Below are 72,089 nucleotides of genomic sequence, written 5' to 3'. Positions count from 1 at the left end.
CAAGAATCCTTCCTACCTTAGAGTTCCATATATTTTTTCACAATCTAAAAAGATCTATACTAGAGTCATTATTCCCTTTTCTGTATAGATCAAGAAAAAAAATTCCCAAATAAAAGTTGTATGGGTTGAAAAAAGATATAAATCTCACTCTTATTATAATAATGTGACAGTATAGTTTAAAAAATCTTTTAAAAAAGCATTTGAACTAGATATCATTACAATATTCACATGATCTATAGTAAAATAGAAACAATGTTTCAGTGTTTGTGTTTGAGATGTTAGTATTGAATACAGAGATGTCTTCTATTACTAAAAAAAATGTGCATTTACTGCTGCCAAGTATCAACATAGTAAAACTTATGAACAACAAAGGTTGAAAACAATGTGGATTATTTCTCTGTGTTATCTTCTTTTTTAAAAGTTGATATATTCTCTATTCAGCAGATTTTTTCTTTTTCTCCTTGATTTTGACATTTTCCACTAACCATGACCCAGAGATTATCCCTTGCCTGTACTTCTGTGTTTACATAAGCATTTCTATTATATCCCACTACCTTGGTATAGCTCTGCATTCTGTTTTAAATTATTGCCTCTTATCAATCAGAAGCATAATCTGATCAAGTGGCCCAGAGACTGCAATGGACTTCAAAATACTATCCTATAAGGAGAGAAAAACTGGACATTGGTGGACACTGATAAATGTACCATGAACTGAAGCCTTTCTATTTATTTTAAATCCCATAAAAATAATTTTAGATTTACATAGAAACTATAAAAATAGTAGAGTTCTTGAGTAACCTTCTCTCAGTTTTAAACAAAGATATCAGTTTATATAGAAGAGTACACTAAACTGAGAAAATTACATTGGTACAATATTAGTAAACTGAAATTTATTTCAGATTGTAAAGTTTTAATAAATATTTATTTGACAGGAGAATGGTGACAGTCCTATTGTTTATTTATTTATTTGTTTAGGTACCAGGGATTAAATCCAAGAGCAGTCTATCACTGAGATACATCCCGAGTGTCACCCACGTCCCATGTGGGCTAGGGAATGGGTTCCCACTCCAGAGGGATGGGTTGGCTGAGAAATAAAAGCTAAGAAAAGTACTAGTATAAAATAACCACATAACACAGAAATGTAGTTTCAGAATGGGGGCAGTGATGAGCAAAGCTGACCAGAGGAGTCCAGCTGCTAACAAAGAAGGGAGCCCACACTTGCTTGCTTTTTTTTATATCAGAATATATCAAAGGCTTTCTATAGAAAATTCTTCACCAAAACAGTATAAAGGTGGGGGCAGTTCCTAACAAGTCAGTCACACCCATCCTCAGTGCTGCTTGGGATCTTTTGGCAGAGCACAGGGGGAGTTCACTTGCAAAGGGTGATCTTGATATTGGGGATTGCCACTATACATTCCCAATTACAAGATCTACTCCCTCACTGGCTTCAATACTGAAAAGGTCCTCATACATTTCACTGATGGCTTCCCACATCCAAGCCCATTATTTATTTTTATTTTGAGACAGGGTCTTGCTAAGTTGCTTAGGGCCTTGCATGTTGCTGAGGCTGGCCTTGAACTTGCGATCCTCCTCCTGAGTCACTGGGATTGCAGACATATACAACCATACCTGGATTTATAATGTATTTTATAATGGATTTATACCTTTATTTTGTTTATTTTATTTTTATGTGGTGCTGAGGATCAAACCCAGGGCCTCGCATGTGCTAGACGAGCGCTCTACCACTGACCAAAATCCCAGCCCTATAATGTTTTTAAATAGGTATTAATTCATGTAACTACTATCACAATCAGGATAGAGAACTCTTCCATTACCACAAAATCCCTCATTCTCCCTATTTAAAATCACACATTTCCTCAAACCTTAACTTCTGAATCCCCCAATCTATTCTTAATCATTATAATTTTGTCATTTGCAAAATTTTATGTGAATGGAAGTTTATAGCACACAATATTTGATTTTAGTTTGGCTTTTTCACTCAGTATAATGACTTTGAGGGCCATTCAGATTGTTATAGACATCATTACGTAGAAAACCATTCAGACATATATAAAAGCACAAATGTGTGAAAGGTTAAGGTGCTATAACTCCAAAGGATATACTAATAAACACCTGAAACACCTTTATTGGTGAGTGCTGAAATTATAATTACTATTTTATAGATTATAGAGAATGGGCTAAAAATATAATAGTGAACATCAGTGTGAATCATACATATATGTTCATGAAACATTTGACATGTGAATGTACAAATAAATACAAAATCAGTGATGCATATACTTGTTAGATATTTCTTACTATTTTAAATATTTTACCATATTTTAGGGTTAAAATGTCCTTCCTCTGTACTATGTTACATATAAAATCAACAGATCAGAGGTTCACAAAATCATACCATTCTGCCAAGTCCCTGTAGAAATTCAATCATTTTTAGACAAAGACACATAGAGACACAATGTCTGGCTTATACAGGGAAGGAATACATAAGTGACAATCCACAACCTGTTCTAGGGTGTATACCTTTTCTTTTAGGTTCCCTGCCTCACATCTAGACTAATAACCTGATTCATTCTCTATACAGAAGGTATGAAGTTGGCCAAGATCAGACTTTTAGGGAGGTGATTTTACCATACAGCCTTTAACCAAGAAACAATGAAGACCTACATGAAAGAGGATTGAGATAACCACAAACTTCATAACATAAAGATGACTATATTCTTACTCCCGCTTTCAGCCCTATTTTCAGATTTGACTGGCAGTTATTTTCAGATTTGACTGATATGGTACCCAATATTTGGCAGAGGAGAAATCTCAGGACAATGTTGTGAGAGAAGTCATTTTTTTCTGGATATCTCCCAAACTTTGACTGCTTTTGACAGCACTTCCCAAGGCTCTAGACACTCCATCTACTACCAATACCATCTACTACCAATAGCACTGCATATATTTCATGTACAAGAACTATCGAATGTGTTAATAGGAAAAAGAATGAAAATACAAACACTTCATAAGCCCCACTTGTCACTGAGAACTCAGGCAGAGAAATTTTAAACAAGAAAGTAGCTTTTCCTCCATAATCTGACTTTTCAAGATTTCAGTAAATTCTGAATCTGAAATCTCACTTCTGTACTTAAATATGAACAATTATGAAAATTAAGCCTGGATACAATATGATAAAGAGAGAGTGCCTTGTAATACCATTGTATAAGATAATACATTGATATTTTATCAATTAACTTTTTAAATTTGGTGGCATTTCTTCTACATAGAGAGAAGATATGGGTTGGTTATGAACTTTTGGAGGTGTCTTATCACCTTATTTTATCATGTTTCCTGTATTTCTGTACTGAGACTTGTGCATCTGCTGGGTGGGAAATCTCTTTTGCTGTTGTGTGAGGGTCTGTTTTAGTGAGTGGCTTTCTCTTTATTGTGTGCCCAAAGTCAAGTGTATATCAGCATTAAAGCACTCACTCAATGTGTTCACAGCACTAGGATCAATTCCTAAAATCACTCTGAGATAATGATCACCAGCAAATGTGACCACTTGAAAGCAAACCATATACTAAAAAACACAAAAACTTGTTTAAAAAATTCTCTATAACTTCACTATCCCAGAAGTGGGAAAGAGGATTAACACCCTATAATAGGCTGAAAAATAGGTATCAAAGTGAAATTGATATTAAACTATATAGGGCATTAAAATGAAATAGATAAACAAAAATAAGTGAGGGGAAGAGAGAAAAAGCAAGGTAGGAGGGAAAGAGACAATGAAGAAAAAGAATGAATAAATTGCAATATTAAAAAAGGGAAGAGGAATAGAAGAGAGATAGCAGAAGAAAAAGAAAAAAAATTAACTTAAATTTTAGACTTGAAAATTAGGCACCATTCATGAAATTATAAATTTTTTAAAAATATTTTCATTATTGCATTATAGTTATAGATACTATTGGGACTCATTTTGATGTAATCATACAATCATACATGCATGGAATATAATTTGTTCTACTTCAGTTCCCAGTACTTCCTCTTTCCCTCCCCACCCCCCAACCCCATTCCTCTTCCTCTACTCTACAGGTCTTCTTTCTACTTATTTGTTGATTTTTAAATTGGTGCTTTTAGATATACATGAAGGTTAAAATTAACTGTGGTATGTTCATGCATGTACATTGCATAATTTTGTCAAGTTTATTCCATAGATCCTCCCTTTTCCCATCTCTCCTTCCTCCCCTTCTACCCTCTTCCTCAACTCCACTGATCTTGATTCTATTTTCACAGGATCCTCCACCCTTTTTTCCTATTATTTTGCTATAGCTTCCACATATAAAAGAAAATATTTGATCCTTGACTTTCTGAGTCTGGTTTATTTCACTTAGCATGATAGTCTCCAGTTCTATTCATTTATCAGCAAATACCATAATTTCATTTTTCTTCACCGCTGAGTAAAATTCCATTATGTATATTACCAAATTTTCTTTATCCATTCATCTATTGTTGGGCACCTAAGATTTCATAATTGGCTACTGTAAACAGTACTGCTATAAACATTGATGTGCCTGTATCAGTATAGTATGCGGATTTAGGATAAATACCAAGGAGTGGGAGAGCTGGGTCGTATGGTGGTCTTTCAATGAATCTCCATACTGATTTCCAGAGTGTTTGTACTAATTTTCAGTTTTGCCAACTATTTATGAGTGTACCATTTTTCTCCCACATCCTCAGCTGCATGTGTTATTATTTGTATTCCTGGGGATTGCCATTCTGACTGGAGTGAGATGAAATCTCAATGTAGTTTCTATGTTATTTCCCTGATTGTCAGGGATATTGAATATTCTTTTTTCATATATTTGTTGGCCATTTGTATTTCTTCTTTTTAAAAATTTTTTAGTTGAACATGAACACAATACCTTTGTTTTACTAATTGATTTATTTTATGTGATGCTGAGGATTGAACCCAGTGCCTCATGTGTGCAAGAGCCACAACCCCAGTCCCTATGTTTCTTATTTTGTAAAGTTCTTTAGCCAGACACAGTAGTGCATGCTTATAATCCCATGACCCAGAAAGCTGAGGAAGGAGGTTCATAAATCAATATTCAGCCTCAGCAACTTAAGAAAGACCCTCAGCAACTTAGAGGGACTCTGTCTCAAAATAAAAATAAACAAAAGGGCTGGGGATGTAGCTCAGTGGTCAAGTACCTCTGTGTTCAACTCCTAGTACAAAAAGTAAAAATAGAAATTATACAATTTTTAAAGGAAAAGGTATGTCTGTAGCTATTAAAATATACCATTCATTTCAAAAAATAATAGTGGAAAATGCATTTTCTATTCCCAGAATTAGGTTGACAGTCTCACTAATACTACATTGCTTTGTAAACACAGTGGATCTCAATCTTTGACTAGTATATACTGAATTCAGATCATCTAAAGTCCTTGAACACTTACTATAGTCATGATGTTGTTTTCATTATGTGCAAAAAAGAACTAGGTGAATTAACTATGTGATGTTAACTCTTATCAATAAATTTTACCATTTTCAACACAAAATTAAGGTGGTTTCTGTTTTGTGCCTTTTGCTCAAACATAAAATTCCATCATGTAGGTATACATGCTGAAAAATATCAACAAAGAGTATAAGGACCACTTCCCCAGTGATCTAATGGAGAACCTCTAACGTAAGGAACTGGTCATTGACCTTGACTTGAAGTATTTTGATCTGATTAAGCATTTCTTTGCCCTTGTCAGAAAGCTGGAACTCAACAATGATAGGAGTTAGAGTGATGGCAGTACTGGGAGAGGTTGCCAAATATCAACCTCTTGGATGACTCTCCCCTGAATGTGACCTTCATAAAGGGCAGTTACACCACTAAGGAGGAAATCTAAGAATTCCTGAATATAATGAGGTATATTATGTGATGGATCATTTCAACTTGGAGAAGTCATCACTAGAGATTCAGTATAGAAAAAGTATCTGGAATACCAGAAATAGTAATACTACCTGCTATGAATTCCTACAGGATTTGATGGCTCACATTGAAACCAGGAAGAATCAAAGTCCTGAAATTTGATTAAGGTCAATGATAAGAGTTCTGGTTCCTTATATCTCTGTATGAAGAGTCTTAGATGAAGAAAAGAGCCTGAGCCAGAGTTCCACTCAGGGTTAGTGGTGTTTTTGTGGTTAGGGCTTGTTCCAGGGCCTTATGCAGTAACCTTTTGTACTCCTTTGGGAGTCTGAGCCATTTTCCTCACTTTGTGAGTGAATAAGACAGTGAACTATACAGGTAGTGGAGGGCTGGTATTAGGTAGGTGGTGATAAAAATGCATAAAACCATGTATACTTGTTTTACTAAGAAATTTGAAGACTTCCCTCCTTTCTTCAATGCCTTCCTCCATTCTCTCTTTCTACCTACCTCCTTACTTCTCTGCTTTTCAGTTAATTTTTAAATGTTATACTTTTTAAATACAGGGTTTAAAATAGCTTCAGAATACAAGTTTGTGACATATTCATTGCTGTGTATCAGGATTAAGAGTAGGAGCTATGGGCTGTATACATGAAATTCCTTTTAAACATAATCATGAAATTGATTACATGGTTGGGGGGAAAAGTAGGAGGTATGTTATTTTGAATAAATTGGTAAATATTCCAATTGCTGGATTATATGATAAAAAGATTTAATTTTGTAAGATACTGCCAAACTGGGCTCTAAAGAGGCTATATCATTTTATATCCCTACCAGCAGTGAAGAAGGGATCCTGTTATTTCATGTACTCTTCCTCATTTGATATTGTCTTTTTTGAATTTTAGCCATTTTAATAGATTTATAGTACATTCTGTCATGGCATTAACTTGTAATTCCACAATATACATGATGTTAAGCATCTTCTTGTGTGTTTATTTTTAGGAATCAATATAATTTCTTCATTAATAAGAATTCACCAGTAAGCCCATTTGGAAGTATTGTTTTCTGTTTTGGAAGATTATTAATTATTGTTTTAACATCTTTCATAGGGGTAGATGTATTCAGATGCTGTACTCTCCATGGTAAGCAACTGTGCATGCAATGATGTATGAAGTGAAAAGTATTCATATTTTAGACTGCAAATACTCAGTTTGATGTTCTGTAAAATTTTCTATTCATTCTTGGATTTACCTAATTTATTAAATAATTGAAGAGAGATTAGACCTTAATAAATTATATATCATGGATACTTTAAACAACATAAATTTGTTTAGCACAGTTTTGGAGTCTAAGAAGCCTGAGATCAAGGCACCAGTATATGTGGCATATATTGAACATATCTAGTATCTAGTGAGGGTGCTATCTGGTTTGTAGATGGCTCCCTTTCCATGTTATCCTCATATGTCAGCAGAAAGAGAGGAAAAAAGCTCTTTGTTTTACAAAAATTAATTCCATTCATGAAAACTCTGCCCTCATGCTTAAATACTTTCCCAAAGCCTCACTTGTTAATATCATCACATTGTATGTTAGGATTTCAACATGTGAATTTGGGGGGACACAAACATTCAGTCTATAGAAATGGTCACTGGTTCATTTATTTTCCAAGCAGTAATTGAATACTGGATTTAAAAACAACCCAACATGACACTTTTGGAGATGTCAGGATTTCTATGATAGACCAACTGGAAGCTGATAGGGGATCATGGTAGCACAGAAGGATACTTTTAAGGATGAAGTGATAAGGTATGAACAATTAAGTGAGACAAGTATATGGAAATTCAGAAGCTTCAGTTCTTCAATGGTTCTGACGTTTAAGTTTAGCCCCTGCAGTTGTTGAGGTAAAGTTGTGGGAGTGGTAAACTGCTGCCAGAGCCTCAAATTATGTGTCTCAGAGTTGAGAGACATAAAGCCTAGAATGCAACATGGCTCTTGCCAGTTATTAAATCCCATATAAACTAGAGCAAAACTTTCTACTGGGGGAGACAAGGCAGGGGTTGCCAGTACTTGACTCAGTGAATTAGATCACTGTTTGATAATAATTGTTTTATATACTCAACTGCAAGCACACACTGTTTTCCATTAAAAAGGGAGGACAAGAAAGAGGATGAGATCAAAATCCAAAAGCATAGAGGCACCCGGCAAAATATCCTTTTCTAGTCTTTGAAATCTAATCAAGGAATTGACTACCTGTGGGGAGTGGTAATGAGAATGAAGGTGTCGGATTACCTTGTGGTGCATTTACACTGGGATTTCCCTGTATAAGAGTATAGGATTAACATTTCCCAGTGCTAAAGTATAGGTAACATTCCCCAGTTGCTGTGGCATGCCGGCCCTTGGTCTCTCTGGGAAAATGTCCAGAGATGTCAGTTTTAACCCTCAATCACAGACACTGTCTCTAACAATAGAAGATTTTGAACATAGCAAGATAACCATAAAGTCTCACCTGTGCTGTGATCTTCAAGTCTACCTGCTTTACAGAAACTTTCTCACAAATAACCTTTTGATGATAAAGCCTATATAATAAATGGGTGGAGCCAGCTCTGGGTCACTGTTCCTCCCTATGTGGGATCAGTACCCATCTGATCCCACCTTTCTCTCTAAGTGTTTCTGTGCCTTTTCTTAATCCTCCATAACCCTTGTCAGTTTCTGAATTAATGGCCATGCAGCTCACGGCAACTACCTTTGGTCATTGGTATTATAGAACTATTATTGTCTAGTTACTCAGTTATAACTCCAATTATACTTGTGTTTATATAGAATGTCCATAGCTATCATCCTATGCCTACCTCATCAAGGTACACTGAGTGTGTGGGACAGATGGCTTGCTTTAGTTTCACAGATCCACACATAAAGGCATAGGTTGTCCAATTGATATACTTAACACCTATATCTCAAGAGCCTCATCATCAAATGAACTTGATTTAGATGATGAAATTTGAATTTTGAGCTGAAGTTGTGGTGGGATCAGAGTTTTGTGGATATTTGGAATGGGTAAATGTATCTTGTATAAGATAGGGGCATGAAACAATGGGCCCTGATGAATTTAATATTACATAAAAGATTTTAAAGATCTCCAAATATCTCTATATTTTGGTGATCATGATTTGTGACTCCTACCTTAAATGACATCAGGGCCACTGACTTGATTCTAAGGAGTATAAGGAATAGATATGACACAATTGGTAGGATGACACGGTGGTAATTACATTATATTATATGCCAAAGATAAGACAATATTCTCCTGATAATTCACTATGTAAGACACTTTTTTTTTGCTATCCCACTTGTCTTGAAGAAGAAAGCTGCCATGTTCTGAATGGCCTATGGAGAGGGAAATGTGGCATGAAATTGCAGGCTGTGTTTAAGAACTGAGGTTGGTCTCTAAGCAACAGCCATAAAAATTAATAAAAACTCTTAGTCCTGTAGACAAAAATAAATGAGTTTTGCCAATAAATTCAGTGAGCTTAGAAGTAGATTATTTTCTTGGTCACTTCTAGTTTCTAGTCCAACATGTAAAAAGCTTGAATGTTGTTACCCTCATGCTTCTAAAAGAAAAGAGTTTAATAAACTGAAAATCAACACTTTTTTCATAGCTCAATCAGAGAAATGAGGAAACAGAGAAAACTGTTGATTCCAAAAATGAAAAAAAAACCCTGTCTAGTAGATACAATCACAGCTCACTAAAGCAGAAGCCCAGAAGCAGATGCCACTGCTGAATGAAGTATCAGCATAAGAAAAGTTAAACTGTGTTTTTGACAAATTGCTGAATCTTCAATGCAGAATAGCTTGAGAGTTTACAAACTTCAATGGTGCCCAGTATAATAGCCCACCCCCCAACTCTTGTGAGTTTTACCTCCTGGGTCCCTAATAGGTTCTCATATTCAGACTGAAGATTGGATTAAAAATGTCATTGTACTCTAGTAGAAGCAGAGGAAAGGCTATCTTGATGTATGTCCAGAGCAATCAGATCTTCATAACAAACTCTGCCTAAAGACAACCTATTTATCACAGCTTAACTGGAAAAAATTTTTATTAGAGCTTAAACAAACTTGAAGGAAGTAAAATATTCAAATCCAGACTCCTATAGCTTCCTAAGTGGGGGATGTGTAATGACAAATTGCAGGCCCTCTTAACTTTCTGTTTCACCTAAGGGGTAAAAACTTGGAGAATAACTTGAAGTAGCCAAGTGTTAAGGGTTCCCTTAATTGGAGGGGGAAGTGAAACTGGGAAAAGGACAAGTAGCTGATTATCTTATAGATTTATCTCAGGTCCCTGTTCAGGCACCAGCTGTGTGGGAGTGCTCGCTGGCGTGCTCGCTCGCTCGCTCTCTCTCTCTCTCTCTCTCTCTCGTCCAGTGAGGAGGTCCACGGAACAGGGTAGAGGAGAGTGTGGCTGTGGAGTTGCTAATCAAGATCTCCAGAGACCAAGCAGGAAGTAGGTTTGATTTTATCATGTAGTTACCATGTGTATATATATACTCAGGCAGTAGCTAAGCAGATTACAGGGCGCCACCAATGCAATTTCTGCTAACTGTTCTTGCAATAACCAATTGAGTTGTGGGCGGTGGAGGAAGCAACACGTGGCCTCACATTTCTAAAAAATTTCCTTCTTGAGACACTGCAGCCATCCCCCATAGCCTTCCCCACATAATAACCTCCACCTTGGGACAACAGACAGGGTCTAGAAGTAGCTGCATCTTGGGGCAGGAATCCCCAAACCAGTGTAAGGTATGGGGACAAGTTCATAGAGTACTGCATACATGGAATATGTTAAGGGCATCTGAGTGGCAAACCACTCCCATATACTAGGCATGTGAGTGGCAAACCGCTTACCCCGCAGGCACAGCCCTGGGTGTGAGGCCACGTGGCCCCTCACAGAGTGGTGAGGAAGGGGAAATGGGGAACCTACCGAGTTCCACCGCAGACTCTCAGCTACGAGTGCTGCACCCTCTCTTAGATACTAGAGGTTTAACCCTGAATAAGAGAGAAGCCCAGAAGTTCTGGGATATAAACACTAACCCATGGATCCATGCTACTGATGTTTTTGATCCTAGGATATGGGACAAGATAATGGCAAATGCACAGCAAGCTGAAGTAAAACAGGAATATACTTTATCACTACGTTTTTTTTTCTATTGTGATAACCATTCAGCAAAGTTTAGAAGGCCCTGCAACAGACCCTTGTCATATAATGATGGCCCTGAGGGAAGATGAAGCTGTGAAAGACAGACTGGGGAAAATGGTGGGGGCAACAATCTACCTCAAAGCAAGCAAATGCAGCAGGCCCAGGAGAGAGACAGACAGGAAACGATACCTCTAGCCTTCATGGTGCAGGAACAGGTGACCACAAATAGTGCAGGTGCACCTTCTACTGACTGGAAAAGATTATATCCTTCCCTGAGTCAATGGCAACTACCTCCTTATGAGGCAACGCCAAAGCCAGAAAGGGACTATGACAGCTTAGAAATGACCAGGCCGCCAGACAGGCCCAAGCCATGGTATCACAGAAACCTATTCCAGGAGGCCAGAGATCCTTTTGAAGATCTATGTAAGATAAGAGATGAAAAGTGGGGTGAGGGAATACAATCTTTCCCAGTCAACACAGCCCCCACACCACAGCACCATGCCACTTGGTATCCACATGCATTGGGTACCCTTAAGGAGTTAAAGAAGGCAGCAAAAGAGGATGGGCCCAGGGGGCCATTTGCAGAGCAAATGCTTAAATCATTCAGTCTTGAACTTAATTGCCCTCAAGACTGGAAAGACCTAGCCAGAGCATCACTTGAGCCTGCAACATTTTTTCAGTAGAAGATATTTTTCTATGACGAATGTGAAGAACAGGGGGATTGTGACCACACCACAAATGTTAACCTCACAGCTGAATGCTTGCAGGGAGAGGGAATCTACAGTTCCCTTTCGGTACAGGCTACAAGTCCACCAATTATTTCAACCAGGTGTGGCTCTGTGCTCTGAGAGCCTGGAGGAAGTTACCAGCTGAAGAAGGTATAGTTTCTATACAGGGCTTAAGGCAGAAAGCCACTGAGGACTTGCCACAGTTTATTGACAGACTAAACAAGGTGGTAGAAAGAAAGGTGTCTCATGAAGGAGCTAGGGCAGCCTTAGCCAAGGAATTGACCTGGGACAGACTAAAAAGGAACATAAAGCAGCAGTGGTGCCAGTACAAAATGGCACACTGGATGACTAGATTTTGACCACCCAGGATAAAGGGACACAAACAGCTCAAGCTTCTCTGCTGGCCTCAGCCATGGCAGCTGCATAAAAGCAGGACTAAGGAGGCTTACAGACAGAGACTTCAAAAAATGTGCACATTTTCTCCCCATTGGCCCTTTAAAACCTGCTGTAGTGAATCCCTGAGAGTTAAAATCTACTGCTTTATGGAAAATGATGTCACTAATTTTGCTCCTTTTGGAAATTTAACATCTATTCATGTAACTTTTGATGTCTATTCAGACTGTGTAATGGCCACAGCCTCCCTAGGAGAAATCACAAAAAATATCATCTCCCATCTACTTAAATGTTTCGGAATTATGTATGTTCCCATGTCTCTTAAAACTGAAATGGGCCACCCAATACTAGCAAGACATTTCAAGCATTGCAATGATTGGCATACACAGCACTTAACTTGTATCCCCTACAACCCTTAGACTCAAGGCATTATAGAAAGAACACACAAGGAATTAAAGACCATGCCACAAACATAGAGGGAAAACAATACCAAGTCCCCTCATGGTGCCTTGAGAAGAATCTTATTTACTTTACATTTTCTTTCAATTTCAAATTTTCTACAGAAATAGCATCCCATAAGCATTGCCCCCCCAGGGTCCTCCCATCTACCTATGGTCTTATAAAAGGATTCCAGAACAAATGCATGGAATGGTCCAGGGCCTCTCCTAACCATGGGTGGAGGGTTTTCATATGTTAACAGGAGTCTCACCCCATCTGGGTGCCTCCCAGAAAGCCAAGCCCTGGACACCCAGAACCACAAACCAAGAAGATGAAGGAACAAACTCTGGAGGAGAAACCTCAAAATCAAAGGACTCAACAATGCAAATTGTAAAGTAATCTGGGGTGATATTAAAGATCTCGTTGACCAAGCCACCAGATTGCCACCTGGTGGCAACCCTATCCCTGGGCCTATGATGATGGTCCTATTGTATGCAGTGCTCACTGCTAACAGTGAAGCCTCCAATCAGGTAAATTGAGTTTTGGTCACTAGGCCACCACCTTTAGCAGTTGCTAATTGGGAAGGGGCGTTACCTAAGCTCTTTTCCAATAATTCCAACCTTATTGATCCTGAGTTATCCATCCAGGAGGTGACTGTACCCTGGAATACCAGCATTTCCATACCTACTCTGCCCATTTTTTTCTCTAGAGTAGATAAAGAAACCTATAATCCAGGCAGTCCTCTCTGTTTTGCTCTTGGCAATGAAACTACTATAGATAACTATAATAAGTCATATGTTGTGCTGTCTCTCACTAACCTTAGAGTTATAATTAATGCTACCTATAGCTATACACTCCCCCATGGCAAATGCAAGAAACCCTTGCTGCCAACATGCTGAACAATGCTTTTGGGAAAGCCCACCTCAGATAATAATAGCATACCATGGAATCAATGTGTAACTGTCATACCTTACCTCCTTGGTAAGAGGAATTTCTCTGGGGAAAAACAACGTCTATGCACCTGGGTGGATGCAGCCCCCTGGAATGTAACTGATGTGCCCTGTCGGAGACCAGCTCCAACAGGGGGTCTCAGGAGACGAACGGATGGTGAGGAGTCGGCGAAAGAGGGGGTGGAGAAACAACACAGACACCAAAGTGAAGGTGTTGATCCCAATCTTTACTTGTGAAGTTGATCATATATACTTTTCATTTTGGCAGGCTTACAGTACTTTGTGGTTACAAAACAGGAATCATTATTCAAAGAAACAAAATATTACGTAGTTACAATTAGAATAGAAGAATGTATTTTGGCTTATGCATAAGCAAGCATTTGTACTTTCAGTTCGTGTTTTGTTTTGAGCTGTTTCTGCTTAGTTAACTTTTAATAATAGTTACAAATGTCCCAAACTATTGGCCTATACCTTGACTATTGTTTCTTGACTTACTGACTGGAACCGGTGCCATGGTTACGGCAAGTGGTTGATTTGTTATTACTTTTAATCAAACAAAAGTAAGAGCACAAACCATTGTGCACAGGAACAAGAACAAGTTGCCCAGTACTAAGCACTAATCTATCTTCTCTAGATTTTAATTTAATTTCTCAAAAACTTCCTTGACAGGAATACAGGGAGTTTTTCATTAGACATTAACAATTTACACTCCACAGCTGAATCATTGCATTTAGAGCAAACAGATCTATGCTTTAGAAGTAGTTGCATTAATTGGGAAAGTCATGATTTTCCCTTCATACTTAATGGTCATATGAGAAATCACAACTATACTTATTAAAGGAATACAAAAACAAATCAGCCCATTCCCAGAAACATACTGCGCTCCTCCAGAGGATGGACGCCTTGCGCCATCCACCTCAGTAGGGCCTTGCCATTACCTGAGTCAGGGGAGGGGCGCAGCATTTCCCCCTTTTTTTTTTTTAATTTGAGGTGTTCGATTTGGACGGAGATGCTTCTGATTGATTTCCAGACAAGTCTGAAGAGGACTGGAAGAATGAGACAAACAAGAACAATGAATAAAAAGCCAAAACCAATATTAATCATATATGACCACCAAGTACTATTGGAAATAGTTTTTTGTACATTTTTGTATAAGTCTGCTGCAAGGTCAGCTGTAGAGTCAGTAGATAAATAAGCCTTACTTATATATTTTACTTGTTGTTGTAAATCTTGTATATTGGGGCCTATTTCAGTTTTATTCCAAATCCCTAATAAATGAGTTTGTACTTGATTCCATCCATATTTAGTTTGATTATATTTTAAGGGAGTAACACAGATCCATTTGAAATTAGCATGACATTTGGTTGTCATTTGAGTTTTTATATTTTGAATCTGGTTTCCTACATATAATAAAGCTTCCTCTAAGGCATTAACTCGAGCCTCCAATTTTTTATCTATTTTTTCTTGAATAGCCAATGCTAATGAAACATTATGAGATAAATCATTAACATGATGAGCAGTATGAATTTCTTTAACTAAAGCTGTAGTAGATAAAGCTAAAGAAGTAATAATTCCTATCAATGCTGTAATTCCTAAAATTAATGCTGCAACAAATCTCTTAGGTCTAATTAATTCATTAAATTTTTTAAGAATTTGTGACCCTTCATCATCATACCAATCATCATTAAGAAGGACAGGAATCATTACATAGGAAGGCTGATGTATAATTATAAAAGTAGTATAGTTTTTCGGAAGATTAGCATGTATACAATTAGTTAACATACATTGATCACAGGAAATAGAATAAACACTATTATTACGATTAATTGTCAAGGTATTATTATTACCTACTAAGATAGCATGAGGAGCATTAATGCAAGCACGAATATTGAAAGGTTCTGGAGTTTTACCAGGTCTGGTTAAAAGAACCATATTAGTAGCTGCAATTAATCTAAAGAGATCTGGGAAGTATGAAACCTTTCCATTAGGGAGCTCACTCTGAAATATGGGAGTGACCCAACCAGGTGAGAACCATCTATGAATAGGAGAACTTGTATACATTCCTTCAGTATGATTAAATTTTTGAAACTCAGTCTTAAAATAATTTTTGTAATCAAAATGAGGGGCAGAAGCAGACCAATCATAGATCTTAACATCTGAAGACTTAGGCTGAAAGACTTGTGCCCTTTGCATAAATCCGCATTGAAACCAATGAGGAAATTCTTCCCAAGGATCAATCATATTATTCCAATAAAAATCTTTTTTGTTATTCTTTAATCCACATGGATCAATGGCTTCAGGTAATGTCTTATTAACATAGGTTTCATTAACTATATAATATCCTAAAGAAACCATTTCAAGGAGCCAAAGGCTCCTTTTTTTTATTATCCATGTCTGGGAAGCCAGGAGGGCAATCAGTAAAATATTGTCTATAATTAATAGGCATACATCCTTGAGGGATGAATTTATTATCAGTAGCAAAGCAAATAGGAGTTTCTTCTATTAAACCCTTGAAATTAATATTATAGGACATCTTATGAGGAATAAGGGAATCAGAAATCCCTCCTAACAAATCAGGATTATCAGTAAACACCTTAATATTAAGTTTTCCCCAATCAGTAACTCTTAAAAGAGGAGGATCAGGAAAATAAGCCCAATAAGATTGATTAGCAGAAATCAGTGATACCTGACAGGATAAGAGTGCTAGCATAGCAAGAAACACTTTTTCAGGAGAGGCAGAGGCACCTTGGCTAACAACCAAGTTTTGTGCCTGACTGGTCAGATGTTTTATTTGACCCCAGGAAGGTAATTTTGATGTCAATGTTGTTCGTGCCTGTCGAGGGGAATGAAGGTGAAGATTAGTCATGTCCTCGGCAAGTTCTTCATCCTGGGTCGATGGCATCCTTGGGTATGGCTTGGGGAGGAACCTCCGCCTGCGATATGGGTGATCATAATGTCTGATGAGTCGATCTGGAATCCACAAAGGTGAAGTAGCGTCCTGTGGAAACACACAAGCATATCCTCTCCCTGATGTTAAGAGAATATCAGGTCCTTTCCACTGTCCAGTAAGAAGATCTTTCCATTTAACTAAAGGTTTTTGAGTTACTTTTTGCTCAGACCAATGACGTTGCATTGGAGTTAATTTAGAATCATTTACATTTAAATGATTAATGACAAATAGAGCATGTTGAAGAATTTGATGAGGAGAGCTATAATGTAGTTCCCCCTCTTTTAATTTATTAATTTGAGATTTTAAGGTCTGATGAGCTCTTTCCACTATGGCTTGTCCTTGTGGGTTATAGGGGATGCCTGTGGAATGAACTATGTTAAGTGTCTGACACAGGTGTTTAAAGGCTTTTGAAATATAAGCAGGAGCATTGTCTGTCTTAATATGAAGAGGTAATCCCATATATGCAAAGGAGGCAAAAAGATGTTGGGCAATATCCTTATAAGCTTCTCCAGTACGGGCTGTAGCAAAAATAACATGTGAGAAAGTATCCACACAAACATGAACAAAAGATAACTTTCCAAACTCTTGAATATGAGTAACATCCATCTGCCACAATTTGTTGGGTAATAAACCCCTAGGGTTGACACCCATCTGTGGAGAAGGAAAGTGAGTAGGACAGATTTGACATTATTTAACAATTTGTCTAGCTTGTTCTTTAGTTATATGAAACTGTGCTCTAAGAGCAGCAGAATTTTGATGATGTAATTGATGATCTTTAGTAGCTTGTTCAATAACGTTATAAACGGTCCTAGTTAATAAATCAGCTTTAGCATTTCCTGCCACTAAAGGTCCAGGTAAGTTAGAATGTCCTCTAATATGTCCAATAAAAAATTTATAGGATCTCTGTAATATTAATTTTTGTAATTTTTGTAATATATTAACAATTGATGAATGAGAGGACAAAGAAGATGTTTCTATGGCTGGAAAGAGATTAACTATATATTGGGAATCAGTATAAAGATTAAAAGGCTGTGTAACCTTTTCAAAAGCAGTTATAATAGCAATTAATTCCGTCCTTTGAGCAGAGGTTTCAGTTGTTTGTTGGACTATTGGCTCTTGGTCATCTATAATAGTAACAGCTATTCCATTAGAGGATCCATCTGTAAAAATTAGAGAAGCCTGATCAAGGGGCACATGAGAAAAGTTTTTAGGAAAAATAGTATTTACCTTAGTCATAAAATGTAGTAATGGGTGGTTAGGCAAATGAAACAATATTTCTCCATAGAATCCCTGTAATGCTATAGGCCATTCATCATTAACATTTAATAAGAAATCTAATTGTTCCTTTTTATATGGAATAATAATGGAGGATGGATCTCGTCCAAAGAGCTCTCTACTTCGAAGTCTACCTTTACAAATTAATGATGACACCTGGGTGGGATATGAAATATTAATCTTTTTTGGAGTAGAAGGCAAATGAACCCATTCTAAAGGATCATCCTGCCATAGGCATCCAGTAGGAGTGTGTGAGGTCTGTAAGATTATTAACATCCAGGGCTTATTATAGTCTATTTGTTGTAAATAATGATCTGAAATAGCCTTCTCCACCTTAAATAAAGCCTTCTTTCCCTCAGGAGATAATTGTCTAGGTGAATTTGGATTTGAATCTCCCTGTAAAATTTCAAATAAAGGTTTAAGGTCAGCAGTGGTTAATTTTAAGTAAGGCCTAATCCAATTAATATCCCCAAGAAGTTTTTGAAAATCATTTAAAGTACGTAAAGAATCAACCCTAATCTGTATTTTTTGAGAAGTTATATTGTTGGAATTAATTAATCTTCCTAGGTAAGAAAAAGGAGCCTGAGTTTGAATTTTATCAGGAGCAATTTTTAAACCCCAGTCTTGTAAACTTGTAATCATAAAATTAAGCATTTGCTGGAGTATCAAATAATCAGCATGAGCTAATAAAATATCATCCATATAATGAATTATATATCCAGATGGAAACTTATTTCTCGTGGAGACTAAGGCTGCATCAACAAACTTTTGACATAAGGTGGGGCTATTTTTCATTCCCTGAGGCAAAATTTTCCATTGAAATCTTTGAAAAGGTCTGTAAATTTGGGGAAGGCAGACTAAAAGCAAAATGTTTACAATCCTGTTTGGATAAAGGAACTGTAAAGAAGCAATCTTATAAGTCTATCACCACTATGTTACAATCTTTAGGTATAGCAGTAGGAGATGGGAGACCCAGGTGTAAGGCTCCCATAGTTTTCATAGTTTTATTTAAAGCTCTAAGGAGGCTCTGGAGACACAGAAACTAACAAATTGGGTGGCCAATCAGAGATATGATATCGAGCTGCAGCCTCCTCTAAGTCCTCCTGATCTTGAGGAGAAAGTTGTTCATCCTCCTCTTCATCCCCTTGTTCATCATCAGATTGAGACTGTTTTTGAGGGGATGTAGTTTTATAAAATCTAGATGTAGCAGCAGCCCCAATTAAGGGGGTTTGTTCAGACTCAGTCACTTGATGAGCCAAACAAACTGCCTCATGGGTCGGATCCAAAGCATCTTTAAAAACATTCCATAATGCAAAAGCATCTACAGGAATATTTTCTGGCCCATGATGATCATAATAAACCTTCATCTCTTTACCTAGTTTTTTCCATGTTTCTAAATTCAAGGTTCCTTCCTCAGGGAACCAAGGAGAGCATTCTTGAATAAAATGAAAAAAATGTCTTAACTGCTTAGAAGAGACTGAAATGCCCCGTTTATGGAGTATATGCTTAGCTATATCAATAAAGAGTCCTCTTTCTTTAGACTCTTTATGGCCCATGACTTCTCAAAATAAGTTCTCTGATTACTTACCCTTCACTTACTTAGCACCTTGCTAAGGGGTCTGCAGTACCCTAGGTAAGATCCTATCCTCACCCGAAAACTTCTCAATGAAATGAATGCATCAGACTTACGGATTACCGATCGTCCCTGTTCGGGGGGCGCCAGATGTCGGAGACCAGCTCCAACAGGGGGTCTCAGGAGACGAACGGATGGTGAGGAGTCGGCGAAAGAGGGGGTGGAGAAACAACACAGACACCAAAGTGAAGGTGTTGATCCCAATCTTTACTTGTGAAGTTGATCATATATACTTTTCATTTTGGCAGGCTTACAGTACTTTGTGGTTACAAAACAGGAATCATTATTCAAAGAAACAAAATATTACGTAGTTACAATTAGAATAGAAGAATGTATTTTGGCTTATGCATAAGCAAGCATTTGTACTTTCAGTTCGTGTTTTGTTTTGAGCTGTTTCTGCTTAGTTAACTTTTAATAATAGTTACAAATGTCCCAAACTATTGGCCTATACCTTGACTATTGTTTCTTGACTTACTGACTGGAACCGGTGCCATGGTTACAGCAAGTGGTTGATTTGTTATTACTTTTAATCAAACAAAAGTAAGAGCACAAACCATTGTGCACAGGAACAAGAACAAGTTGCCCAGTACTAAGCACTAATCTATCTTCTCTAGATTTTAATTTAATTTCTCAAAAACTTCCTTGACAGGAATACAGGGAGTTTTTCATTAGACATTAACAATTTACACTCCACAGCTGAATCATTGCATTTAGAGCAAACAGATCTATGCTTTAGAAGTAGTTGCATTAATTGGGAAAGTCATGATTTTCCCTTCATACTTAATGGTCATATGAGAAATCACAACTATACTTATTAAAGGAATACAAAAACAAATCAGCCCATTCCCAGAAACATACTGCGCTCCTCCAGAGGATGGACGCCTTGCGCCATCCACCTCAGTAGGGCCTTGCCATTGCCTGAGTCAGGGGAGGGGCACAGCAGTGCCCCAAAACCATATGGGCTACTACAGTAACTGCTACATGGGACAAGCCACTACCAACCAGTATGCAGGAAATCAGGATGGCATAATGGATATCACACCAGTATTCTAGCTGCTAGACCCATCAAATGGGCAGCAGCCAGCTGGATGAATGGGTCTGTATTGAGTCCAGACCCTGACCATGGATTTGCCTTTGTGCCAAATTATACCCACATCCACTATGCACAAGCTTGTGTTATGCCACCCTTTGCCATGCTAATAATCAATGATACTGATGGCATAAATATCACTCATACAGAGATCCCTTGTGCAGTCAATACATCCTGCAGGCTCACAAATTGTCTAACCCCCGCTATGAAAACTAAATGTCTATTTATCCTCAGAGTATTCCCAGCAATATGTCTTCCAGTGAACCTGTCCAGAGAGTGGAGGAATCCATGGGACATGAAGATGAAGAATCTTCTGAATACGATCCTACACTGGATGAGGCATGCAATTAGCCACATCATTGCTGGAATTCTTGACCTGGCAACTGCCATCACCACCATGGCCGCTGCCGCTCCTTCACTTACTCAGAGTATCCAGACTGCTCAGACTGTAAACAATTTGTGTACTGCCATGGCAGAAGCCTTTGCAGTTCAAAATGACTTAAATAAACTGTCCTAAGCCACTATTTTAGTCATTCCACAAAAACTAGACCTTCACCAGGAACAACTAGATATTCTGTTTATATTACAAAGGCTCATTTGTGACCCTGAATTTCATAGTATTTGTTTCACCCAGTATGCTGTGTCTGAGAATGTAACCTTACATTTCTCCAATTTTTCTCAGTATATTAAAGGTGCTTGGGATGCTAACTATGTTGTGACTATGCATAACCTTACTAAGGCAATTGTCAAAATCAATAGCCTAAGGTTCTATCTTGACAACCTCTTTTCCAGGGGTTGACCAAACATTGGAAAAACCTGATAGTCAAATTAACTAATCCTTATAATGCTATTACCCTGACCTTACTGTTTATAATAGTGATAATTTTTTCTTGTGTTATAAGATGCTTATGTAACCATGTAAAGGCCACCAAATGAAAAACAGCAATGCTGGCTGAAGTTCTTGCAGCACAGTTGGCGGGGGTAGATGTGGAGAAAAGTGCATGGAATACTGCATATGTTAAGAGCATCTGAATGGCAAACCACTCCCCCATGTTAGGTGTGTGAGTGGCAAACCACTTACCCCGTAGGCACAGCCCTGGGCATGAGGCCATATGTTGCAGTCCCTGTGCTTGCTCCACAGCCCACACCTCGATTGGTTGCTTCAAGGACAGTTAGTAGAAATTGCATTGGTGGCTACCTGTAATCTGCTTAGCTACTGCCTGAGTATATATACATAGTAACTGCACAATAAAATCAGACCTGCTTCCTGCTTGGTCTTGGTCTCTGGAGATCTTGATTATCAACTCTGCAGCCACACTCTCCTCTACCCTGTTCCATGGACCTCCTCACTGGATGAGAGACAGCCCATGCATTAAGGTCCACCCTTTTAGCCCCATCTCTGAAAAATGTTGCACCCATCTTCGGGCACCTACAATGCTATCTCAAGTTAATTTCTGTTATTGCTGCTATCACCTTTAGTTGCAGTAGCATGCATCTTTGGACACCAGCAGAGTCTGGAAGTCCAACCAAGGTAAGGTACAGACAATCTGCACAGACACTACAAGATTATAGGGTAGAAACTATAATACCTCAGATCCACACTTCAAGAAAGGAAATCACATAGACAACATGAAAAAAAAACAAGGGAAGAAAGTGTTCCAAGCAAACCAGGATACTACAATAACAGATCCCATGGACAGTGCAGGTGATGAAATTTCAGAGAAGGAGTTTAGAATATTTATAATTAAAATCCTTGAATTAAAGAATGACCTAAATGAGAAAATACAGGCAAAAACTTGATCACTCTAAGAGATAAGACAGCAAATATAGGCACTATTTATGCACCAATAAACAGATAAGGGAGCAAATACAGGCATCCATTGATCACACCAACAAAGAGATAAGGGAGCAAATACAGGTAGTAAAAGATTACTTTAAGACAGAGATACAGATTCTGAAAAACCATCAGAAATTCTTGAAATGAAGGAAACAAAAAAAAAAGCTCAATAGAAAGCATCACCAAGAGAACAGATCACTTTGAAGATAGAATGTCAGATAATGAAGAAAAAGTATACAGTCCGAAAAATAAAGTTGACCACACAGTGAAGATGGTAAGAAACCATGAACAGAACATCCAAGAATTATGGGGCAGCATGAAAAGACCAAATGTAAGAGTTACTGGGATAGAGGAAGGCACAGAGGTTCAAACCAAAGGAATGAAACTCTCTTCAATGAGATAATATCCAAATATGTCCAAATATAAAGAATAAATTAAATAATGAAATACAAGAGGCTTACAGGACACCAAATGTAAAAATTACAACAAATCTACACCAAGGCACATTATAATGAAAATGCCTAGCATACAGAATAAGGATACAATATGAAAGGCCACAAGACAGAGGAATAGGATCACATATAGAGGGATACCAATTCATATCACAATAGATTTTTCAAACCAGACCCTCAAAGCCAGGAGATCCTGGAAAAATATATACCAAGCTATGAAAGAAAATGGATGCCAACCAAGAATCATATTAAAATTAAGCTTTCAATTAGATGATGAAATAAAAACTTTCCATGATAAACAAAAGTTAAAAGGATTTATAAGTAAACTACAGAACATCCTTGGCAAAATATTCCATGAAGTAGAAATGAAAAACAACAATGAAAACCAGCAAGGGGAGGTATTACACTAAAGGAAAAACTAAACAAAGGAGAAAACAAGTCAAGTTAAATGCCAAAAATAAACAAAAATGGGAATACAAACCATGTCTCAATAATAACCCTGAATGTTAATGCCCTAAACTCACCAATCAAAAGACATAGATTGGCAGACTAGATTAAAAAAAAGACCCAAGAATATGGTGCCTCCAAAGACTCATCTCATAGGAAAAGAAAACCACAGACTGAAGATAAAAGGATGGGAAAAATTATAAAACTCACATGGATTGCAGAAGCAAGCAGGGGTTTCCAGCCTCATATCAAATAAAGTAGACTTAAGCCAGTTAATCAAAAGGGATAAAGAAGGATAGTTCATACTGACTAAGGGAACCATTCAGCAAAAGACATAACAATAATAAATTTATATGCCCCAAACAATGGAACATCTGCATTCATCAAATAAATTCCTGTCAGATTCAAGAGTCAAATAGGCCACAACACAATAATTCTGGGTGACTTTAAAACACCTCTTTCACCACTGGATAGATCTTCCAAACAAAAGCTGAACAAAAAAACTATAGAACTCAAGAATACAATCAATAACTTAGACTGGACTGACATACATAGAATATTTCACCTTCAATGAGCAAATACACTTTCTTCTCAATAAAACATGGATCCTTCTCTAAATTAGACCATATATTGTGACACAAAACAACTCTTAGCAAATACAAAAAAGTAGAGACACTACCCTGCATTCAATCAGATAATGATGGATGGAAATTAGAAAGCAATCATAAAATAAAAAATAAAAGCTACACCAACACCTGGAGACTAAATAATATGCTACTGAATGAAAAAAGGGTTGCAAAAACATAAAGGAGGAGATTAAAAATTTTGAGAGGTAAATGAGAACACAGATACAACATAACAAAATCTCTGGGACACTATGAAGGCAGTGCTAAGAGAAAATTCATTGCATGGAGTTCATTACTTAAAAGAAGAAAAAGTCAACAAATAAATGACCTAACATTACATCTCAAAGTCCTAGAAAATAGAAGAACAAATCCACAACAAAAGCAGTAGACCCTCATCATTATACAAAATACATGTATGAAGATGTGAATTTGGTGTCAACATACGTTATATATAATCAGAGATATGATAAATTATGGTATAATGGTGTATTCAGAATTGTAATGCAAAAATAAATAAATAAATAGCAGAATACAGAAAATAATTAAAATCAGAGATGAAATTGAAACAAAAGAAACAATTGAAAAAATTGACAAAACAAAAAGTTGGTTCTTTGAAAAAATAAATAAAATTGACAAACACCCATGTAACAAAGAGAAGGAGAGAAAAAACTCAGATCTCTAACATATGTGATGAAAAAGGAAATATCACAACAGACACTAAAGAAATACAGAAGATAACTAGAAATTATTTTTAAAACTTTTACTCCAATGAAATAAAAAATATCGAAACCATTGACAAATTTCTAGAGTCATATGATTTGCCCAAATTGAATCAGAATGATATACACAATTTAAACAGATCAATTTCAAGTGATGAAGTAGAAATTGCCATTTGAATCCTACTAACCAAGAAAAGCCCAGGACCAGATGGATATACAGCCAAGTTCTACAAGACCTTTGAAGAAGAACTAATACCAATAGTCTTCAATTTATTTCAGGAAATAGAAAAAGAGGGAGCACTTCCACACTCATTCTATGAGGCCAATATCACCCCAATTCCAAAACCAGGCAAAGATACATCAAAGAAAGAAAACTTCACACCAATATCTCTAATGAACATAGATGCAAAAATGTCTCAATAAAATTCTGGCATATTGAGTACAAAAATATATCATAAAGATAGTGCACCATAATCAAGTGGAGTTGATTATATGGAAATTAATAAATGTAATTCATCACATCAATAGACTTAAAGATAAGAATCATATGATCATCTCATTACATGCAGAAAAAACATTTGACAAAATAGAGCACGGCTTAACATTCAAAACACTAGAAAAACAGGAAGATATCTCAGCATCATAAAAGCTTGCCACAGTCTGGCTGGGCACAAATAACCGAGCCGCCAAAAAGCCTTGTAGGTTCAAACAGCAACACTTTATTCCCAAACTCTCACTGGCACTCTACACACACTTCCCAGGAACACACTCCCTCCACTGGGCTCCGAGTGCCAATTCTTCCCCTTTTCAACCATTCCCTCTAGCAAAATGCCAGGCGTCATTCCGACTAAACTGTGGCTCTCAACATCTCCCCCCTTCTGTTTAATTAAACAACAAGCATGTGGCTTAGGGACCATGCCTGTCTTAGGTTGTCCAATACTACATATGGTTCTTACCCGACATTAGATGAGCTGACCTCAAGGCGTCAGCCTCCTGTCTTAGGTTGGTACCATTGTAATTGGATCTTACCTGTCATTGGCTACTGGTCCAGCATACAGCCATACTTGTGGATAGGCCTTTGCACCAGTGGGGGGTGAGGTTCTTTGCCTCACCTCTGTTGGCCCCCAAATTTGGCTTTGGTACCAGTGGGGGGGTGAGGTTATTTGCCTCACCTCTGTTGGCCCCCAAATTTGGCCTTGGTGCCAGTGGCGGGGTGAGGTTCTTTGCCTCACCTCTGTTGGCCCTCAAATTTTAGACCATCACAAGCAGAAAGGGAGGAGGATGCAAAATGCCATGGCACCAAGCCAAATGATGGCTCTTTTTGGAAAAATTGTACCACTGATGACACCATCAGCAAAGATACCCCAGCAATACCACAATTCACTGCACCAACAGATAGTTCACAATGCATGCAAGTGATACATAGTCCAGGGAAGTTCTGCAAGCAGTTCAAAGCAGAGGAATCCATTAATATGTCCATTTCCTCCCAAAGTAAATCGACTTCTTGATTGAGCATCACTTGTTATTATTCATTGATGCATCAGTTTATACAGTTTACTATGATAGCTATCAAAGAAGCTGTAGTTTAGTTTTATCTTTGTCTTCACCAGCACTGGGATGAAGATAGGAATTCTGGCAATGCCATAGTCTGGCTGGGCACAAAATAACCGAACCGCCAAAAAGCCTTGTAGGTTCAAACAGCAACTCTTAATTCCCGAACTGAACTCTCACCGGCACTCTACACACACTTCAAGGGAATACACTCCCTCCACCGGGCTCTGTGTGTCAATTTTCTCCCTTTTCAACCATTCCCTCTAGCAAAATACCAGGCATCATTCCGACTAAACTGTGGCTCTCAACAAAAGCTATCTATTCTAAGCCCCAGGCCAATGCCATTCTAAATGGAGAAACTGGAACAAGACAGGGATGCTCTCTTTCACCACTTCAATTTACATAGTTCTTGAAACATTGGCCAGAGCAATTAGACTGACAAAATAAATTAAAGGGATGTGGAGAGGAAAAAAAAAATAACTCACTATTTGCCGATGATATGATTCTATACTTAGAAGACCCAAAAAAATTCCACCAGAAAACTTCTAGAACTAGTAAATGAATTCAGCAAAGTAGCAGGATACAAAATCAACACCCATAATACAAAGGCATTTCTGTATATCAGTGACAAATCCTCTGAAATGCAAATAAAGAAAACTACCCCATTTACAATAGCCTTAAAAAAGAATAAAATATTTGGGAATGAACTTAATGAAAGAGGTGAAAGACCTCTGCAATGAAAACTACAGAATGCTAAAGAAAGAATTAAAGAATACTTTACAAGATGGAAAGATCTACCTTGCTCTTGGATAGGCAGAATTAATATTGTCAAAATTACCATACTACCAAGAGCACTAGGCAGATTTAATGCAATTCCAAACAAAATTCTAATGACATTCCTCATATAAATATAAAAATTAGCCATAAAATTCATTTGGAAAAATAAGAAACCCATAATAGCTAAACCAATCCTTATCAAGAAGAGTGAAGTAGGTGGAATCACTATACCAGACGTTAAACTACACTACAGAGCAATAGTGACAAAAACAGCATGCCATTGGCACCAAAACTGACTTGTAGACCAATGGCAGACAATAGAGAAAACAGAGACTAAGCCACAAAATTACACTTATCTTATATTAGACAAAGGTGCCAAAAACTTACATTGGAGAAAAGATACCATCTTCAACAAATGGTGCTGGAAAAACTGGAAATTCATGTGCAACAAAATGAAGTTAAACCCCTATCTCTCACCATGCACAAAACTCAACTCAAAATGCATCAAGGACCTAGTAATTAAACCAGAGACACTGAGTCTATTAGAAGAAAAACTCCATCATGTGAGATTATGACCCAACTTCCTTAATAAGACTCCATGGTGCAAGAATTAATATCAAGAATGAATAAATGGGGTGGATTCAAACTAAAATGCTTCTTTGCAACAAAAGAAATAATCAGTGAAGTGAATAGAGCCTAAATTTGGGAATTTTTTTTTTTACCGCAAGACTCATATAGTGCAAGAATTAATATCAAGAATGAATAAAAAGGGTGGATTCAAACTAAAAACCTTCTTTGCAGCAAAAGGAACAATCAGTGAAGTGAAATGAACCTATAATTTGGGAAAATTTTTTACCACATGCACATCAGACAGGGCACTAATCTCTAGGATATATAAAGAACTCAAAAATCTTAACACCAAAGAAAGAAATAACCCAATCAATAAATGGGCCAAGGAAGTGAACAGACACTTCTCAGAAGAAGATAAACAATAAATCAACAAATACATGAAAAATGTACAACATCTCTAGCAATTACAGAAATGCAAATCAAAACTAAGATTTCATCTCACCCCAGTTAGAATGGCAGCTATTAAGAATACAAACAACAATAAGTGTTGGTATGTATGTGGGGAAAAAGGCACACTCATACATTGCTAGTGGGACTGCAAATTGGTGCAATCAATATGGAAAACAGTATGGAGATTTCTTGGAAAACTGGGAATGGAACCACTATTTGACCCAGCTATCTTATTTCTTGGTCTATACCCAAAGGAGTTAAAAACAGCATACTACAGGGACCCACAGCCACATCAATGTTTATAGCAGCATAATTCACAATAGCTAAACTGTGGAACCAACCTAGATGTCCTTCAGTAGATGAATGGATAATGAAAATGTGGTGTACACATACACAATGGAATATTATCCAGCATTAAAAGAAAATAAAATCATGGCATTTTCAGGTAAATGGATGGAGTTGGAGAATATAATGCTAAGTAAAGTTAGCCAATCCCCCAAAACCAAATGTTGAATGTTTTCACTGATTTACGACTGATGATTCATAATGTGGTGGTGGGGGATGGTATGAGAGAATTAGATGAACTCTAGATAGGGCAAAGGGGAAGGAGGGGTAGTGAGGGGGCATGGGGGTAGGAATGACAGTGGAATAAGATGGACATCATTACCCTAAGTACATGTATGAGGACACATATGGTGTGACTCTACTTTTTGTACAACCAAAGATATGAAAAATTGTTCTCTATATGTGTGATATGAATTGTAATGTATTCTGCTGTCATATATAACAAATTAAAATTTAAAAATGTAGAATATTTTTTAAAAACAACATATAATTATATCCATCAAAGTTATCTTTCAAAGCAAAGAAGAAAAATGCTTTCTCAGATAAACAAACTCTGAGAGAATTTGTCAAAAGTAGATTTTGTCATGCAAGCAATGTTAAAAGAAGGTCTTCAGAGATTAGGAAAATGGTGTATGTCAGAAACTCAAATCTATATAAAGATATTAACAGTGTTACAGAATAAATGTAAAATAAAAACTTTTATTTTGTATACTTACTTGATCTAACAGATGACAGTTGGTTCAACATAATAATAGCAAAAATTCACTCAGTGATTACATGTATGAATAAGTAAAATGTATGTAAACAATGTCATAAGAAACAAAAGGAAGAATTGAGAATACTCTGCTATAAATATTATTTGAAATTGGACTTGTATTAATTTCAAACTCTAGGGCAACCACTAAAAGAAGTTAAAAAGAAGTAAAACTGATTTCATAAGGAAGAAGAGAAAATTAAATCATACAGAATTATCAATTAATATCAAAGAAGTCTTAAAAGAATAAAAAAGTGGAATACAGAAACAATGACAACAAGTAGATAGCAATAAACAAATATGGTAGATATTATTTTAAATATTCCAACAATTGGTTTAAAAATCAGTGATCTAAATAAACCAGCTAAAAGATGGAAACCATCAAAGGAGATTTAAAAAATAAAAACATGACCAAACTACATACTGTCTATAAGAATTACATTTTAATAAAAAACATAAATAGATTAAAAGTAAAGGTATGGGAAAAGATACTCCATTCTAACAAAAATGAAAAGAAAGCTTATATAGCCATATTTTTTTTATGACAAAACAGTATTCAGATCAGGGAAAATTATCCAGGATAAACAGGGGAATAACACAAGAACAAAAGTGTTAATTCTCCAAGAAGATATCACAATGTTTATTCTGTATGCACTGAAAAGCACAGTGTTAACATGAGTCATATAAATACTGAGACAAATCTACTCTTACAGTTGAAGACTTCAACACCTTTCTATGAGTGACAGATCCAAAAGGTAGACAATCAATAAGAATATAGTTGAACTAAGCAGTGCTATCAATAACTAGATCTAAATAAATTTTATAGATACCTAACACAACATAATAGAAGACACATTTTTTTTCAAGCTCACATGCAAAACACACCAAGAAAGACAACATTCTGCCCCATTTCACATAAATCATCAAATTTAAAGGAACATAAATCAAACAAAGTATTCTAAAGAATACATAGGTCAAATGAGGAGTCTCAAGAAGAATTTATAAAAACATTTTGAACTAAATGAAAAGACAAATACTCATGAAAACAAGTAAGGTTACAGCAAAAGCAGTCCTTAAAAGGAAATTCACAGCACTGAATGTGTATGTTAGAAAAGAAGGGATATCTAGTCTAATAATCTAAATTTCTTTCTTATATTTCTATTAGTGCATTATTGTTTTACATAATTGTGGGATTAATTTTGACATCTTTATTAACACATACAACATAATTTGCTCCATTTCAATTCCTAGCATTACATCCTTCCCTCCCCTACTTCTTTCCTCTGATCCTCTTCCTCTACCCAATTGGTCTTCCTTCTATTAATTTTATGGCTGTATATAAGGTGGAATTCATTGTGATATACTCATACATGTAAATAATGTACTTTGGTCAGTTTTATTCTGCAGGTCCTCCCCTTACCAACCCTCCTCCTTCCTCCCTCCTCTTCAATCCCCTTCCTTTACTCCACTGTTCCACCTTCCTTTTCATGAGATTCCTGTTATTTTATTTTTAAGATCAGTTTTGGTTTTTAAAAATACTATTTTAGCTATAGATGAACACAATACCTTTATTTATGTGGTGCTAAGGACTGAACCCAGTGCCTCACACCTGCCAGGCAAGTGCTCTACCAATGAGCCACATCCCCAGCCCAATTCCTGTTATTTTAAGTCACTTATTTCTCTCTAGCTTCTGTATATCCCATAATTCATGACAGGAAGTTATAGGAACAGCCTAGGTATCTCTAAATAGAGAACTGGATTAAGAAAATGTGGCATATATACACAATGGAGTTTTATTCAGCCATAAGGAAGAATGAAATTGTCATTTACTGGTAAATGGATAGAACTGGAGAACATCATACTAAGCAAAATAAGCCAGATTCAGAAAGTCAAGGGTCTAAAAATCTAAACTTCTACTCTAGGAAACTAAAAATAGAAGAAGTTAAATTAAATGTAAACAGAACAGCAACTCGGGAGGCTGAGGCCGGAGGATTGCAAGTCAGAAGCCAGACTCAGCAATGTAGTAAGGCCCTAAGCAACTTTGTGAGATCCTGTTTCAAAATGAAAAATTTTAAAAAGGGAGGAATGGGGACGTGGATGAGTGCTTAAGCACCCCTGGGTTCATTCTCTGATGCAAAAAAAAAAAAAAATCAAACAGGGAACATTAATAATGAGTCCCTGGATATTGAAAAATAATTAAGGAATCTTATAAGCAGCTCTTGGGCCCCAAATTGGTAACACAGATGAAATGTAAACCAATTCCTCGAAACACTCCTAGATGGCTTCATATATCATTGCATGCACAGCTGCTTACAATGGAAAGGTATAGCATCTGAATATATCTACACCTATAAGACATGTTAAAACAATAATTAATAATTTTCCAAAACAGAAAACAACAGTTCTAAATAGGCTCACTAATATTCTTATAAATTTTTATGAAGAAATTATACAAATTCCTACAAGTAAACACAAAAAAGATGCTTAACATAATGTATATTATGGAATTACAAGTTAAAGCCATGACAGAGAGCACTGTAAACCTATTAAAATGGCTAAAATTCAAAAAAAGACAAGATCAAATGAGGGAGAATATATGAAACAGCAGGATTTCTTCTTCACTGCTGGTCGGGATATAAAATGATATAGCCTCTCCAGAGCCCAGTTTGACAGTATATTACAAAATCACACATATTTTTATCATACAATCCAGCAACTGTACTCCTTGGTGTTTGCCCAAATGAGCTGAAAACTATATCCACACAAAAACCTGCCACAAATGTTCATATCAGCTTTATTGAAAAAAATGAAGAAACCAAGATGCTCTTCAAAAGACAAAAATATAAACAAAGTGTTATATATGTATACAACAAATGTTAACTAATTAAAAAGAAATGTTATTAAACCATGAAAAATATGGAGGAACCCTAAATATATATTGTTAAGTGAAAGTTGTCTGCTTGAAAAAGGCTTTGTACTGTGTGACTACATGATGTTCTAGAAAAGGCAAAAATATGGAAACAATAAAAAAGGGGTTTAGTTGGATAGAGAGATATATGGATAAATGGAAAATAATGTATATTTATTGTAATTAAATTATTTTTATGATAATATAATGCTAGATAATGTCATGCTTTTTAAAAACCCTGTAGAATATACAACAGAAGAGTAAAGCTTAATGTGAACTATGGATTTCACTTAACACTAATGCATCATCATTGGTTCATTTATTGTACCAAATATACAACATAAATGCAAACTATTAATATTAAGAGAAGGTGTGTGGGAGAAGGGGTTTGAGAGTTTATGGGAACTCTATTCTTTCCATCTAAATTTTCTGTAAGCCTGAAACTTCTCTAAAAATAAAGTCAATGAATTAAAAAAAAGAAACCCTCTGAGTTACATATTTAGAGTAACTCCCGTTTTGCTGGATAATCCATAAGTATTTGCATTTAGCCAATTATTTTTATTGATTTTCTTATGTGAAACACTTTTCTTCCAAAAAACAAAAAAAGCCATTCTGTCAGTTGAAGTTAAATTTGTTCAATTGTCATCTATCATTAATAAATATAACAAAGCCAAACACCCCATGGATCCTGAAACTTCTTTTAAATAATTTTTTTCTGGCATAAAAAGTAATTGTTACACGCTCTAGGGTTTGTGTGCATAAACACACACACACACACACACACACACACACACACGAGCATTACACATAAAATTCTACTGGAAATAGTCCAAGTGGCATCACAGAAGTATTTATTTCATTAAACATATTTAAAGAAATAATATTTAAAGTATCCAAACAACTCATGAAATAGAGAATAAATAGCATATTAAACATGAAGAAGAAAAAGTGTTAAGTGAAATCCATAAATGTAAAGATAAATGTAAAATTGATGAATTTGAAAATAGTAGAGCCAAACAGTGAAATCTAGTTCTTGGAAGAATTTATATAAATGAATTTTGTAAATATTATATAATTATATAAATGAATTTTGTAAATATTATCAATTAAAAGAAGAAGCAGAAATAAATGATATTAGATACACAAAATTGTATAAAACTTGGATGCAGAAGGGATTTAATACAAATTAAAAAAACCCTATAAATATGAATTATCAATACACCAGGAATAAATGGTGGGAGGAAAAGGTTCTACCTCAAAATTAAATAAACTTGAAGGAATTTTAGAATCAAGGAAATTACCATCCTGCAATCCCTAAAAGATTGATGGATAAAGAGGATGGCTTCCAACATCACAAAAAAGGGGAAAAAAGTCATTTTGTATCTACTAAAGGAAGTGCACCACTTAAGCTAAGGAGTGCAACTGTCAATAGATAAGTAACCTTTAATATACACAAGATGTTCCTACAAAAATTCCTATCATAGGTTGAGGATTTTTGATTACTAATGTCTGGTAATTGATTTTAATATTATATTCTCTATACCATTGTATATATCTGTTGTTTTGTAATAACATGATTTTAAAATAAATATCATGACTGTAAATATGAAAACCAAAGAAAAATGGATAAATTTTTACTAAAATAAAAATGACTAAACAAGTCCATAAAGAAATAGAAATCTTCAACTGTACAATAGAAACCTAAACTATAGTCCAAACCTAAGCCACCAACCATCAAACTGTTCAAGGACAGCTATGTTAGGAGGCCCATCCCAGTGTATCAAATGTGAAGAAAAACTAATCACCATTTCATGCAAAATCTTCCAAATCCTACCAAAAAAAGTGGAAATAACTTGGCCATTTTTATGGGCTAGCTTTCCTTGTTACAGAGATGAGATGAGCATGCCCAAATAATATTAGAGACAAGCTCACTCACATAGAGACAATCTCACTTACATAGAGACAAACTATCTTAAGGAAATTCATAGTATATCCAATGAGAAGTGAATTAATGAAAATGAGGCTGGGTCCAAGAAATACAGTGATTATATCACATTTTAAAATACCATTAATCGGAAATCACTATTACCAAAAAAGGTGAAAAGCCATGGGATCCTGTACAGAGGAAAATAAAATTCTTTAAAAAAAAATCTCAAAAGCAGTGCATGATAACTTTAAGCAAACTTTCATTAGGAGAAATTTTCCGTTTTGTAAAATCTACAATGAACACACTAAAGGTACAATGTTACAAGCATCCCCACTGAGTCCAAAAACATTCACAGATATATGGTATTAATTGTACTACAGACAACTGGATGAAAACACATAGCCAGTACACAAATATGACAGGAATATCAAAGTAAATAAGAAATATAAAAAACTAAAAGAGATGAGAGTAGTAACAATATGATCTCCTAATTTTTTATAAAAGTAATTGAAGCAGAAAGTATTTAGGTGTATAAGGAAATTAAAAAAAAAAACTGGTATACAAAACATCACTACAGGAAAATCAGAGATTAATCAAATGAAATCAGTAACCAATTAGAAGACATAATGGAAAATATACCTTTAAAAACATCAGCAACATGTAAAATATACCTAATATAGAAATAAAACAAAAAAACATAAGATTTCCTTATGAATACAGCTATAAAATTATTTATAAGGTTAAGGAAGAGGTTGGGGTTGTGGCTCAGTGGTAGAGCAATTGCTTAGCATGTGTGAGGTACTGGGTTCAATTCTCATCACCACATATAAATAAATAAATAAATAAATAAATAAATAAATAAATAAAGGTCTATCAACAACTAAAAAATATATTTTTTTAAAAAAGACTAAGGTAAAGTAAGTCTCCAATAGAGGTGTGTACTATGTTCATTCATCAGAGAAGAAAATATTTTAAAGATGTCAATTATCCTTAAATTCTTTACAGATCTATTGCCTTACACATAATTGTGAATATGACAACAAAACTCAAGGTGCTGTTTCCCTGGACTGAAGTCACCATGGAAAATCAAAGGAAGAATAAAGAAACAATTCTAAGAATAACAGCAAGGGACACTAAGTCCTTATAGAACTAGAACCTCTATATTAGACATGAACTGAAGTGGAGACAGGTCTACAACCTGCAACAGATGACATAATTGTCAAGAGAAAAATTTTATAGTTTGGCTATTGTTTTTTCAATATACTTTTGGACAATGCATATTTACTGCTTCATTTAAGGAATATGAGGTAACAATTGCACTGATCACTGTGGGGGTTAGGAGGCGGTTTTAGGACAACACAAACATTTGAGTTAGTTGAAAAAGTATAACTTTAGAAATTGCTCTAAAACAACCTGAAACCTCTTTAATGAATGACAACTGGCAGTTAATTTATTGCAGTATTGTGCACTATAAGGAATGGATGACTTTGGAATAGCAGGTATTACAGTGAGAAATACATAGTAGGAATAGAACTTCAACCTGAAATGTTTGAATATAGATACCAAAGTCAGCAACAGAGGCCTCAGATATTGCTGTGACACTAAGAAGCCCTATCATTTTCTTTTTGAGATTTTATGGAACATGCTTGAAGGAATGGGGTGGCTTCACATCAGAAAAGGTTTGAATCCCAGGCGGCGCCAGAACTCAGTATGAGAAACTAAAGACTACACACCTCAAAAGAAACAGGACCTCTCAATTTACTTCATAAACCCGACTCCATGCACCATAACTTAATAGCAGTAAACAAATTAAGGAGGCACTGGGCAGTATTGGCCATTATGTCACATCGGGAGTCTCAAAAACTTGAGTTCTTTGCTTTGAGGGGCTGGACTCAAGCCTTTGGATGGACAGTAGCTAAACACCTAAGTAATCAAGATAAGACAGAGAAGTGAGGGCACCATCCCCCCCAGGAAACAGACCACACAGATCAACCCACACTACCAGTCTTTGGAGGTCCCAAGCTTAGATGCTAGGCTCAGGCTCCACCTTACTCCCTACTGGGGACTCTCTGGGAAATGAGCTCCTTATTCCAAGCCCCTTTGCCTCACCTCAGTAGAGGGAGTGGCCCCAGCACCGGTGCAGAGTCAATGAGCTGAGTGTGTGAGCTCTCGCGGAACTCCTCTCCTCCAGAACGAAGGCCAACTGTCCCAGCACCACCCGGCAGTTATAGCTGGAGACCACGTGGGCCCCACCACAGGACCGGAAGTGCCAAACCCGACTTCCTCTTCACGAGGCTGTGGTGAGTGAGGCCTTGGATTGAACGCATAGCCTCAGGCCTACTGAGATAGACTACCAGGTGTTGACAGGTGTCTTGGTAGGTACCTAAGTTCAACCGCCATCCCCCCCCCCCCCCGCAAAAAAATGTGAGTCCCCGACAAACACGCCCTTCCCTTCCCCTGAAAAGGAGGCCCCACAGGGCCCGCCCACTCCCAGAAGCCCTCAGACATGGCAGTTAGGCCCAAAGATCTGGCGTCTCCCCCCAGGACTTGAGGAACAAAGGCTGTCTGGGGCGGGTGGGCTTAGGTCAGCAGAGTGGGGCATCTCAGGCCCTGTGGGTTAAGGAGAGAAACTTGGTGAAGATTGAGGGGACTCCATGCCCCTGAGCCCAGAGCGCCCAGGGGTGGGCTTACAGAACTCGGTCCCTGATGTCTGCAGACCTACTAAAGGTGGGGGCGGGGGTCGCAGTGGCGGGTGGCGTGGAGTGTGTGTATGTGTGTGTGTGCGTGCGTGCGTGTGTGTGTGTGTGTGTGTGTGTGTGTGTGTTCTCAGTCTCTTTGTCCTCCGGAGATTCAGAGAGCTGGGAGCTTTGCTCCAAAGGGCTGGCAGCCTGTCAGAAGAGGGCGAGAGATTCCCCAGCCATAGGAAGGGTCCAGAGGAGGACTCTGATCACTGTGGAAACCACACTCATCCTAACAGAAGGGACTCAGGTGTCTCCTGGTGTCCTGGGTGTCTCTGAATGAAGTAGTGAGTGAGCCCACCACTGCTCTAGAGCACTCCCCTCCAGGAAAGCGGCAGAGGGGGCCAGGGTGTTCTCTCCCTGATGACCTTGCTCACTTGTCGCCATTCTCCCCAATCCAGGTCCCAGCCTTTCCATCCCTTGTGCCAACACTCCTTGCCTGCTGTCCCTGACAACAGTCATGCCTAGGGGTCAGAAGAGTAAGCTGCGTTCCCGAGCCAAGCGCCAGCAGGCCCGCGATGAGACCCAGGGCCTCAGGGGTGCTCAGGCCACTGCAGAGGAGGAAGTGGGGTCTCCCTGCTCCTCTCCTCTTGATGAGGGTGCACTTCCAAGCTCCCCTGATGCTGGCATTAGCCAGGTGTCTCAGAGAGCCCCACCCTCTAGCTCTCTTGGTGCAGGTGATTCCTGCAAAAGCTCTGAAGCAGGTGCCCAGGAGAGAATGCCAGGCAGCTCCCAGGCAGCAGCCTCTCCTGAGAGCTCACGCAGAGATCCTCTCACCAGGAAGGCCAGTCTGTTGGTGCAGTACTTGCTGGAGAAGTATAAAACAAAAGAGCCCATTACACAGGCAGATATGCTGAAGGTGGTCAACAAGAAGTACAAGGAATACTTCCCTGAGATCCTCAGGAGAACCTGCGAGCGTGTGGAGCTGGTCTTTGGCCTAGAGTTGAAGGAAGTGGATACCAACAGTCACTCCTACGTCCTTATCAGCAAGCTGGGGCTCTCCAGTGAAGGAAGTCTGAGTGGCAGTAGGGGCTTGCCCAAGACCGGTCTCCTGATGACCCTCCTGGGTGTGATCTTCATGAAGGGCAACCGTGCCACTGAGGCAGAGATCTGGGAATTCCTGAATGTGTTGGGGATCTATGCTGGGAGGAGGCACTTGATCTTTGGGGAGCCCCGGAAGCTCATCACCAAAGATTTAGTGCAGGAAAAGTACCTGGAGTACCGCCAGGTGCCTGGTAGTGACCCTCCCAGCTTTGAATTCCTGTGGGGTCCCAGAGCCCATGCAGAAACCAGCAAAATGAAGGTCCTGGAGGTTTTGGCCAAGATTAATGATACCAACCCTAATGCCTTCCCTAATCTGTATGAGGAGGCTTTGAGAGATGAGGAGGAGAAAGCTGTGGGTAGAGTGGGTGCACCTACCAGGCCTAGGGCTGCTTCCAAGGTCCTGCCCCACAGACCCTCTCACATCTAGTTGTGTCTGAGTTCGGGTGTTCACTGTATATTTGAAGAGGAGTTAGCTTTTTGTGGGATGGAGAGCAGTGGGCTGGAGGAAGCAAAATGTTGTTGTCTTCTTTTCCTATTATGCATAAGTAGAAATCTAATTTGGGTTGTTATTTTACAATGTTGTTCCTTTTAATTGAAGATTTATTGTGCTTCTGTTTATAACCTTGTCAGTGAACTGGCTCTCACTTTCACTGCAGTGTAATGGGTCTGGAAGGTACAGTTGTAGTAGTTCTAAAAAAAATTAACAGACCATGTTTTCTTCATGATCCAGAACTAGTCAGCATGTTACCAGCACCGGGGTTTTTAAGGAAATGTGAAAGAACCCCATATTAAAAATTGTGTATGATATTATGAAGAAAAAATGTAGAAGATGTTTAATTCTTGGCATATTTGGAATTGTTTTGGTATAAATAAAAATACTTGATTTATTTAGATGTTTTGAAGAATTTTTTTGTTTGTTTCATCCTAGTACAAAGTATATCCTCTACTCTGTAGTGTACCAAAATAAAAGAAAGGAAAAGAAACACAAAAGAAGAAACAATATCTCTATGGTGGTGGTATTTTCTCAGTTTAAGTTATTTGTATGAAACTCAATTTTCATTATTTGCCAGAGTTCACTAAAAATATCTATAAAGCAAAGCTGCTAAAATGAAGAATGTCCAAAGACTGAATTTTATAAAAGGTTTGTAAGTTATTTGACAATTTTTTCATTGTCATTAAGAAAATAAACAATCATATTTTAAAAATAAAATCATCCTATGATAATTGATCCTGGATATTTCTTAACTTTGGGTTTTTTTTTTTTTTGTACCAGGATCCTTGGCTATTAACTACTTAGCCACATCCCTAACCCTTTTTTTATTTTGAGACAAGGTGTCTCCAAGTTGCTTAGAACCTTGCTAAGTTGCTGAAGCTAGCTTTGAACTTGCAATCCTCCTGTCTTAGCCTCCAGAGCCATTGGAATTACAAGTCTGCACCTCCATACCCATCCATGTTTTATATATAGTACATGCATACCAAAAGTTACTTGAAGACAGGCCTGAGCAGAGTTACTTCACAGATGAGTAACTTGCAAGTTTCTTAAGTGGACAGGAAAGTAGTTGTCAGAGCTGGAACTAGGATCCTATTCTGGATTTGTCTGAGTCCATCAATTTTCCAATCATCCTCTACTTAATCAGACTTGTAATTCATCTTTTTTTTCTACGACACCCCTTGTTGTGATCTTCTCATTGCTCCTAAATGTAGCTCAGAGTATAAAAAGTACCCTATACCCAAAGCATTATAATTTGGAATACCTAGCTATAGTGATTATAATGCTGAATATATGTGTAATGTGAATATAAAGAACAGTGAAGATACTACCTTGTTCATATGTAATGTCAGATAACATGAAAAGATCAACTGCTCAGAAAATCATTTTGCTCTACATTTTACCTGTATTGATTTAAGGGTCCACCCTCAAGTTATCACAAATAAGATTTCCAGGTCATGCCAAGAGTCAAGCTGAGAACTCTGGGTATAAAAGAACCCCTCAATCACACAATCCTTCCCGTATGGTCCAGCCATGCTGGACCACAGGCAGTTTTATTCCTCCTAGGTGGTGGCAAAGAATCAAAGGTTGTTGTATAAGGGGATAGGCTTCAGGTTATGAGAATATTCAGTGTGAGAACACTAAGTGAGCAATGAGGGGAGCACCCAACCCAGAAGGGAAAGAAAAGCACAATGCTTTTGGGTTGTTATTTTACAATGTTGTTCCTTTTAATTGAAGCTTTATTGTGCTTCTGTTTATAACCTTGTCAGTGAACTGGCTCTCACATTCCCTTCTGTGTAATGGGTCTGGAAGGTACAGTTGTAGTTCTAAAAAAAAAAATTAACAGACCATGTTTTCTTCATGATCCAGAACCAGTCAACATGTTACCAGCACCAGGGTTTTCAAGGAAATGTAAAAGTACCCTACATTAAAAATTGTGAATGACATTATGGAGAAAAAAAATGTAAAAAGATAAATGTAAAAAATGCTTAATTCTTGATTTGGTTTATTCCTTGTAATAGTTATTTTAGTATAAGTTAAAAAGACCTGGATTTATTTTTTTTCAAAATTACACTGGAAAATTGTTGGCATCACAAAATTGTGTAACAAAACAAAAATGGTTAATTTATAGTTGCCTATAATCTTTTTTGTCTTTTGCTTGCAATATTAAATGACATCTTGGATTTGCTTACTTTATTCTAATTTATGTAAAATTAAATAATAATAAAGTTGTAACTCACTCTTTTGATTGTTTTTAATTAATTTTCCCTAGCATTAGTTGAACATCTGCTCTTTGGAAGTCCCCCTTAGCACTGAATATGGTAAGATAAAGAAGATACAGCTAGGCACAGTGGCACACACCTATAATCCCAGCAGCTCAGGAGGCTGAGGCAGGAGTATCATGAGTTCAAAGCTAATCTCAGCAAATTAGCGAGTCCATAAGCAACTCAGTGAAACCCTGTCTGTAAATAAAATACAAAATAGGGCTGAGGATGTGGCTCAGTGATTGAGCAGCCCTGGGTTCAATTCCCAGAACCAAAAAAAACAAAGATACAACCACTTCCCAGAAGTTTCTAGAGCATAGCAACAGCTGTTTTATAAGCAATATGGTTACTAAGCACTAAAGAACAAGTAGAAATAAGGGATCAGGAAGATGAGATTTCAGATGAAAACCAATTATAAATTTTTTCATCAATACAATTTTGAACATTAGGGAATTGCAAGTGTCTTCATGCAAGTTAATTTAAGTGAGGCTTCATTGTGGGCTGGGAGAAGATGTGCTATTAGTGAGCAAGGGTCAGACCATTAGATGTGGCATCTCAGAGTTGAGAAACTAAGTTTAGAATGGGAAACAAATCTTAATAGTTACTTTGGAATTGTAAGTTAACCAGAAGAAATCCAGCCGGTACAGGAACGGAAGGAATCTGTGCTTTCCCTAGTGCAGGTATATATAAAGCACTCTCATATGATACTCAGGGAGTTTCTAAGAAATATGGGTGATACCCCCTTGAAAAGCCAAGAAGACACTGAACTATGCTCTTATCATGGGCTGATAGAACCAGATTCTGCTCCAGTTAAGAGAATTTTTGTTATGTTACTTAGACTGTAATTTGTCAAACTTTGAGGGCTCAATTTTTGGAATGAAAGGGATGAAAAAAGGTTATTTGGATGGAAAGCACCTCTGAAAAAGGTTGTTGGTCCTTAACACAAATTAGGAACTTTAAATTGCCTACAGCAGAATACGACAACCAAATTAAGTAACAGATGATCTAATGGGAAAACACTGGTTTTAGTTGCCCAACAGCCTTTCAGCTGATGTGCATGTCTATGTCATTTTAACTTGCATATTCTCAAACATATTCTAATATATATATGTATACACACACATATTTAATATTCCTGAACCCTACATGTTAGAGTTTATCAGATTAACTTTGCAGAGAAAGAACTTGGAATTTTCTCAGGTTCACATGATTGGTAGTGACAGAGCTGGACTCAGACTCTGTATTCCTCTAGGGTCCACACTGATGTACTCCTCCAAGCCTGAGGCAGACCTTGTACTGGTTATTCATTTTCTGCTCATCACTTCAAAATCTATTTCAGGTATAAAAAAAAAAAAACAAGAGTTCAAACTCAAAATACTGCTTTGGAACACATAGCCCAAGCAATAAGCACTGAAAATACCAATATAAATGCAAGGTATGAATAAAGAAAGAGATTGGTTAACAATATAATTATACACAAAGTCAATGTCAATAAACCTCAAAATATTTTGGTTGACAATATAATTATACACAAGGTCAATGTCAATAGACCACAAAATTTTCTGGCTCAGGCCTTCCCTGAGAATGTGTGTATATTTGAAAGAAGTTACATAACAAACTAAGTCTACCTGATGATTAGGTATAGATCAGCATGTTTTGTGTCTGACAGCAAAACACCTGCCCTTGGCTCTCTGCTTTGTGCTTCCCCATCTCACATCACTCCTGGGAAACAACCTATTCTCTGCAAGGTTTGCAGAGGGGAAATAATCAGAAGTTTATACTGATGTGGCATTTTTCTGGTAGCCTCCCATAAAGTTAATAGAATTGATATGAAAACTCTAAGGAATAAAAACTGATGATACAAATACCCCATAAAAAATGAGTCACAGAAAAACTAGTCTACCTATTCTCAGTATCCTATCAATGTTTAGGGTTCTCATGGACATGAGAGCCTTGTTTGACTTGGATGACCTGAATCAAAAGAGTCTATGCCTGGCTTCTTTCACTTATGTATCACATGATCTCACTCCTAGGTTTAATCTAAAAGAGCTGATCTCACAAAGCTGAAAGTAGAATGGTATTTACCAGAAGCTGGAAAGAGGGGTTTGGGGTGGGAGAAGGTTGATCCATGTGTACTAAGTTACAGTTAAGAGAGGAGCAAGATGTTCTGATGTGCTATTGCCCAGGAAGGTAACTATAGATAACAATTATGCACTATACATTTCAAAAAGAAGAAAGGATTTTTAATGTTTTCACCATAAATAAATGGTAAGTGAGGGGGCTATGACTGTGACTCAGTGGTAGAGCACTTGCCAGCATGTGTGAGGTACTGGGTTCAATACTCAGCACCACATATAAATAAGTAAATAAAATAAAGGTAGTATCCATCTACAACTAAAAAAATCTTTTTTAAAGTTTAAAAAAAGAAATGGTGAGGAGACATGTATGTTTAACTTAATCTAAACATTATACAAAGTATGCATGTATCAAAATATCATATTGAAGATTATTAATGTGTGTATATATATATATGTATATTATTTTCTGTATCAGTTAAAATCAATTAATAAAAAAGAAAGGGGAAACTGAGGTCCTTCAAAATGTCGAAGTTACAACCCTGCCCCAAACAGAGCCACAAGAATCCTAAATTTTCATATCATCCCTGGAAGGACACAAACAGGGTCCTATGTGGCATTCCTCAACTTCTCTCACTGAGGCCTTAGGGAATAAGAATCTTGGTCTGAGGGTTTGCAACCTAGGACAGTGGAGAGGAGTGTCCTGTGCCCTTCTAGGAATCAAGTGCAGAAGCATGATAGTGATGGTACCACAGATTCTAGAAGTCAGAGATGGCACAGAGCTTGCCCCTGCCATTACTCCCAGAAGCTTTGGGTAGGGCTATCAGGTTGGCTTCTAAGAGGAGAGATTCAGGTCCTTGGTCAGAGGGAGGGCCCTTATATAAGCAAAAGAAGGAGTCCCAGTCCCTGCCAAGAGTTAAGATGAGGGTTCTCAGTGAGGACACAGGCAATCCTTCATCCTCAGGACCAAAAGGACTGCACAGTTCCCCACTCTTGCTGGCATCCCTGGCATATCTGAGCATTGTTGACATAATGTGATATACTTACTTCTATGGTGTCACAAGAGGGTCAGGGATCACAAGTAAGATCAGCATTGGGAGGATTTCCAAGTTGTCCAAAGGCCACGGACAATGCCCTGAGAATTAAAGGAACCATTCATCCCATAGTAGCTGAAGCACCAGAAAATCCATTTCTTACTCTTAGCCTCAAGAGACCAAGGACAGGTAAGGTAAGCTGAGAAGACCCACATATCCATCTGTTTTGGGGAGTTTTGTCCTTACAATGAGGGGACATGCCTCAGGATAAAAAAGGAGATGTTCTACATCATGCCAAGCATCAAAACAAGAGGATAATACATTATTAAATAAAAAGGGCAGTGAAGAATTTGGCCCTGCCCTGCTTTCAGTCCTGAAGGTGTAGCCACCATTCAAACAAAGGTGTGGGGGTCCCAAGTCATGTGTGCTAATTTGAGGAGACTGGGTGAAGACTAAGGACTACAAAGAGGAGAGAACATAAAATTCCCCATTGCTCTGTCAATACTGAGGTCACCTGAACAGGAATAATAAGTTGAATGGTCCTTTAACTTCCCTTCTTGTGGATGCCAGGTAGATTTGCAATGTTAATTTCAGGACAGCAGAGGGAATGGCTCCCATTTCCCACTACCAGTTGACATGATGGTTGTGAATGTGGAATAAGAGGACTCCTCAACTTACAGGCTAAGGCTCACTCTATCTTCCTCTTCCTCTACAGGTTTCCAATAGTAGTGAGTGGTCAGGAGAGCTGGAGCTCAGTGAGTTCCTAGAGCAGTTTCCTCACAGAAAACTTTAAATGTAAAGAAAATGTGGTAATATACACAATGGAATATTACTCAGCCATAGAGAAGAATGGAATCATAGCATTTGCTGGTAAATGGATGGAACTGGAGAATATTATGTTAAGTAAATAAGCCAATCCCCAAAAATCAAAGGCCAAATATTCTCTCTGATTTGGGGATGTTAAACCAAAATAAGGGAGGTTGGGGAGGGAAATAACAGAAATCCATTGGATTAGTATAGAACAGAGGATGAAGGGAATAGGAAGGACAGAATTACTTGGTCATAACTTTCCTAGCCTTGTATTTGAATATGTGACCAGGATAACTCCATATCATGTACAACCACAAGAGTGGGATCCTAGATAGAATAATTTATACTCCATGCATGTATAATCTGCCAAAATACTACTGACAAGTATAACTAAAAAGAACAAATATAAACCTATAAATTAAAAAAAAAGCAAAACTGAAAATTCAGTCTTCCTTCTAGCCATAATGGAATTTCCATCCTGAAGGTGCACACAGCTTCTTCATCTCCCTCCCCAGGGTTTCCTCATAAGCTGTTCTCTTACACACACTCCTGCCTACTGTCTCTGAGCACAGCCAACATCCTTGGGGTCAGAAGAGTATATTCCCCATCCACGAGAAATGCTGACAGGCCTGAGATGACTCCCATGGTCACAGAGGAGCATAAGTCAACACAACAGTGGGGGAAGAGCCTCTCCCTTTTCTTCTCCTGTTCTTGAGGATATTCCCCAGAGCTCATCTACTTCTGAGTCAAGTAGCATTCCCCAGAGGCTTTGTAGCATTTTAGATGCTACCACTATTTCTGCAGATGTTTTTAGGCACAAGATATGATGAAGGTGATAACAGCCAAGATGAGGAATATTCAAGTTCCTCAGAGATCTCAACTTCCAGTGAGACTCATCATGCCTGATTCTCTAGCTATGAAGGTGAATTTGTTAATTGTAAAATGAAAGTATATAAAGTATAAAATAAAACAGCCCATTACCAATGAAGACATGTTGAACATTGTTGACCAGAAGTACCAAGACCAGTTTGCTGAGATCCTCAAGAGAGTCTCTGATCATATTGAGGTTGTTTTTGTAGTTGATGTAGAAGTTGAGTCAAACAGTAACTTATATGACTTGTCAGCAAATTGAAACTCACCAACCTTAGGAGAATTCATGCTGGCATGGGGTAACCCACAACTGGTCTCCTAATGACTTTCCTGGAAAATCCTGAAGATGTTGTGAGTATACATTGGGGAGGAAGGACTTCATCTATGGAGAGCCTAGAAAACTCTTCACCAAAGATTTGTTAAGGCTAAATTCCTGGTGTACCAGCAGGTAATCAACAATAATTCTCCACACTATGAATTCCTGTGAGGTCCAAGAGCCTACACTGAAGCCAGCAAGATGAAAGTTCTAGAATTTTTGGAAAGGTCAACAGTATTGTTCCTCCCACTTTCTCAACATTATATGAAAAAGCTTTGAAAGATGAAGAAGAGAGATCACAAGAGAGAATTTCAGCCAGTCTTGACACCACTGCCAAAGCCAGGTATGTTCTAAGGTGTTATGATTAAATATGAGGTGTTCCCCCTGCAAAAAAAGTTCATGTGTGAGACAATGCAATAAGTTTTAGAGGGGGAATGATTGGGTTATAATAATCTTAACCCATTCAGTGATTTAATCCCCTGAATAGGTATTAGGTGAGTGATAATTGAAGTCAGATAGGGTGTAGCTGGAAGAGGTGGGTCATTGGGATATGACTTTGGGGTATATATTTTGTATCCTGTGAGTAGAGTCAGTGTTTCTCTCTCTCTCTCTCTCTCTCCCCCCCCTTCCTGGTTCCATGTCCTGAGCTGTTTCCCTCCACCACACTCATTGTCCATGATGTTCTATTTCACCTCAAGCCCCAAGGAAGCTGGGCTTCTATGGACTGAGACCTCTGAAACCTCTTCTAATTTTCCTTGTAAGGTTTCTTGGTCACAGGAGTGAAAAAGCTGACTAAAACACATGACTATATCCAACAGCCTCTCTTATACCTATTTTAGTCTGAGACCTTTTATCCTTATAAGAAAACATGACACCGCAATAAAAGTTTTCTTGGAAATATAAAAAAAAAAACCAATAATAAAGCAGTTGAGAAAATAGAATAGTAAAAAAAAATATGATCAATCTTGAATTCCCTTATTTCTTTTAGTCTTTATTATGTAATTGAATGGTTTATACCTTGATATGGTTAGCTTATTAATAATAGGGTATAATTCAGACTTCTTGCTCACTGCTCTTATTCCCAAAACATCAGTTGATTATCTCTTCCTTGGGAGGTTTTGTGATCATACAAGAATTGCTCAGATATAGATTCTACCCATAATTTTAGAAACTGGGATCTACACTCATATGAGGAAAATGTTGAGATACCCTATATGACTCATAGGAAAGTAGAAAGAATGAATGAAAAGGAGAAGAAATTGCGTGTGGCGAGGCAATTTGAATGTCAGGAAACTTCAAGTCAATGTAATTGCAACTTTAAAATTAAGCTTCATGGTGATCTCTATGTGGCTGTGGGGTTGGTGAACAGAGGCCATACCCTTAGAAACTCTGTCACAAAGTTTAAAAAGAAGACCCTTGAATGGAAAACTGTAGTGGAAGGCCTATAATATAAGATCCAATATTATGTATTGCCTTGAAATTTCATGAAACCAGCAGGGCCTCAAATGACCTAACTGCAAGTTCCTCAATATGTACTATAGATAAGATACCCTTGCCAAACAAGTATCTTTATTAAGAAGATTAGATACAGAAGCTTTTGGACTTATTCAAACAAAAAAAAATCACCTCTTCTTCTTAATCTACAAATCCTGTCTTCTACTTATTTACTCTGTTTCTAAGTGCAACTCCCATGTGGTCTTGTGCAGCATATAGTGTCTTCCTCCCTCAGGAAGGAGTCATCTGTGCAGTGTCCAGGGTTGTGTGTTTGCATACAACATTAATACACTGGAGGAATTCCTCCATCACAAGTGGAATAATTATTAGGCCATTAAAGCACACTTTCAAGAGTAACATTGGGATCGCAGATAATATAGATTCCAAAGAAGTATCTACTTAAAGGCAGTGTTTTAGAGTTTTAGGGCTACCATTTAAAAAATGACCATAAGCTAATAGCTTAAAAAGCAGAATTTTTCTTTCATAGTCCAAAAGGCTACAAGTTCAAGATCAAGGTCCCAGAGGATTGGCTTCCTCTGAGGCCTCTCTCCTTGGTTTGTAGAAGTTCATCTTCCTTCTGCCTCTGCACAGGGTGGAACTTTGGTGTATGTCCATGTCTGGTGTCTTCTTGTGTGTTATAATAATTTCTTATAAGGGCATCCTAACTGTATTAGGGGGTACCCTAACTGCTTCATTTTAACTCAATTACCCTTACAAAGATCTTATCTTCAAATATAGTCACACTGTGAGGGACTAGAGTTTAGGAGTTCAACATATGAACTTTGGAGGAGAGGGTATATAATTCAATCCATATGGATAAGAATAGAAGGAATCTTTGCCCTTATCTATATGTAGTAGAATACAATGCATAAACTAGGTGTTCTATGCATATTGGCTCCTGGAGATTCTGAAAAATAAAGGTGACACTTCTTTGAGGTGAGATGTACAGAAGTCATTGTATTGTCAATTTGCCATCAACTAAAATAAATAGATGTCACTTATTTGAAAGAGCATTCTACTTAGGTTACATTGAGGATTAATTCGCAAATTCTGAGAGCGAGCTAGATTTTTGTGAGGAAGAAATGAATAAAGAATAGAGGAAGTTTGGATGGAAGTGTAGTTGGGAAGCACTGAATGAGTTGGTCCTTGACAAAATTCTAGGAACTTTGAGATACATGCAGGTGGGAAGAAGCCCCCACATTCAAATTAAATAGCAGATGCCCTCATAGGGAAAATCTAATTTTACTTCCTAAAATAGATTTTTAGCTGATTTGGTTCTTTGATCGCATTTCATTTTATCTGACATATCCTGGATTTTAAAAAATTTCTAAAGGAGAGTGGTATTATCTGGATAAAAATCATTATAACTGCCAATCACTGAACACTGGATATTTGTCAGTCATTATGACAAGGGCTTTCTGCCCAATACATATATTCCCATGATCCTACAAAACTGGTTTTACTTAGGTTTATATAACAAAATACAAAAAATGGTTGGTTTGAATAACAAACATTCATTTCCTGATATCCCAGAGACTAGAAAGCCCAAGATCAAGGTTCAAGAATATCTGATTCTCTTGCAGACATCTGCCTTCTTGGTGTATCCCTGCATGATGGAAAGAAAGGGAGTACAAGCTTTCTGGGTTTTCTTATAAGGCTATTAATCCCATCATGGAGACCCTGCCCTCATTACTTCATTTAAAACTAATTATTTCTCAAAGGACTCACTTCCTGTCACATTGAGTTTAGAGTTTCAACATACAAATTTTGGAAGGACAAAAAAATGTCAATCCATAATAAGGCTTAGGAAACTGAACTGGATGATAAAGAACTAGCAATATTCTCATAATCTCAAGGTAGTAAGTGATAGAACTAGGATAGATCACTGATCTGAATTCATCTAGAGCCCAGGCTATTCCACTACTCTCATGCTAAGGCTGACCATGTGTACATTTATTAATTTTTCTCCTCACTACTACAAAATATATCTTAGATGATTGAGAATTTTTTGCCCAAAGTTCTGAATTATAATCTATAACCAGAGCAATAAGAATATCAAAATAAATGAGATGTTAGAATAAACACAAAGAATTGGTAACAATATGATCATCTACATGTGCAGTGTCTAATTAACTTCAGGATTGGGATCTCACCAAATTATTGAGCTCTAGCTTCTTTCATGTAGTAATTAAATCTCTCAGAAGTACCATGAAAGATTGAGTCTGTGTGATGAAGAGAATGAATAAATCAACATTTACTGTGGCAGTCACCTCCTATTCCAACCTGTCCACCTTGTTCTTCAGCTTCCCCATCTCACATAACTCCAGAGACACAGACCTATGATCTTCAATATTTGAAGTAGGTAGACTATTCAAGAATTTTCAGCAATGTTGCATTTGGCAGAAAGCTTTTCATTAAAGAGACGGCACCAAGATGAATTTGTAGATAAATACTGACTGAGAACACATAAACTGAAGTAGGTATTGCTTTCATTCTCATTCAAGCTCCTCAACTTAACTATCACCAGAGCCTGGGACTTTTCTCTCACTTTCTTTGAGCTGGCATCCTCAGAAATAGGAGTTCATTGTCTTCCCTTCGCTTGCTCTTAGATCTAGGGAGCCAAGGCCATGTACTCAAGCTGACTTTGGCAAGGCGGAACTTATGAATGGGAGGGCACTGCAGTAAGGGGGAAGGGCAGAGGGAGGGGCCCAGAAGTCACAGTAAAATCTAGAATTCTCTTTGAGGCTGAGGTAGTCCTACACCCCAGAGCAGAGGGGGCGCTAGAGACGTAGCCCTGGCAGTCGGCCTCTCTTAGCCCTATCATTGGTGATCGCTCTCACTTCCTCCCAGGGTGCCTGAGGAAAATAAAGGGCTTTATCTGAGGCAGCTAGATCAGCGAAAGGGAAAACGAAGTCCCAGTCTCTGGTCGGCTTCCAGGTGAGGAGTTTGACAATGAGAGAATCATTACCTCAGAAAAAGTGTCCCCTCCCCCTCCTCCAAAATCCCTTACTCTTATTCTAAGTCTTGAGAAAGCCTGAGGAGAGCGGGCTAACTGAGATTTTTGTTTATTTCCACCTCTAAGGTCCCAGGAAGGCAAGAGAAAATAAAAGTGGGAAGTCCTAGTTTAGTAGAGTAGGGGAAGGGGACCCTAAAATCAGTAAAGACTGCGTCTTCCAGAAGACGCAAACGTGGAGTTAGGTAGATGTGAGCCGTTCTTTCTTATTTGGTATAGGGCGGGGGTGTTAAGAGTCTTGGCCTGAAGTGTGTGGGGAGCCAGAGGTGGCTCCGGTAAGCAAAAGGGGTATCATGCTTAACAGGGAATCAAGGGCAGAACGTTCAGTGAGTTTTAAGGAAATCACCGATCTCTGAAGAGTGACATGGCCCAGAGCCTGACCCTACCATAAGTCTGGGAAGCCCAAATGAGGGGCATCAGGCAAATTTCGGTGAGGATGTGGGAGTCTCTTGACGATATGAAGACCTGGGTCGTGGGTCCTTGAGTCAACATAGGGAAGCTTCCCAGTTATAGCCAGGTTTCAAGGCAAGAAATTGAGGCACCCCAGGTCCTGCTGGCAGCCTGTGATGTTTGTGCACTACCAATGTAACTGGTACTTATTATATCCCATGGTATTGGGTAGGGGACAATAGTGCTGAGAGATGTTTTTTAATAAAGGCATGATGTAAGGTTCGCTGTAGGAGGATTTCTAGATATTTCCAGGAGTTAAGGTGAGAACCATAATGTCTGAGGGAAACATCAAGAAGAACATACCACAGAATCTATCTCTTATTTTCCACCTCGGGAGGCAATGCACAGATGAGGTGGCCCTCATATCCTCCTAGGGAGTCTTAGGATATGCCAGCAGGAAGAGAAAATTTTGGCATAAAGGGAAGATTCAGAGGTCAAAGGAAGTGTTGAAGAGACCATTCACCATTGTATAGATAACAAAGAATCAGATCCCCACCAATGTATTTAGCACTAGAGGGCTCAGAACAGGGCTGTCAGGATGAGGTTGTCACTACTATGTATCAAATTTAAGAGAGGTAAGGTATTTGGTATGAGAGTTAGCTACCAGTCAGAAAAAAGGAGATGTACCAGGCACTACCTGGACATCAGGCAAATTCTCCAAATGAGAATTGTATACCCAAGCATGCCATGATAGAGAGGGCTCCTTGTAACTCTCAGTTGTGGAACCTCTGACAGGAATGTAGGATGAGAATGTCCTTTACTTCTTCCTTTGGGGTCTCAGGGGCATGTTGGCTTTTAGGGTTGAAGTATCAACTTGAGAGCAGCAAAAGAGAGAGGCCCAGGACTTGCCAACAGTTGATGTTGAATGGGATGACTTCCCACACCTCAAAACAGAGCCTCCACTACCACTCCAATACACCCTGGTAGGGAAAGTCTGTAGCCTAAGACTCACTGTGCCTTCCAGGAGACAGGTTGATTAGACTATGAGCATTGTGGGTTCCTAAAGCAATGCTCTCCCAGAAACCTGCAGAAGTGGCCTTAGTTAAAGCCAGGGAGGTAAATCCCTGCCGAAAGTGCTCTTATAATTTCATTTTCCCTCCTCCAGGTGCTTGCACCACCACTCATCCTGCCCATACTCCTTCTATTGTCCCTAATCTGATTCATCATGCCTCGAGGTCTGAAGAATAAGTTCCTTGCCCATGAGAAACGCCAGCAGGCTCGAAGTGATCCTCAGGATTTTGAGGATTTTGAAGCAGCAGCAGCAGCAGCAGCAGCAGCAGCAACAACAGCAGAAGGGTTCTCTTCTTCTCTCCACAATCCACCTGGTACTGAGTCACAGAGCAGTCCCCAGGATCCTGAGAAAGCACAATCTACCACCACTGCTTCTGCAGGTGTTTCTTGCACTACATCTGATAAAGTTTCTAATAGCCAAAAGGAGGAAGGGAAAAGCACTTCTGAGGCCACACTCTCCACTGATGATTCCTGTGAAGATCCTCTAACTGGAAAGGTTGGGTTGTTGGAGCAGTTCCTCCTCTACAAGTATGAAATGAAGCAGCGTATTACTAAGGAAGATATGCTGAAAGTTGTCAACCAGAAGTACAAAAATGAGTTTGCTGAAATCTTCAAGAGAGCCTGTGAGCATCTTGCAGATGTCTTTGCAGTTGATGTGAGGGAAGTTGACTCAACCAATCACTCATACAACCTTGTCAGCAAGCTGAAACTCCCCAACAATGGGAGGATTCGTGCTGGCAGGGGATTACCCAAGGCCGGTCTCCTGATGAATGTCCTGGGTATGATCTTCATGAAGGGCGACTGCGCCTCTGAGGAAGACATCTGGAGATTCCTGAAGATGATGCATGTATATCCTGGGAAGAAGCATTTCATCTATGGAGAGCCCAAGAAGCTCATCACCAAAGATTTGGTGAGGCTAAAATACCTGGTGTACCGGCAGGTGGTCAACAGTGACCCTCCACGCCATGAATTCCTGTGGGGTCCCCGAGCTCATGCTGAAACCAGCAAGATGCAAGTCTTGGAGTTTTTGGCTAAGATTAATGAGACCGCTCCTAGTTTCTTCCCAACTCTTTATGAAGAGGCTTTGAAAGATGAGAAAGAAAGATCCCAAACCACGGATGCAACCAAGCCTGAAACTACTGCCAAAGCTAGTGAAGTTCCCAAGGCCTCATGTCCAGCAGCTTCTCTCACACCTGTTGAAGTTTGAGTCATTTTCATCATCCAGATAATAAAATATGACATCACAATAGGGGTTTTCTTGAAAATATAAGTGGGCTAACAGACTGCAGGAAAAAAAATTAAAACCTCATCAATCCTGGTGTTGTCTAATTGTTTTTGTCTTTTGTTTTATGGAGTTAAATGTTCTGAACTTTCCTTGGCTTATTCAAAAATGTAGAAGAAATTAAATCTTTAAAAAATAGTCTGTGTTTCTTGACTCATTTGCCAAAATTAATTGAACATATGCTGTTTGGAAGTCTCTGTGGTAGAATGGGATACTGAAATGAAGCAGACTCAGCCTCTATTTGTAGAATTTTTTTTTTTTGAGCCTACAAGCTGTAATCATACAAGAAAGTTGCTGAACTGCCCTATATAACTTAGAGGTAAAGTAAAAAGAATGAGTGTGGATGAAAGTTTTCCTTATGAGAGCAATTAAGTGGAAATTTCATGAGCAAGGCAGTTTGGGGCTTTAGGAAACTGAGTCCTCAGTGGGATATAAATTTTATTTAAGATGGGTGTTAGGTTAGTTGAAGCTGTGAAAGTGGTGAGTAAATTCCATGCTCTCAGATGGTATACCTCAAAGTTAAGAGGCAAAGTCCTGTAACTCTGCTTGGGCTGCCATAACAAAATACTATAGACTGGAAACTTAAACAAAACACACATATTTCCCACAATTCTTGAGCCTGGGAGCTCCAAATTCAAGGTGCCAGCCTATTTGGATCCTGGTAATGGTACACTTCCTGGCTTGAAAGCAGCCACTATCTCGCTGTGGCCTCATATAGAAGAGAGAGAGAAACCTAGTCTCTTTCCCTCTTGTTATAAGGACAATAATTCCAACATAGGTGCCCACCCTCATAATATCATCTAAACTTAATTATTTTACCAAATCACTACCTTCAAATATTATTGCATTGGAAATTGATGCTTTAGTATAAGAATTTGGACAGGCATTGGCACAAAAACATTCAGTCTATAATATAAAATTGCCCAATAATTTGCTTTGGGATTGTGGGTAAACAAGAGTCAAATATTCACCTAAGCAAGCAAGAAACTCCCTGAACTATTTTCAGTGCTGATGAACACAGTTTGTGAACTGGGTATGCACATTTTCTCTCAAGAATTTCTGAGAAATAAGGGTAATAATTCCTTGAGGTAAGATGTACAGGAGCCACTATGTTGGTACCTTTTGCCTTGAACTGGAAGAGCTAGATCCTATTGTATTAAAAGGCCATTTTAATTAGGTTATTTTGAGTGTAGTTTAACAAATTTTAAGTGAGGGATAAATTTTGCTAAGAGTATAATGAATGTAAATAGAAATGGTTTATATTGGCACTTGGGAGGGAAGTACTTGTTCCTTGATACTAATTCTAGGAGCCTAAGTTACAAACAGTTGGAGGAGACAACCTTACACTAAAATAAGTGCTCTAACAGGACAAATTTACAATTTTACTTACTAGGGAGATTTTTTAGCTTATTCAGTCTCCTTTGTATAGGAGTATCCCATATTCTCTGACATCTAGATTTTTTAAAAATGTTCATAATGTGGTGGGTGGTTTCATCTGGGATACAAAGAGATGCTATCCTTTAAATATTGGGCAATACTTTCAAGTAATCTTGCCATGTATTCTATGTGTAGTTCATACACTTCTACAAAATGGGGCTTACCAATTTAAATTGGCAGATGATGAACTTGCATTTTCTCAAGTTCACAAAACTGGCAGGTAGTAAAGCTGGGTTATGCTCCTAATCTGAATTTGTCTAGACCTCATACTATTCCTCCAACCAAAGGCAAACCTTTTTGTCTTTTAATTCACCTTTTCTCACTATTCCAAAATGGATCTCAGGCAATAAAAAGGCACTTGCAGCCAAACTACTAAAAGCAGGCCTATTATGGGAAGGTAAATATGAAAATAAATTAAAATTTGAGTAATTTCCCTGGGTTTAATTTTCCTAGGAGCCTCCTACTTTTATGTCCATAGCCCCTGAAAGCTCACACTGCCCAGGAATTGGTATTCTGTACAGCTTTAGCTCTTTCCATCATTACAGCCTCCTTCCTCTGAGACTTTTCCAGTGTACACTCCTTCCAACTATGGAACATTACCTGCTGACCAGCTCTTAACTGCAGCTTCCTATGAAGACTATACTTTTTTTTCCCCAGTGGAACAAACATTCCTATCACTTCCTATCACAGTTATTTAGAACATTCCAACATCCTAGTGGTTGGCCATGACCTTCAGTATGTGTGTATATCATCTTTCTATTTTTGTTTATGTGATAAGTTAGATAAATTACACCATCTTACTTCCTCTCTCCCTTCCTCATTTTCTCTTTCTTTTCATTATTTTTCAAATATTACTTTTAATAGGTGATTTGAATAGTTTATAAGTTTGCAAATTACTTTGTTTACTCATTTATTGTGTCTGTATATCAGCTTAAAAGTAGTTTTTACATTAGTGAAGTAAATTGGGATGCTTTCCCTCTTATTTTGCAATTAGATGGAATCAGAATAGATGTTTGGAAATATGAGAAGAGTCAGCAGTAAAATTGTTGGAATCAAGAAATAAAGTATGGGCTGGGATTGTTGCTCAGCAGTAGAGCACTCGCTTAGCATGGGCAGGACCCGGGTTCGATTCTCAGCACCGCATAAAAATAAAGGCATTGTGTTGTGTCCATCTACAAAAATATTTCATTCTCTCTTCCCCCACCCTCTCCCCCCTCCTTAAAAAAACAAACAGAGGTAAAAGATTAATAATTCCTGTATTCAATATGATTTGTTTGCTTGTTTATTTATTGTAGTAATGGGGTTTGAACCCAGGGGTGCTCAACCACTGAGCAACATCTCCAGCCCTTTTTTGTTATTTTGAGACAGGATCTCACTAAGTTGCCCAGGCTGGCCTTGAACTTGTGAATATCTTCCCTAAATCTTCTTAGTTCCTGGGAGGTTTACCTTACCAGGTTTTCCCTATTGTTTTCAGTATTCTCTTCTGCAAAGTTAAATGGTGTGTACTTAGATTTGTTTAGCTTACTTAAGAAATTAGGAGAAATTAACTCTTATTAAATTAGATATTATGCTCATTGGGTCATTCAGTCTCTTAACATTAATCAGGTATCTGCTCTTTGAAATATACTGTGTTATTGTTGAGCATGCTATGATTTTTTTTAAGAGCAGTTATCTCACAGGAAAGATGGTAAGATAATGGTAGACCAGAGGGTCAACATAAGATAAATAATAAAAGACTTGGGGTCCAGATTAGTACAGTGAAGTGACAGTTAAGTGTAAATTTTCTAAGGCTTTTACATGTATTTGGGAAACTGCAAGTTCATCAGTGGGACTGAAGTTTAAGTTTAGCATGGCTTAGGTAGTTAAAGTTGTGGAAATGAGGAATTAAGGTTAACCTTTCAAATGAACAAGCTGTTAGAGTTATCACCATTTTCACTAATTCTATTATATTCTGCTATTTTTAAGAAGAAACAATCTTAACTTCTGTGACTGTGAAGTATTTCACAATATTATGTTCCTCCACATGTTTGAAGTGGGAATGGTAAAAGGCTTGTATGTTGCTGGCATTAAAATAACATGCTAAATGTCACTCTGTACATAATGTCATTTTAAACAATAGTAAAAGGAATATATGACTAGTTTTTAGTTCTTCATTACTCTATCTGGTCTCATTAACCCTTTGAAAGTAAAAAATATTTAAGAAGCTCATTCTTCTATAATAATGCTAAATCATACAGAACTTGTAAAGTATATTTTTACATAAGATCATAAATTTTTCCTGTGAATTATTTTCCCTCATTGTTAATATTATCACATTACATAGCCAGTAGAGTATTAAAGTCATTAGTATCCTTGGAAGTCTATGATACACTTACAATATGTCTAGGGACAGGTTACATAAATAAAGCATTCTATTCACAATCCCACTTGTATGTAATTATTAGAAAAACATTTTAAAATACCAATTTAACAATAGCACTATATAATTTATGATGGTAGGATAGGCTTTTTTAACTATGCTGGATATAAATTAGAAATACCTATTCTTACAAAAAAAATGTATATTGCTATTACTGATGTGAGTCCCATCAGAATTAGCATGTACAAAACTTTCACTACATGAAGAACAGTTTGTTAAAATTGAAATTTAAACCACAATGTTAAAATACTGCATGAATCTAAGCCACCTGCTCTCCATTGATAGCAGGTGGCTTGGATTATACTGTTATTCAAGCAATATGTGAAAATTTAAGAGTTTGCTATACATATATCATAGGTATAGTTCTCATTTTAGTAAGATTTTTAAAAAATCAAATATGACTAGGTCATGATATGGTCCAGTTGTGTATAAAATTTCTTTTAGAGAAACAAAGAATTTCTTTGGACCAATGCATAAAACAGAAGCTAAAATTTCTTCCTTTGACTCACATTTAGGTATGCATACTTATTCCAATTCTCAAAACACTCATTTACTTGAGCTACTGCAAATGGTAAATTATGCATTTTGTAAAAAAAAGAAATTACTTTTTGGATTGCATTTTATATAGCATAACTTCTTTAATGTAGCTGGGGCAGTTTTGAATTAATTGAAGAAAACTTATATTAAGTAAATTTCTTAATTCAACAAAATATTCTAAATGATATGGCACACACACTATTCTTGGTGCCAATACCATTCTGTTTTTGTAACTAGTGTTCTATAGTATAGTTTAAGTTCTGTTATAGTGATGCCACCTGCTTCACTCTTCTTGCTAAGGATTGCTTTAGGTATTCTGGTTCTCTTATTTTTCCAGATGAATTTCATGACTATTTTTTCTATTTCTATTATGAATGTCATTGGTATTTTGAATGGAATTCAATTAAATCTGTATAATGCTTTTGGTAGTGTTGTCATTTTGACAATATTAATTCTGCCTATCCAAGAACAAGGTTGATCTTTCCATCTTGTAAGATATTCTTTAATTTCTTTCTTTAGCATTGTGTAGTTTTCATTTTAGAGGTCTTTTACCTCTTTTGTTAGGTTGATTCCCAAGTATTTTATTTTTTGAGGCTATTGAAAATGGGGTGGTTTTCCTTGTTTCACTTTCTGTGGATTTGTCATTGATATACAGAAATGCCTTTGATTTATGGGTGTTGACTTTGTATCCTGCTACTTTGCTAAATTCATTTACCAGTTCTAGAAGTTTTCTGGTGGAACTTTTTGGGTCTTCTAAGTATATAATCATATTGTCAGCAAATAGTGCTATTTTGAGTTCTTCTTTTCCTATCCATATCCCTTTAATTTCTTTCATCTGTCTAATTGCTCTGACAAGAGTTTCAAGAACTATGTTAAAAAGAAGTGGTGAAAGAGGGCATCCCTGTCTTGTTCCAGTTTTTAGAGGGAAAGCTTTCAATGTTTCTCCATTTAGAATGATGTTGACCTGGGGCTTAGCATAGATAGCTTTTATGAAGTTGAGATATGTTCCTGTTATTCCTAGTTTTTCTAGTGTTTTGAACATGAATGGGTGCTGTATTTTGTCAAATACATGCTTTTTCTGCATGTACTGAGATGATCATATGATTCTTATCTTTAGGTCTATTGATGTAAATTACATTTCTTGATTTCCATACATTGAACCAAACTTGCATTCCTGGGATGAACCCCACTTGATCGTGGTGCACTATCTTTTTAATATGTTTTTGTACTCAACTTGCCAGAATTTTTTTTGAGAATTTTTGCATCTATGTTCATTAGAGATATTGGTGTGAAATTTTCTTTCTTTGATGTGTCGTTGCCTGGTTTTGGAATCAGGGTGATATTGGCCTCATAGAATGAGTTTGGAAGTATTCCCTTTTTCTATTTCCTGAAATAAATTGAAGAGTATTGGTATTAGCTCTTCTCTAAAGATGTTGTTGTAGAATTCGGCTGTGTATCCATCTGGTCCTGGGCTTTTCTTGTTTTGTAGGATTCAAATGGCAATTTCTATTTCATCATTTGAAATTGACCGGTTTAAATTGTGTATGACATTCTGATTCAATTTGGGCAAATCATATGACTCTAGAAATTTGTCAATGCTTTTGATATTTTCTATTTTATTGGAGTAAAAGTTTTAAAAATAATTTCTAATTATCTTCTGTATTTCTGTAGATTCTGCTGTGATATTTCCTTTTTCATCAAGTATGTTAGAGATTTGAGTTTTCTCTCCTCTTTGTTACATGGCTAAGTGTTTGTCAAATTTATTTATTTTTTCAAAGAACCAACTTTTTGTTTTGTCAATTTTTTCAATTGTTTCTTTTGTTCAATTTCATTGATTTTTAGCTCTGATTTTAATTTTTTTCCTGTCTTCTATTAATTTTGGTATTGATTTGTTCTTTTTCTAGGATTTTTAGGTGTGCTGTGAGGTCATTTTTTTTTCTCTTCTTCTTTTAAGGAATGAACTCCATGCAATGAACTTTCTTCTTAGCACTGCCTTCATACTGCCCCTCAGATTTTGTTATGTTGTATCTGTGTTCTCATTTACCTCTAAGAATTGTTTAATCTCCTCCTTGATGTCTTTTGTAACCCATTGTTCATTTAGTAGCATATTATTTAGACTACATGTGTTGGAGTCATTTTTATTTTTTATTTTATGATTTATTTCTAATTTCATTCCATCAAGATCCGATAGAATGCAGGGTAGTATCTCTACTTTTTTATATTGGCTAAGAGTTGCTTTGTGGCATAATATATGGTCTATTTTAGAGAAGTATTCATGTGCTGCTGAGAAGAAAGTGTATTTGCTCACTGAAGGATGAAATATTCTATATATGTCAGTCAAGTCTAAGTTATTGATTGTATTCTTGAGTTCTAGTTTCTTTGTTCATCTTTTGCTTGGAAGATCTATCCAGTGGTGGTTAAAGTCACCCAGAATTATTGTATTATGGTTTATTTGACTCTTGAACTTGAGAAGAATTTGTTTGATGTATGCAGATGTTCCATTGTTTGGGGCATATAAATTTATTATTGTTATGACTTTTGATGAATGGTTCCCTTAGTCAGTATGAACTATCCTTCTTTATCCTTTTGATTAAGTATGGCTTGAAGTTTACTTTTTTTGATATGAGGATGGAAACCCCTGCTTGCTTTCACAGTCTATGTGAGTGGTAAGAATTTTCCCAACCTTTCACCTTCAGTCTGTGGATATCTTTTCCTATGAGATGAGTCTCTTGGAAGCAGGATAATGTTGGGTCTTTTTTTAAAAAAAAATACAATCTGCCAGTCTATGTCTTTTTATTGGTGAGTTTAGGCCATTGATGTTCAGGGTTATTATTAAGACATGACTTGTATTCCCAGACATTTTTGTTTATTTTTGGTATTTAACTTGTTTTCTCCTTTGATTAATTTTCCTTTAATGTAATACCTCCCTCTGCTGATTTTCATTGTTGTTTTTCAATTCCTGTTCATGGGATATTTTGCTGAGGATATTCTGTAGTGTAGGCTTTCATGTTGTAAAAACTTTTGTTTATCGTGTAACGTTTTTTATTTCATCATCAAATCTAAAGCTTAATTTTGATGTATATAAGATTCTTGGTTGACATCCTCTTTCTTTCAGAGGTTTATATATATTCTTCTGGATCTTCTAGCTTTCAGGTTCTCAGTTGAGAAATCTGTACATAATCTAATTAATTTCCCCCTATATGTAATCTGATTCCTTTCTCTCGTGGCTTTTAATATTGTCTTGTTATTCTGTATGTTAGGCATTTTCATTGTAATGTGTCTTGGTGTAGATCTGTCGTGATTTGTACATTTGGCATCCTGTAAGCTTCTTGAATTTGGTTTTCCACTTCATTCTTCAAGTTTGGAAAATTTTCTGATACTATGTCATTGAATAGATTGATTGTTCCTTTGGTTTGGAACTCTATGCCTTCCTCTATCCTGATAACTCTTTACATTTAATCTTTTTATGCTATTCCATATTTCTTGAATATTCTGCTCATGTTTTCTACCATTTTCACTGTGTGGTCTACATTGTTTCAAGATTATATATTTTCTCTTCATTGTCTGAGGTCCTGTCTTTCAAGTGGTCTAATCTGTTGCTGATGCTTTCAATTGAACTTTTAAGTTGGTTCATTATTTCTTTCATTTCAAGAATTTTTTAGAACCTCTATCTCCCTACAGAAGTAATCTTTTGCTTCCTATATTTGGTTATGTGGCCCTTTAACAAAATGATCTTTTGCTGCCTATCTATGCTATTTTATATCATCCTTTAATTTGCAGAACATTTTAATTATGTACATTCTGAACTCCTTCTCTGTATTCTGCTGTGCTGGCCATGGATTCTAATATTGTGGTATCTGGTTTGTTTGGGTCTTTTCATATTGCTTGTGTGTCTTACCTTCTAGCACTGTGGATCCTAGGTGTTACTGGTTTGGTTTTACCCTACAGGATCATAGTGCCCCTGCAGGGATCCAATACCTCTCCTTTGATGTGAAGGGCAATGTTTTCAGATCTCAATATAAATGACAGTAAAAACAAATGTTTGCTAATAAGACTTTTAAAGTTTGGTCATAATGTACAGAAATGGTGAATTGAATTATTATCTACAATATACTCAGTAGGTTTGTAAAAGGTTTTACAGTTTCTGATGGTGGACAAAGAACTGGGGATGAGGAGTAAGATGATATGCTGGGGAGGTAGGAGGTGAGGTTATAGAGTTGTTATATCTTAGGAAGTGTGAAAGAGAAATCTAAAGAGGAAGATTAGTAGCAGGAGAAGGGAGAGGAAGTAATTTTGGGTAGATAAGTAAGTGGGAAGACAGTAGAGTACATAAAACAAATACACATACATATTAAGAAAAATAAAATAATGTTAAAATAGTAGAAGTTGGTAGGAAAAAGTTAAAAATAAAAAGAATATACAACATAACTGTGATATTCAGATATCCCAGTCCTCAAAATCCTAATTCATGCAAAGTACTTGGTTTCACTATGTTGGGGATGTGAGGAAGAGAGAGTGGAGTGAGAGAGGAAAACAAAGAAACAAAAAAATCTTGAAGGAAAACAGAGGGATTGTTTTGGTTGGAAAATTGTTATGTAAAGTACATGTATGAAGTTGTGAGAAAAAAATATAGCGTTACCCTAGAAGTGGAGGGATGGGAGGGGAGGGGTTGGGGAGATAGGAAGGATAGTAGAATGAAACAGACAGTATTATTACTGTGTGTATATATGTGACTGCATGACCAATGAGATTCTGCAAACTGTATACTCAGAAAAATGAGAAATTATATCCTATCTGATTCAAATGTATGATATGTCAAGATCACTGCACTGTCATATGTAACTAAGTAAAACAAACAAAAAAAATTAGTATTGGGCTGGGGATGTGGCTCAAGCTGTAGCGGGCTTGCCTGGCATGCATGCGGCCCGGGTTTGGTCCTCAGCACCACATACAAACAAAGATGTTGTGTCTGCCAAAAACTAAAAAATAAATATTAAAAAATTCTCTCTCTCTCTCTCTCTCTCTCTCTTTAAAAAAAATCAGTATCTTTCCTGCTTTCCTTCTCATCCAGTAGGTGGGGTCATCTGTTAGCTCCTATCTCCACCCTCAGGATGGTGAAAGTAACCAGGGTGTCACTGTGCTGGGGTAGCGGCTGCTGGGGAGAGAGGGGAGTTAGAAACTGGGCACTTGGCCAGCAGGAGTTCCATACTGGGAGTTGCACTGAAGATGGTGAGGGAGGTGACCCAAGATGGAGGCAAGTGCTTTCATCCATGAGGTATCCGGTCTGATGGGGAGAGCCAAGCGATGGTGTTGAGCCTTGTGGTGTGTGGCTATCAGCTGACTTTGGAGCCTGTATGAAGTTTCCTGATGCAGGCAGGCTACTGTGCATAGGGGACTATCTCATGCTGCTGCAGAGACCAAAGATGGCTGCAACCAGGGGAGCCCCATGCTGGGAATGGAGGTCCACAATGGAATGGCGACCGGAATTCCTGTGTCTGGGAAGCTGCTGTGTATCCTGTGTGGGAATGGTGTCAGTGATTTCTGCTTGGGTGGGTGGCTGAAAGTTCTGCATGGTGGGTGTTGATGGTTCCACTCAGGTACCCTGTAGTCCTGCCTGGGCAAGTATTTGGGAGACCTACTCTGATGCTGTGTCCTGGAGCCCTGCATGGGCACATTGGTCATGATACCTGCGTGGGAGTAGAAATATTGCTCACAGGGATGTAGTATTCTCACTACTTGAGACCCAGGTCACAGAGCAACACAGAATGCTGCCTCCCTCTGGCCTGCCATCTTGGATGTCCTAAAACACTATTCTTTACAAAACAAAAACCATTGCATTGAATATGATATGGATATATAATTCATTTCATTTTAGATAAAATGTGAACTGCATGTTTTGGATTATTTATATAGATTAAAATGATTACTTACCCATGATTGAGTTAAACCTTTTATCTGATTATTTAGCCTAAAAATTAAAAAAAAAGTAAATGGTTAAATTAATAAAGCAAAAGATTAATTATGCTCATCTACTTTTGTAGACTTTGTTAGGAGATTGTAAAAGTAGTTGAAATACCACAAATCAGAATTACATTACATATTTTTCACAATATATGCAATTGTCCCACTAGACCTTATATTTGTTGATACTTAATTGGAACAATCAAAGGATATAAAACAACATAAATTCCCTATTAAAGATATTTTAATTCTCCCAATTCAGAACAGCATCAGGCATATTATCAATATTCAATAAATATTTGAAAAGGCAAATCAATTAATATAATTACAGTCAATTATACATGTTTTTGTGTTAAATAATATTTTATCAGAAACAGGTTTTTTATATATATATATATATATGTGTGTGTGTGTGTGTATATATATATATATATATATATATATATATATATATATATATTAGTTTTAGTTGGACACAATAACTTTATTTTATTTATTTATTTTTACATGGTGCTGAGGCTCAAACCCAGCACTTTGCACTGGTAGGTGAATGCCTACCACTGGTAGGTTAATGCCTACTGCTGAGCAACAACCCCAGCCCAGAAACGGGTATTCCTTATATAAGATTTATGTTAATTTTTTAATAGAATATCAATATAATCAGCACCTCATATTCTTTCCAAGCCAGATAATAGAAAGAATTATATGCAAAACAAATACCTTTAAAATTTCAGAAAAATAAAGATCCATAGAATGTGAGAAGTAAATAGGGACCATAAAAGTACTAAAACATGGAAGAACTTCAAGTTCCCTTTTTGTCTTACTGTATTCAATAAAATATGGATATGTAGGCAATGTCAAAATACCATTCAAAAAATAAGGAAAATTATTTATAAATTATAGTTTGGGCACATGAGGTCAGTATCAGGTATAAAAAATGATGTTAATCTGTTCAATTGGGGCAAAAATAATGACCTTTTATATCAATTCTACTTCTTTATTTGTGATATCTACTTCTGAAATGCCAAGGATTTTCTCTTGATGGATGCTTCTTTATTTTACTCTTTTTAAAGGTATTTTGTTAAAATTCAAATTTCCTTACATACCTCATTTTGTTTTATAGCTTTGCAAGTTTTTATTACTGTCATAGGAAACAGTGTTTAATTACTAATTATTCTTTAAATTGCTCCGGCAATTAAATGGACATCTGTGACAGCTGAAATACTAAATGCTAAATTGACATTAAAAATTTTAAAAATGCAAGAAATAAGCATATAAATTGTTTTGTCCATTGGAAAGAATGCAACTATGATGAAGATTATCACAATGCTAGTATTTTTTGACTAACAAAATTAAAAGAACAGGTGAGAGTAAATAAAATGTATGAATCTTTATATTATTATTATATCTAGGGTAATTATGCTCATTTTTACATTTGCTATAATTCTAATATAGATGTTGAAATTCTATTTTATGGTTATAATCATTTTCTTTAAGAATAATTGCTTTTGGATTAATAACTAATAATCTCAAAGGAGGGTTTAATGCAGTGTTTCTAAACTATGTGTGTGTGTGTGTGTGTGTGTGTGTGTGTGTGTGTATGGGGGGGGAGAGAGAGAGAGAGAGAGAAGTAGATTTGCAATATACACATCTGTGTATTTGTGTATGTGTTTGTGCTTATTAAGAAATGAACTCTGTATTACAATTTGCTGTCTATTTCGCTATTTGGCTTCAGGTGAATTAAACTTTTCCGAGTCTCAGGTTCTTCTTTGATGGATCACAATCACTATCATGATGACTATGGCAGAGATCATGCTCTGAATTAATCAAATCCATATTAATTATCTTGTCCCTGACTACACAGGAGAGCTACATTTATCAGCCATCCAAAACTCTGTGTTACAGACAAAGGAATGAAGGCACAAGTACAGAAATGATATATGCCATTTCCAAGTCAGATCATATACCTCTATGCAAATATCTATACCTCTATGCAAATCATATACCTCCATGCAAATGTTCCTTTCCCATGGTAACAATGAATGACATGTGTCTCCTTTGCTGTTGTTGCAAGATAGAAGAGCCTCCATCAGCTGGATTTCTTGAGACACTGTTTGCAGCTGTGTTGGCCATAAAATGTCTCCAATAAATACGTATTTTAATGTTGATGTACTGAGTTCTTGGGATTATATTTATATGGCAGGATAGCTTACCATATCCTGCCTAATAACACATATCCTGACTAATATCATCAGATATTATTTCCCTTTGTTTACTCTTTACCAGAATGAGAAGAAACAAACCTCACATTTTCATTGGGTTGTAATCATTTCTTTATCACAGGCTCCCTTTAAGATACTTTATTATTAAGTAACTAAAATAGGAAAAATACATAAATAATAACAATGAGTTATATAAACATAAAATAACATTTATTTCTGGCATTAATGTCATGGATTAAGACAGCATTCCCATTCTCCAGGAAACCAACCAACAGGATAAAGGAAAAATAGAAAACAGAAATTGTTTTCTACAAAACTAGGAAGCAAACTTTGAGGTGTTTTTTATTACTCATTTTCCACAAGGCACACCCAAGGCCACCTGGTAGTCACCTGCAGGGCAAGCCAGTGTTTGCACTGATCTCCAGTAGCTGCTGAGGCAGTGTGATGGCCCTCAAATGGCTCCTGCCTGAGCTCTCTGCAGCCAGTTGAGATACAGTGTGCATTGCAAGCTCCAGTGTATAGTACAGTCTCTGGATAAGCCAAATTCTGACAGCTTTTATGATCTTGAGTTTTTCTGTACCAAATCCATGTTTACCTGTGTTCTACCTCCACCTGTGGTAAATCAGTGCCAGAATTGTTGCCACTTTTGGTGCCTGTGTGCCAGCTGGGTAGGCCCCAGCAGTTTTCTCTTTCTTTGTTTATTGTAACCAATTTTATGACTCCCTAAGCCACTTTGAATGCCTGATATTGAATTTTAGTGCAATTTCCCTTTCACTCACCTTGATGAGAAGCTGTGCACCAGCTGCTTTGGTCCTGAGGCACAGCACAATGTGAAATGTAGCTTTCCTGTTTGCTGCCATCTTCTTTCCTCCCTTGAGATGTTTTTGTGGAATACCAAAACTGGAAATCATAAGAGAGGATAATGAGGGAAGCCAAAGATAGATCTCAGTATTAAGAACCCAGTTGCAACAAACCTATTCATTATTAAGTGTATTTCCTAAATGCATGTCATATCTACATGTCAAATATACTATCATTTATTGAGTTTTAAATTTTATCTGTTTATGCAAAATAATAAAAGTGGTGCCAGACATGGTAGCGCATGCCTATAATTCCAGCAACTCGGGAGTCTGGGAGAATGGCGAATTCAAAACCAGCTCCAGCAATTTAAGCCAGCCCCAGCAATTTAGCGAGGCACGTGCAACTCAGTGAGATCCTGTCTCTACATAAAGTATAAAAAAGGGCTGGGGATATGGCTCAGTGGTTAAGCACCCTTGAGTTCAATTCCCAGTACCATCCCAGTACCTACCTACATACATACATACATACATACATACATACATACATACATAAATAAATGAAAGTTTATGTCCCTTCCATTAATTAAAAAGTTCAAAGTGATAAATGATTAATATAAATAAATTAATAAAATTGTGGTAAAATTCAACTATTTTCCTTTTTCATGGCTTGTATTATTTGTATAGTTTTAAATGTACTCATTTATATAGATCCAAAAAGTTACTTTGACCTTAATAAAATAGTAATTATTCAATTTTGTTACAAATATATGTTTACTACTGTCTTTTAAAAATATACATTCAATAAACAAACTGATGCACAGTGCTTATAATGTACCAGATGGTGTTCTAGGCATTTTGCTAATTTAATCATTATAGCAACTCTATGGGGATAGATATTGTATATTGTATAAAATACAATATTTTGTGATAGACTTTCATGAGACTATCATACAGTTGCTTTTCAGTTGGTTTCACTATGACAAAAATAATGGGAATAATTAATTTTCATGAAAATTTAACTTTTTCTGTAATGATTATACTGAATAATGGGATTGGCAGGAATTTATTTGCTTCAAAACATCATTATTACCCTCGATTGCTTACTTTCTTCTTCATTCCCTTATGTTGAAGCAATGAATTATAGTTCCTTGAACATCTATAATGAGAACATTTGAACTGCTACTTCAGCTGATAATTAGACAACCCTTTGGTATCTCTTACACCCTTTTCTCCAGGAGTATAGAAAATACTGATGACAATTATGAATATTTTCCCATGGATTTTTCTTATTCAGACTAGAATTCTGCTTGAAAGGAAAAGTAATTAAAAGTCAAATGAAATGGGATTCTACTCTTTCCTTCCCCTTTGCTACAGCATTCAGAAAAGATTAATGATTTGTTTCCTGATTATTTACATTTGAAATGGTAGCAAATTATTTCACCTCTTTTATGACTATTCTATAAATATAGATTTAGATATATAAATTACAGAATTACAAACCTGGAAGCAAGTTAAGGTCTTATCATCTCCAGGAAGGAAATTTTTCCACAAAAAAGTTATCTGTCCTTGTTTCTGTCATAATTTTCCTTAGTTTCTTCAAAGATAACATATACTAATTTAAATTATTTTAGTGTTAAAAGTCAAGAAATTGTTTTTTGTTCTTGGATGTATTATAAATATATATACATATAATTAAATATATTATTTATATATAATTAAAAGTTCAATGTGCTAAATGATTAATATAAATAAATTTATATACATATATATATTTGTTATTGGGGATCAAACTCTGGGGCACTCGACCACTAAGCCACATCCCTAGCCCAATTTTGTATTTTATTTAGAGACAGGGTTTCACCGAGTTGCTTAGAAACTTGCTTTCTGAGGGTGGCTTTGAACTCATGATCTTCCTGTTTCAGCCTCCCAAGCTGCTGGGATTACAGGCATGTGCCACCATACCTGGCTTGGATATCTGCTAAAGGCAAACATTGGTACATTGTTGTTGTTGTTGCTTGGTTTTGTGTTTCATTCCTTTTTATTTTATTTTTTTGATTATTTAATGTTTGTTTTATTTAATGACTCCCTAAGCCACTTTGAATGCCTGATATTGAATTTTAGTGCAATTTCCCTTTCACTCACCTTGATGAGAAGCTGTGCACCAGCTGCTTTGGTCCTGAGGCACAGCACAATGTGAAATGTAGCTTTCCTGTTTGCTGCCATCTTCTTTCCTCCCTTGAGATGTTTTTGTGGAATACCAAAACTGGAAATCATAAGAGAGGATAATGAGGGAAGCCAAAGATAGATCTCAGTATTAAGAACCCAGTTGCAACAAACCTATTCATTATTAAGTGTATTTCCTAAATGCATGTCATATCTACATGTCAAATATACTATCATTTATTGAGTTTTAAATTTTATCTGTTTATGCAAAATAATAAAAGTGGTGCCAGACATGGTAGCGCATGCCTATAATTCCAGCAACTCGGGAGTCTGGGAGAATGGCGAATTCAAAACCAGCTCCAGCAATTTAAGCCAGCCCCAGCAATTTAGCGAGGCACGTGCAACTCAGTGAGATCCTGTCTCTACATAAAGTATAAAAAAGGGCTGGGGATATGGCTCAGTGGTTAAGCACCCTTGAGTTCAATTCCCAGTACCATCCCAGTACCTACCTACCTACATACATACATACATACATACATACATACATACATAAATAAATGAAAGTTTATGTCCCTTCCATTAATTAAAAAGTTCAAAGTGATAAATGATTAATATAAATAAATTAATAAAATTGTGGTAAAATTCAACTATTTTCCTTTTTCATGGCTTGTATTATTTGTATAGTTTTAAATGTACTCATTTATATAGATCCAAAAAGTTACTTTGACCTTAATAAAATAGTAATTATTCAATTTTGTTACAAATATATGTTTACTACTGTCTTTTAAAAATATACATTCAATAAACAAACTGATGCACAGTGCTTATAATGTACCAGATGGTGTTCTAGGCATTTTGCTAATTTAATCATTATAGCAACTCTATGGGGATAGATATTGTATATTGTATAAAATACAATATTTTGTGATAGACTTTCATGAGACTATCATACAGTTGCTTTTCAGTTGGTTTCACTATGACAAAAATAATGGGAATAATTAATTTTCATGAAAATTTAACTTTTTCTGTAATGATTATACTGAATAATGGGATTGGCAGGAATTTATTTGCTTCAAAACATCATTATTACCCTCGATTGCTTACTTTCTTCTTCATTCCCTTATGTTGAAGCAATGAATTATAGTTCCTTGAACATCTATAATGAGAACATTTGAACTGCTACTTCAGCTGATAATTAGACAACCCTTTGGTATCTCTTACACCCTTTTCTCCAGGAGTATAGAAAATACTGATGACAATTATGAATATTTTCCCATGGATTTTTCTTATTCAGACTAGAATTCTGCTTGAAAGGAAAAGTAATTAAAAGTCAAATGAAATGGGATTCTACTCTTTCCTTCCCCTTTGCTACAGCATTCAGAAAAGATTAATGATTTGTTTCCTGATTATTTACATTTGAAATGGTAGCAAATTATTTCACCTCTTTTATGACTATTCTATAAATATAGATTTAGATATATAAATTACAGAATTACAAACCTGGAAGCAAGTTAAGGTCTTATCATCTCCAGGAAGGAAATTTTTCCACAAAAAAGTTATCTGTCCTTGTTTCTGTCATAATTTTCCTTAGTTTCTTCAAAGATAACATATACTAATTTAAATTATTTTAGTGTTAAAAGTCAAGAAATTGTTTTTTGTTCTTGGATGTATTATAAATATATATACATATAATTAAATATATTATTTATATATAATTAAAAGTTCAATGTGCTAAATGATTAATATAAATAAATTTATATACATATATATATTTGTTATTGGGGATCAAACTCTGGGGCACTCGACCACTAAGCCACATCCCTAGCCCAATTTTGTATTTTATTTAGAGACAGGGTTTCACCGAGTTGCTTAGAAACTTGCTTTCTGAGGGTGGCTTTGAACTCATGATCTTCCTGTTTCAGCCTCCCAAGCTGCTGGGATTACAGGCATGTGCCACCATACCTGGCTTGGATATCTGCTAAAGGCAAACATTGGTACATTGTTGTTGTTGTTGCTTGGTTTTGTGTTTCATTCCTTTTTATTTTATTTTTTTGATTATTTAATGTTTGTTTTATTTAATGACTCCCTAAGCCACTTTGAATGCCTGATATTGAATTTTAGTGCAATTTCCCTTTCACTCACCTTGATGAGAAGCTGTGCACCAGCTGCTTTGGTCCTGAGGCACAGCACAATGTGAAATGTAGCTTTCCTGTTTGCTGCCATCTTCTTTCCTCCCTTGAGATGTTTTTGTGGAATACCAAAACTGGAAATCATAAGAGAGGATAATGAGGGAAGCCAAAGATAGATCTCAGTATTAAGAACCCAGTTGCAACAAACCTATTCATTATTAAGTGTATTTCCTAAATGCATGTCATATCTACATGTCAAATATACTATCATTTATTGAGTTTTAAATTTTATCTGTTTATGCAAAATAATAAAAGTGGTGCCAGACATGGTAGCGCATGCCTATAATTCCAGCAACTCGGGAGTCTGGGAGAATGGCGAATTCAAAACCAGCTCCAGCAATTTAAGCCAGCCCCAGCAATTTAGCGAGGCACGTGCAACTCAGTGAGATCCTGTCTCTACATAAAGTATAAAAAAGGGCTGGGGATATGGCTCAGTGGTTAAGCACCCTTGAGTTCAATTCCCAGTACCATCCCAGTACCTACCTACCTACATACATACATACATACATACATACATACATACATAAATAAATGAAAGTTTATGTCCCTTCCATTAATTAAAAAGTTCAAAGTGATAAATGATTAATATAAATAAATTAATAAAATTGTGGTAAAATTCAACTATTTTCCTTTTTCATGGCTTGTATTATTTGTATAGTTTTAAATGTACTCATTTATATAGATCCAAAAAGTTACTTTGACCTTAATAAAATAGTAATTATTCAATTTTGTTACAAATATATGTTTACTACTGTCTTTTAAAAATATACATTCAATAAACAAACTGATGCACAGTGCTTATAATGTACCAGATGGTGTTCTAGGCATTTTGCTAATTTAATCATTATAGCAACTCTATGGGGATAGATATTGTATATTGTATAAAATACAATATTTTGTGATAGACTTTCATGAGACTATCATACAGTTGCTTTTCAGTTGGTTTCACTATGACAAAAATAATGGGAATAATTAATTTTCATGAAAATTTAACTTTTTCTGTAATGATTATACTGAATAATGGGATTGGCAGGAATTTATTTGCTTCAAAACATCATTATTACCCTCGATTGCTTACTTTCTTCTTCATTCCCTTATGTTGAAGCAATGAATTATAGTTCCTTGAACATCTATAATGAGAACATTTGAACTGCTACTTCAGCTGATAATTAGACAACCCTTTGGTATCTCTTACACCCTTTTCTCCAGGAGTATAGAAAATACTGATGACAATTATGAATATTTTCCCATGGATTTTTCTTATTCAGACTAGAATTCTGCTTGAAAGGAAAAGTAATTAAAAGTCAAATGAAATGGGATTCTACTCTTTCCTTCCCCTTTGCTACAGCATTCAGAAAAGATTAATGATTTGTTTCCTGATTATTTACATTTGAAATGGTAGCAAATTATTTCACCTCTTTTATGACTATTCTATAAATATAGATTTAGATATATAAATTACAGAATTACAAACCTGGAAGCAAGTTAAGGTCTTATCATCTCCAGGAAGGAAATTTTTCCACAAAAAAGTTATCTGTCCTTGTTTCTGTC

At 36.7% G+C, this 72,089-nt stretch overlaps 2 protein-coding genes across 2 annotated transcripts; both read left to right on the top strand.

Annotated features, from left to right (window-relative positions):
• Positions 1 to 37,117: 37,117 nt before the first annotated feature.
• On the top strand, positions 37,118 to 38,128 carry LOC144250713 (melanoma-associated antigen B4-like). Its single transcript, XM_077793666.1, has one exon. The coding sequence runs from the start codon at positions 37,118 to 37,120 to the stop codon at positions 38,126 to 38,128; it is 1,011 nt and encodes a 336-aa protein (XP_077649792.1).
• A 13,554-nt stretch (positions 38,129 to 51,682) lies between these two features.
• Positions 51,683 to 61,197, top strand: LOC113199312 (melanoma-associated antigen B5-like). The gene is made up of 2 exons (XM_026412212.1): positions 51,683 to 52,644; positions 61,122 to 61,197. Exons 1-2 carry the CDS (start codon positions 51,683 to 51,685, stop codon positions 61,195 to 61,197), a joined length of 1,038 nt encoding a protein of 345 aa, XP_026267997.1.
• Positions 61,198 to 72,089: the final 10,892 nt, after the last annotated feature.

Source organism: Urocitellus parryii, chromosome X, assembly GCF_045843805.1.
Source record: "Urocitellus parryii isolate mUroPar1 chromosome X, mUroPar1.hap1, whole genome shotgun sequence".
NCBI classification, from domain to species: Eukaryota; Metazoa; Chordata; class Mammalia; order Rodentia; family Sciuridae; genus Urocitellus; species Urocitellus parryii.
This window is presented reverse-complemented; position numbering and strand designations above follow the sequence as displayed.

What these genes read in the sequence shown, in the direction of transcription:
- LOC113199312 (XM_026412212.1), top strand. Translation starts at nt 51,683, where the DNA reads ATGCCTCGAGGTCTGAAGAATAAGTTCCTTGCCCATGAGAAACGCCAG. An exon ending in AAAGAAAGATCCCAAACCAC is followed by an intron (nt 52,645 to 61,121) that starts GGATGCAACCAA and finishes ACTGTGGATCCT; the next exon opens with AGGTGTTACTGGTTTGGTTT.
- LOC144250713 (XM_077793666.1), top strand. Translation starts at nt 37,118, where the DNA reads ATGCCTAGGGGTCAGAAGAGTAAGCTGCGTTCCCGAGCCAAGCGCCAG.